Source organism: Triticum dicoccoides, chromosome 1A (genome assembly GCF_002162155.2).
Source record: "Triticum dicoccoides isolate Atlit2015 ecotype Zavitan chromosome 1A, WEW_v2.0, whole genome shotgun sequence".
Classification (NCBI taxonomy): Eukaryota; Viridiplantae; Streptophyta; class Magnoliopsida; order Poales; family Poaceae; genus Triticum; species Triticum dicoccoides.
This window is the reverse complement of record NC_041380.1, coordinates 468,930,199-469,002,287: the sequence shown is the minus strand read 5'-3', so window position 1 is coordinate 469,002,287 and position 72,089 is coordinate 468,930,199.

The following is a 72,089-nucleotide window of genomic DNA, read 5'->3' as shown; positions in this document are numbered from 1 at the left end:
AAAGGTACACTACAGCTATCTCCGAAAGTGTCTGTTGGGTTGGCACGAATCGAGACTGGGATTTGTCACTCCGTGTAACGGAGAGGTATCTCTGGGCCCACTCGGTAGGACATCATCATAATGTGCACAATGTGATCAAGGAGTTGATCACAGGTTGATGTGTTACGGAACGAGTAAAGAGACTTGCCGGTAACGAGATTGAACAAGGTATCAGGATACCGACGGTCGAATCTCGGGCAAGTATCGTACCGATAGACAAAGGGAATTGTATACGGGATTGATTGCATCCTTGACACCGTGGTTCATCCAATGAGATCATCGTGGAACATGTGGGAGCCAACATGGGTATCCAGATCCAGCTGTTGGTTATTGGCCGGAGAGTTATCTCGGCCATGTCTGCATGACTCCCAAACCCGTAGGGTCTACACACTTAAGGTTCGATGACGCTAGGGTTATACAGAATAGATATACGTGGTTACCGAATGTTGTTCGGAGTCCCGGATGAGATCCCAGACGCCACGAGGAGTTCCGGAATGGTTCGGAGGTAAAGATTTATATATGGGAAGTCCTGTTTTGGTCGCCGAAAAAGTTTCGGGTTTATCGGTAATGTACCGGGACCACCGGGAGGGTCCCGGTGGTCCACCAAGTGGGGCCACCAGCCCCGGAGGGCTGCATGGGCCCAGTGTGGGAGGGGACCAGCCCCTGGTGGGCTGGTGTGCCCCCCCCCCCACCAAGGCCCAAGGCGCAAGGGAGAGTGGAAGGGGGCAAACCCTAGGCTCAGATGGGCCTAAGGCCCACCTAGTGGTGCGCGCCCCTCTCTCCCCCCTTGGCCGCCCCCCCTAGATGGGATCTAGGCTGGCCGCCACCCCTAGGGGTGGAAACCTAGGTGGGGGCGCAGCCCCTCCCCTCCCCCTTTATATACTTGAGGTTTTGGGCTGCCATAGACACGATTCAATCTCCTTCTTGGCGCGGCCCTACCCCTCTCCCTCCTCGTCTCTTGCGGTGCTTGGCGAAGCCCTGCTGAAGTACCACGCTCCTCCACCACCACCACGCCGTCGTGATGCTGCTGGATGGAGTCTTCCCCAACCTCTCCTTCTCCCCTTGCTGGATCAAGGCATAGGAGACGTCACCGGGCTTCCGCGTAGCGATCTACAAGGGTATGTAGATGCACTCTCCTTCCCCTCGTTGCTAGTTTCTCCATAGATAGATCTTGGTGACACATAGGAAAATTTTGAATTTATGCTACGTTCCCCAACAGTGGCATCATGAGCTAGGTTTATGCGTAGTTTCTATGCACGAGTAGAACACAAAGTAGTTGTGGGCGTTGATTTTGTTCAATATGCTTACCGTTACTAGTCCAATCTTGATTCGGCGGCATTGTGGGATGAAGCGTCCCGGACCAACCTTACACGTACGCTTACGTGAGACCGGTTCCACCGACTGACATGCACTAGTTGCATAAGGTGGCTGGCGGGTGTCTATCTCTCCCATTTTAGTCGGATCGGATTCGATGAAAAGGGTCCTTATGAAGGGTAAATAGCAATTGTCATATCACGTTGTGGTTTTTGCGTAGGTAAGAAACGTTCTTGTTAGAAACCCATAGCAGACACGTAAAACATGCAAACAACAATTAGAGGACGTCTAACTTGTTTTTGCAGGGTATGCTATGTGATGTGATATGGCCAAGAAGAATGTGATGAATGATATGTGATGTATGAGATTGATCATGTTCTTGTAATAGGAATCACAACTTGCATGTCGATGAGTATGACAACCGGCAGGAGCCATAGGAGTTGTCTTTATTTATTGTATGACCTGCGTGTCATTGAACAACGCCATGTAATTACTTTACTTTATTGCTAACCGGTAGCCATAGTAGTAGAAGTAATAAGTTGGCGAGACAACTTCATGGAGACACGATGATGGAGATCATGATGATGGAGATCATGGTGTCATGCCGGTGACGATGATGATCATGGAGCCCCGAAGATGGAGATCAAAAGGAGCAAAATGACATTGGCCATATCATGTCATTTTTTGATTGCATGTGATGTTTATCATGTTTAAAAATCTTATTTGCTTAGAATGACGGTAGCTTAAATAAGATGATCCCTCACTAAAATTTCAAGAGAAGTGTTCTCCCTAACTGTGCATCGTTGCGAAAGTTCGTCGTTTCGAAGCACCACGTGATGATCGGGTGTGATAGATTCTTACGTTCAAATACAACGGGTGTTGACGAGCCTAGCATGTACAGACATGGCCTCGGAACACATGCGAAACACTTAGGTTAACTTGACGAGCCTAGCATGTACAGACATGGCCTCGGAACACGGAGGACCGAAAGGTCGAACATCAGTCGTATAGAAGATGCGATCAACATGAGATGTTCACCGATGATGACTAGTCCGTCTCACGTGATGTTCGGATCATGTATCACTTAGATGACTAGAGGGATGTCTATCTGAGTGGGAGTTCATAAGATGAACTTAATTATCCTGAACATAGTCAAAAGGTCTTCGCAAATTATGTCGTAGCTCGCGCTTCAGTTCTACTGTTTAGATATGTTCCTAGAGAAAAAATAGTTGAAAGTTGATAGTAGCATTTATGCAGACAGTAGAAGGCTTATGTCCTTAATGCACCACTTAGTATGCTGAACCTCGAACGTCGTCTGTGGATGTTGCGAACATCTGACATACACGTTTTGATGACTACATGATAGTTCAGTGTGTAATGCTAAATGGTTTAGAATTGAGGCACCAAAGACGTTTTTGAAACATCGCAGAACATATGAGATGTTCCAAGGACTGAAATTGGGATTTCAGGCTCGTGCCCACGTCAAGAGGTATAAGACCTCCGACAATTTTCTTAGCCTGCATAATAAGGGAGAAAAGCTCAATCTTGAGCTTGTGCTCAGATTGTCTGAGTACAACAATCGCTTGAATCGAGTGGGAGTTGATCTTCCAGATGAAATAGTGATGGTTCTCCAAAGTCACTGCCACCAAGCTACTAGAGCTTCGTGATGAACTATAACATATCAGGGATAGATATGATCCTTGAGCTATTCGCGACACCGCGAAAGTAGAAATCAAAAGGGAGCATCAATCTTTGATGGTTAGTAAAACCACTAGTTTCAAGAAGGGCAAGGGCAAGAAAGGGATACTTCATGGAACAACAAATCAGTTGATGTTCTAGTGAAGAAACCCAAAGTTGAACCCAAGCCCGAGACTAAGTGCTTCTGTAATAAGGGGAACAGTCACTGAAGCAGAACCACCCTAGATACTTGGTAGATGAGAAGGCTGGCAAGGTCGACAGAAGTATATTGGATATGCATTATAATGTGTACTTTACTAGTACTCCTAGTAGCACCAGGGTATTAGATACCGGTTCGGTTGCTAAGTGTTAGTAACTCGAAACAAAACGCTATGGAATAAACGAACACTAGCTAAAAGGTGAGATGATGATATGTGTTGGAAGTATTTCCAAGGTTGATCAAATATCGTATGCTCCCTCTACCATCGAGATTGGTACTCAAACCTAAATAATTGTTATTTGGTGTTTGCGTTGAGCATAGACATGATTGGATTATGTCTATCGTGATACGGTTATTCATTTAAGGAGAATAATGGTTACTCTGTTTATTTGAATAATACCATCCCGATCGTAGTAATACACATTTTCATGCCAAAGGTATAAGATAGTAATGATAGTACCACACAAATGTGGCACTGCAATTTGAGTCATATTGGTATAAAACGCATGAAGAAGCTCCATGTTGATGGATCTTTGGACTCACTCATTTTTGAAAGGATTGAGACATGTGAACCATGTTTATTGGTAGATATGCATGAAGAAACTCTATATAGATGGATCATTTGGACTCACTTGATTTTGAATCACTTGAGACATGCAAATCATACCACATGGGCAAGATGACTAAAAGCCTCGTTTTCAGTAAAATGGAACAAGAAAGCAACTTGTTGGAAGTAATACATCTTGATGTGTGCAGTCCAATGAGTGCTGAGGCATGTAGTGGATATCATTATGTTCTTACTTCACAGATGATTTGAGTAGATGTTGAGTATATTTACATGATGAATCACGAGTCTGAATTATTGAAAGGTTCAAGTAATTTCAGGGTGAAGGTGAGAGATCGTTGTGACAAGAGGATAAAATGTCTATGATATGATCGTAGAGATGAATATCTGAATTACGAGTTTGGCACAGAATTAAGACATTGTGGAAATTGTTTCACAACCGATACAGCCTGGAACACCATAGTGTGATGGTGTGTCCGAACATCATAACTGCACCCTATTGGATATGATGCATACCATGATGTCTCTTATCGAATTACCATGATAGTTTATGTGTTAGGCATTAGAGACAACCACATTCACTTTAAATAGGGCACCACGTAATTCCGATGAGATGACACTGTATGAACTATGGTTTAGAGAAACCTAAGCTGTCATTTCTTAAAAGTTTGGGGCTGCAACGCTTATGTGAAAAAGTTTCAGGCTGATAAGCTAGAACCCAAAGCAGATAAATGCATCTTCATAGGACACCCAAAACAGTTGGGTATACCTCCTGTCTCCGATCCGAAAGCAATAAGGGATTGTTTCTAGAATAGGGTCCTTTCTCGAGGAAAAGTTTCTCTCGAAAGAATTGAGTGGGAGGATGGTGGAGACTAGATGAGGTTATTGAACCGTCTCTTCAACTAGTGTGTGGCAGGGCACAGGGAGTTGTTCCTATGGCACCTACACCAATTGAAGTGGAAGCTTATGATAGTGATCATGAAACTTCAGATCAAGTCACTACCAAACCTCGTGGGATGACAAGGATGCGTACTAATTCAGAGTGGTACGTAATCCTGTCTTGGAAGTCATGTTGCTAGACAACAATGAACCTACGAGCTATGGAGAAGCGATGGTGGGCCTGGATTCCAAAATGGCTCGAGGCCATATAATCTGAGAGAGGATCCATATATGAAAACAAAGTGTAGACTTTGGAAGAACTACTTGATGGTCGTAAGGCTGTTAGGTACATATGGATTTTAAAAGGAAGACGGACAATGATGGTAAGTATCACCATTAAGAAAGCTCGACTTGTCGTTAAGATGTTTTCTGACAAGTTCAAGGAGTTGACTACGATGAGACTTTCTCACTCGTAGCGATGCTAAGAGTCTATTGGAATTATATTAGCGATTACTGCATTCTTGCAGACAGGATGCCAAAACATTGTTTCCTCGACGATTTTCTTGAGGAAAGGTTGTACGTGATACAACCGGAAGGTTTTGTCAATCCTGAAAGATGCTAACAAGTATGCAAAGCTCCGGCAATCCTTCTAAGGACTGGAGTAAGCATCTCGGAGTTGGAATGTATGCTTTGATGAGATGATCAAAGTTTTTGGGTGTATACAAAGTTTATGAGAAACTTGTATTTTCAAAGAAGTGAGTGGGAGCACTATAGAATTTCTGATGAGTATATGTTGTTGACATATTGTTGATCAGAAATGACGTAGAATTTCTAGAAAGCATATAGGGTTATTTGGAAAGTGTTTTTCAATGGAAAGCCTGGATTAAGCTACTTGAACATTGAGCATCAAGATCTATATGGATAGATCAAAACGCTTAATGGTACTTTCAAATGAGCACATACCTTGACATGATCTTGAAGGTGTTCAAGATGGATCAGTCAAAGAAGGAGTTCTTGCCTGAGTTGTAAGGTATGAAGTTAAGACTTAAAGCTCGACCACGACAGAAGAAAGAGGAAGGACGAAGGTCGTCCCCTATGCTTTTGTCATAGGCTCCATACGGTATGCCATGCTGAGTACCACGCCTGATGTGTGCCTTGCCACATATTTGGCAAGAGGGTACAAAGGTGATCTAGGAGTAGATCACCAGATAGCGGTCTAAATTATCCTTAGAGGAATAAGGATATGTTTCTCGGTTATGGAGGTGATAAAGAGTTCGACGTAAAGAGTTACGTCGATGCAAGCTTAACACCTATACGGATAGCTCTGAGTAGAGATACCGGATACATATAATGGAGCAACAATTTAGAAAAGCTCCAAGTAGAACAGTTATTTGAAATGGCTCCAAATGTAGCATTTACAAGATGACATAGAAATTTGCGAAGTACATACGGATCTGAATGCTGCAGACCCGTTGACTGAAACCTCTCTCACAAGCATAACATGATCAAACCCAGAACTCTTGGGTGTTAGTCACATGGGGATGTGACCTTGAGTGTTAATCACATATCGATGCGAACTGGATTATTGACTCTAGTGCAAGTGGGAGACTGTTGGAAATATGCCCTAGAGGCAATAATAAATTGGTTATTATTATATTTCCTTGTTCATGATAATCATTTATTATCCATGCTAGAATTGTATTGATAGGAAACTCAGATACATGTGTGGATACATAGACAACACCATGTCCCTAGTAAGCCTCTAGTTGACTAGCTCGTTGATCAATAGATGGTTACGGTTTCCTGACCATGGGCATTGGATGTCGTTGATAACGGGATCACATCATTAGGAGAATGATGTGATGGACAAGACCCAATCCTAAGCCTAGCACAAAGATCGTGTAGTTCGTATGCTAAAGCTTTTCTAATGTCAAGTATCATTTCCTTAGACCATGAGATTGTGCAACTCCCGGATACCGTAGGAGTGCTTTGGGTGTGCCAAACGTCACAACGTAACTGGGTGGCTATAAAGGTACACTACAGGTATCTCTGAAAGTGTCTGTTGGGTTGGCACGAATTGAGACTGGGATTTGTCACTCCTTGTAACGGAGAGGTATCTCTGGGCCCACTCGGTAGGATATCATCATAATGTGCACAATGTGATCAAGGAGTTGATCATGGGATGATGTGTTACGGAACGAGTAAAGAGACTTGCCGGTAACGAGATCGAACAAGGTATCGGGATACCGACAATCGAATCTCGGGCAAGTATCGTATCGATAGACAAAGGGAATTGTTTACGGGATTGATTGAATCCTAGACATCGTGGTTCATCCGATGAGATCATCGTGGAACATGTGGGAGCCAACATGGGTATCCAGATCCGGCTGTTGGTTATTGGCCGGAGAGTTATCTCGGCCATGTCTGCATGACTCCCGAACCCGTAGGGTCTACACACTTATGGTTCGATGACGCTAGGGTTATAGGGAATAGATATACGTGGTTACCGAATGTTGTTCGGAGTCCCGGATGAGATCCTGGACGTCATGAGGAGTTCCGGAATGGTCCGGAGGTATAGATTTATATATGGGAAGTCCTGTTTTGGTCGCTTTTGGGTTTATCGGTAATGTACCGGGACCACCGGGAGGGTCCCGGTGGTCCACCAAGTGGGGCCACCAGCCCCGGAGGGCTGCATGGGCCAAGTGTGGGAGGGGACCAACCCCTGGTGGGCTGGTGCGCCCCCCCCCCCCACCAAGGCCCAAGGCGCAAGGGAGAGTGGAAGGGGGCAAACCCTAGGCTCAGATGGGCCTAAGGCCCACCTAGTGGTGCGCCCCCCTCTATCCCCCCTTGGCCGCCCCCCTATATGGGATCTAGGCTGGCCGCCACCCCTAGGGGTGGAAACCTAGGTGGGGGCGCAGCCCCTCCCCTCCCCCTATATATACTTGAGGTTTTGGGCTGCCATAGACATGATTCAATCTCCTTCTTGGCGCAGCCCTACCCCTCTCCCTCCTCATCTCTTGCGGTGCTTGGCGAAGCCCTGCTGAAGTACCATGCTCATCCACCACCACCACGTCGTCGTGCTGCTGCTGGATGGAGTCCTCCCCAAGCTCTCCTTCTCCCCTTGCTGGATCAAGGCGTAGGAGACGTCACCGGGCTGTACGTGTGTTGAACACGGAGGTGCCGTCCGTTCGGCACTAGGATCATCGGTGATTTGGATCACGACGAGTACGACTCCATCAACCCCGTTCTCTTGAACGCTTCCGCATAGCAATCTACAAGGGTATGTAGATGCACTCTCCTTCCCCTCGTTGCTGGTTTCTCCATAGATAGATCTTGGTGACATGTAGGAAAATTTTGAATTTCTGCTACGTTCCCCAACATGCCGAACCGCCAATCCTCCAGGAGCTAGCTGTCCGAGAGGTAGTTCACCATGTAGGCCACCTCCTCGTGAGGCATGTCCTTGGTGCACATCCGACTCGGGTCACGGTGCCCGCTCATTTGGCATATCATGTGGGGGCGACCTTGGAGCGGGAGGACTCGGCGCGCCACGAAGGCGGCTAGCAGGTCTGGACCAGTCAAGCCCTCCGACTGCGTCAGCACTCGGAGTCGCGTGACGGCGCTGGCTCCCGCAGGCGTCAGCGACTTGGCCCGGTACGACCAGTTGGGCAGTCTCCCAGTCAGCGGGCCGACTTCGAAAGCCGGCAAGTTGACCCAATCGCCCCTCGCAGAGACGCTCTTGACGGAGAAGTACGAGCGCTGCCACATCTTCACCGACTTTATCAGCTTGATGGCGGGGAAGGGGTTGTCGGCCCCCAATCTCCGGACGGCGATGAAGGCACCGCATTGAGCCGGCACTCCTGCAGCCTGGGTGCCGAGCTTGGAGAAGAAGAACTCCCCCCAGAGCTCGAGGTGGGGAGGACTCCGAGGAAGCCTTCGCACAAAGCCACGAAGGCGGACAACAGCACCACCATATTGGGCGTGAGGTGGTGCAGCTGGAGGCCATAGAACTCCAGAAAAGAGCGGAAGAAGCTGCTTGCCGGCAGCCCCAATCTGCGTAGGCAGTGCGAGTGGAAGATGACCCGCTCGCCCTCCTCTAGCGCAGGAGAAATCTCCCCCTCTGGCGCAAGACGCACCCGCACGCGATCTTCATCGGGAAGCCGACGAGTCTTGCGGAGGAACTCGATGTGGTCGTCGTGCACTTCTGAGCCGTCCCAGGTGTCGGAATGCACCGAGGGAGGCGCGGCGGCAGAAGAAGAACTCATCACGAGCTGATTGCCGCGGCGTTTCGGCAAAGCTTGGGCGCGCAGCGGAGCAAGGAAGAAGAAGAAGGAGAAGAGCAAGGAGTAGTGGGAAGGAGGGGCGTGCGTGCTTTGCCGCGCCCCCCTCCTCCCCCTACTTATAGCCTCATGGGCTGCGAAGCCGAGGGGGCGGGCGTGGGATTTACTGCACCCACAACCCCATGACCCCCACATTTCCACGACAGAGTTACTGCACGCAGTAACTTCATAAGAATCCCAACCTTCCGCACGGGCCACAGCGGATCCGCTCGAGGGCCGAGGCCAGTAGTGGCGGGCCCCTCCTATGGGCCTGTCCTGTCACGCACGTAGGCTGGCAGACTAGCCCGGCCGCGCGTTGCCACGTGACGGGCCCGGAACGGGCGGCAGCCTGGAAGCTTAGCCGCCACGCTACTTGGATCCCGCGAAGACGTTCGAAATACTGCGTGACTCAGAGTTGGGCGGGTCCGACTCCTTCTAGTCGGCCCGGCAGAAATCAAGCAAGAACCATGTGTCGAGCACCCGGAGAGAGAAACTGCTGAGGCTTCTCGACCGATCGTCTGCGGCGCCTCACCAGCTTCGGGGACTACTGTCGGGGTAATGGGCCACGGGTAGGCTAACCCGAGCCCCAGAACCTTTCAAGACATCGGGGCAGGCTGCGCCCCTCAAGACCCCGAGACGAAGAGCCGCCTTCTGAGAAGTCGGCGGCAAGACAGCCGACTGCCCACTCGCGGCCGAGTCCCGTTGACGACTTCAGCATAAGCCGACTCCTGACTGGCGAATTCCAGGGAAGCCGGCTTTGGGGAGTCGGCCTGCGACTCCAACAAACCCCATGCCCTCATCAAGAGGGACGGGGCGAGGAGTGGCTACAATCAAGCCCACTCCCACCCCTTACCAGGGGCAGGCATGGCTACAGCATGCCGTACCCGGGAAGATCTCCGTGCGGCGTGGCATTGTTGCCGTGCCGGCCCTTACATCAGCACCAAAGGACCGAATCCTTGGCCCATGACGGCTTGTCTGTACGACCCTGCGGCGGCGGGTCCCACCAACTAGTGGGACCCCAGGGGACGGCAAGTGCACCCCCAGTCGGACCCGTTGGGAGTCGGCCCCTGAGAGTCGGCCAGATCCTCCCCCAGGGCCGACGCGCCATTAATCAGATGTGACGGAGAGCGGCAATAGTGATCGCCCGTCAGGCGGCGGGGCTGTTGCCACGACTCCATGACCAAGCCCGCATCATCAGAAGCACGACTATAGTAATCAGCAGCCGGCAAGACCCGCCCGCGGCGGACGCGGCCTGTCGGCTCCGTACCTAGCCAGTCGGCAGGGCCCACCAGTCGGCGGAGAAGACGGAGGCCGGAGATGCTGACAGTTGGGCCCGCGTCCAGCCAGATTACCATTGTACCCCTGGGGGGTAGGCCTATATAAACCCCCAGGGCACCCATGCAAGGGGTTGGAATCTATTAGCTCTTGACTAGATCACATAGAAGGGAGAGAGCTAGCCTTGCCCTCTCCTACCTCTAGGAAAACAGCTCTAGGAGCAATCGTGTAACACTTTGCCATAGTGATCATGCAGAGACCCCGCAGAGCAGCAGTAGGGGTGTTATCTCCCCGGAGAGCCCTGAAGCTGGGTAAGATTCGCCGGCGTGCATGTCTACGCCTCATCCCGTTTCCAGGCACCGGCGATGTTCTACTCGCCCCCACCATGATAAGCCATCCTTTGGCATATGTCGCAACCAACCCCTGACACATATGCTCGCTAATTTATATGTAAATAGTATGGTAATATATGTGTCACATACACTACTGCAGGAGACTGCTAACGCGACACTACGATTAGAGACCCTTTGCCGAAAGTGTGCGATGCAATAATCGCAAATGGTGGTGTAAAAACCCGTTAAAAAGGTGCAAAAACGTTTGCGATGATGTATGCATCAAACACGGTTTAGGTTTAAGTTGCGTGTGCGATGAAGGACATATGGTTAATCCATTCAAAATGTCTGCGATGAGGCAGAACAACATAAACGAGCAGCCATAACAATGTGTGTGTGATGTAGGACACATGGTTAATCCATTCGAACTATTTGCGATGAGGTAGAACAACAGAAACGGGCAGCCATATCAATGTGTGTGAGATATACGACATATGGTTAACTCAGACGAACTGTTTTCAATTAGGGAACACAACAGAAACAGTTCAACTTAACAAGATGTGTGTGATATGCAGCATACAGTTCACATGGATGAACTGTTTGCGATGAGCCAAAACAACACAAATGAGTCGTGTAAACAAGATGTGTGTGATATGTGGCAAATAGACGACTCGGATGAACTATTTGCGATGAGAAATTACAACACAGACAGTCAATACAGTTACTTCGTGTGTGATTCTGTGTGTACAAAAAACTTTGAAAAATGCAAACTAGTTGCTTGCGGTGGCTAGGAGTATCGCACACAATGCGTCTGCGAGTACTCGTGTGCGATGATTAGTATGTTACACATATGTTTCCTTATGTGAACATGTGTGTCAATTTGCAATATGGACAATTAATATGCAAATGCCTTCTGGACATCGGGCACATGCTTAAACTCAATGAACTGTGTACGATACTAATACTTTCCATGAAAATTTATGAACTTGGGTAACAACATTTGAGTAACATATATAGAGTGGTTACACTATTCGACAAAAGGAGGATCTCCATAACATGGTTCTGACAACCATATGGTCCATGTCAACATACTTAACATAGTAACAACTATCACATTTTAAGAGGCTAAGGGCCAACAACCATATGGTCCATATCTACATACTTAACATATATAGTAACAGCTAGCACATTTTAAGAGGCTGAGGGCCAACAACCACAACTATCCACTGGAAGCAGCTTGATCACGGCGATTCGACATCTCGTCAATGAAAAGGAAGAGCCCTCCTGTGCCTTGGTAGAGCAGGAGTAGAACAGTGTCTCCAATTTTCCACTATGGATGCATTGCCATGAGAAGCGAGAACTTGTTAATTTGAATTGTTCCATTTTTGCGGGAAATGCAGTACCTTGCAATCACTTTGGCATTATTAGCAGGCACAAGTGTAATTCGACCATGCCGGGAAATCGATCCAGGAACAGCTACATGGGGCAATTTTTGTTGACATGTATAATAAAAAACAATTGTAACATATCATTGAAGATACATATAGTTTATGAGCATCAACATTAAAATAAGACTTTTTACCAGCGCTTTGTGCACACAATTGGTCTTGTTCAGTGTGTGCACCATAGGTCTAATTAATCCCATCCAAAATCCAGCATTCATACGATGTGCTATCTCTGTCATATTATCAACAAAGTTTATGACATGCTTCAAGTCCTTCTAGTGAAATTTGGTACGCTTAGTAACATACAGATCGTTCACTATGCATCCAACATATCCTGCTTAAAAGGTGGAAAGGTATTATTTATTTAGAACATGGTAGAAGAATATGTAGTGCACATAAATTGGTAAACAGAATTTGTTACTGCCTAGGAACAGAGTCATAATATGATATCACAATTGGTTGCTTAAATGGTGATCAATTGGTTGCTTAAATAGTAATATGACAACATGGAGAAAGTTGAAAGGACACTAACCTCGATCAGACTTTGATCGGCTGATGACATTGGGGAAGTAAACATCCATATTAATTAGACCAGGCTATGGTGCGCGCACTAGAATTTTATTGCCAGCTTTCAGTTCATAACACTTAGACATTTTTCTCCAAAGGTCTGCATTAAAATAGGAGTGACCATATTTATCGAGTTTTACGCTAACTATCATTGTAAACCCATGTTGCATTGTCAATATGACATCCAGGGAGTCATCAGTAAAGTAAAGCCTAAGATTTCCTTCTACTCCCGTTCTTGCAAAGCAAGGGATGTACTGCTTGAAATGAAAATTAAGATCGTAAATTAGATATATTGAAATAACGAGCAAGATGCAAATATGGGAGTAACTGATAGAACATATACATATATAGATGCAAGCAAAGTACAAAAATATAGAATTAAAAATAGATAATGTAACAATGATTTGATGCAAATATATAGATAATGTAGCACCAGACGGTATATATTCACAAATTTAGGCCATGCCGATCATGGTAGGTTGAGATTGAACATAACGAGCGCTCCCTGAAGTCATCTGGAATGGTGAGATAGAACTTCGTTTCCGACTGGCCACGACCACAGCTGCCCGATTTGTGCTCGCAGTGTGCACACATGAATGAACACCCACAAATCCGCTAGAACAAAAATGATTCCACGACGATTTTCGCCGGTTGATTAACAGCGACGGACGGACTGCGATAAGAGATGAGTGAATATTTTGCTAATTAAGTTGATTACCTTCTCCACGAGAAAAATCCACGGCCCAATCCTGCAGAAAACCACAGTCGACCAGAGTCTAGAATGTCGGTGCAGATAGGCGGCAGAAAGCGGTGGAGGCGATCCGGTGCCGTTTGGAGCGCGACCTACGGCCGCCGCCCCATCGAGCTTAGGGTGCAGAGTTGCCGAGGAGTCCGCGGTGAGTGAGTGGGGATGAAGTGGACGAGGCTTTTCTTTTCCTTTTGCATGTGTGAGTGAACACACATGGTTCGCAGAGGCGACGGAGATGAACCGTGTGTGATAGTAAATCACCAAGATTGAACGGGAATCCAAATTTCCTTTGTCTTTCATCCATGAGTTTTTTTCTACGATGAACATAAACCTTGCTAATCACCGTCTTCAAATTTAACACTTTTCCGGGTTCATTTACAATATTTAAGGGATTATGTGCATTTTGTAGGCATTAATGCACGTAATTCAAATTCAAACAATTGGTGCATGAAAGGGTGCACAAGAACGGTCTAGAAAAACTATACTCATGGTATTTAGTAATTTCTCAAGCCTTTTACAAGGAATGGGTAGAGATTTCAATGGAGTCAACCACAAACGCGTCATTTACTAGGTTATCAACTATAGAACAATGAAATATGTGCTTGAAAAACATGACGGCTGGCATGGTGCCATGGTATGGCCTCAGCGTGCCCTGGTTAAAAGCTGAGAAGGTTTGATTTATGTCGTCATGCACGCCCTTCACAAATCGAACCATCACCGAGAAAGTTCAATGCTTTCGAGAGGGAAATCACCAAGATTGAAGGGGAATCCAAATTTTCGTCCTAGTTTGTCTTTCAGTTTTTTCCAACGATCAACATACCGCCTCAAATGAAACGTGTTCAAATTTGACACTTTTCTGAACTCATTTAGAATATTTAGGGGATTTTGTGCATTTTCTAGGCATTAATTATGCACATAATTCAAATTCGAACAATTGGTGCATGAAAAGGTGCACAAGAACGGTCTGGAAAACCATGCTCGTGCTATACAAAAAAAATGAAACACATGGTTGGAAAACATAGTGCCTGGTGTGGTGCCATGGTATGGCCTCACTATGCCCCTGGTAAAAGTTGGACAATGTTTTCCTTATGTCGTGATGCGCGCCTTTCATAAAATGAACCATCATCCGAGGAAGTTTCATGGTTTCGAGGGGGAAATCACCAAGATTGAAGGGGGGTCCAAATTTCCTTTGTCCTTTGTCCACAAGTTTTTTTCTATGATGAGCATACAACCTGAAAATCACCGTGTTCAAATTTGGCCCTTTTACAGGTTCATTTACCATATTTAGGGGATTATGTGCATTTCCTAGGCATTAATGCACATAATACAAGTTCAAACAATTGATGCATGAAAGGGTCCACAAGAACGGCCTAGAAAACCATGCTCGTGCCATTTAGTAAATTCTCATGCCTTTTACAAGGAATGGACAGATATTTCGATGAAATATGTGGCAATAGTCAACCACAAATGTTTGTTTGTTGGGTTTTCAACTATAGAAAAAATGAAATAAATGCTTAAAAAACATGACGCCTGGCATGGTGCCATGGTATGACCTCACCATGCCCTGGTAAAAATTTGAGAAGGTTTGGCTTATGTCGTCATGCACGCCCTTCATAAATCGAACCATCACCGAGGAAGTTCCATGCTTTCAAGAGGGAAAATCCCCAAGATTGAAGGGGAATCCTAATTTCTGTCCTAGTTTGTCATTCAGTTTTTTTCCAATGGTTAACGTACCGCCTCAAATGCAACGTGTTCAAATTTCACATTTTCCCGGGCTCATTTACAATATTTAGGGGATTATGTGCATTTTCTAGGCATTAATGGACATAATTCAAATTCGAACAATCGGTGCATGAAAAGGTGCACAAGAATGGTCTGGAAAACCATGCTCGTGTTATATAGCACATTCTCATGCCTTTTACAAGGAATGGGCAGATATTTCAAGGAAATGTGTGGCAATAGTCAACCATAAACACGCCATTTACTCGGTTAACAACTATACAAAAAATGAAACACATGGTTGGAAAACATGACGCCTGGCTTGGTGCCATGGTATGGCCTCACCATACCCTGGTAAAAATTGGAGAATGTTTTCCTTATGTCGTGATGCGCGCCTTTCATAAATCGAACCATCACCGAGGAAGTTTCATGGCTTCAAGGGGAAAATCACCAAGGTTGAAGGGGGGTCCAAATTTCCTTTGTCCTTTGTCCACGAGTTTTTTCTACGATGAACATACAACCTGCAAATCACCGTGTTCAAATTTGGCACTTTTCTGAGTTCATTTGTCAGATTTAGGGGATTATGTGCATTTCCTAGCCATTAATGTGCATAATTCAAGTTCAAAAAATCAATGCATGGAAGGGTCCACAAGAACGGCCTAGAAAACCATGCTCGTGCCATTTAGTAAATTCTCATGCCTTTAACAAGGAATGGACAGATATTTCGATGAAATGTGTGGCAATAGTCAACCACAAATGTCTGTTTGTTGGGTTTTCAACTATAAAAAATGAAATAAATGCTTAAAAAACATGACGCCTGGCATGGTGCCATGGTATGACCTCACCATGCCTTGGTAAAAATTTGAGAAGGTTTGGCTTATGTTGTCATGCACGCCCTTCATAAATCGAACCATCACCGAGAAAGTTACGTGCTTTCGAAAGGGAAATCCTCAAGATTGAAGAGGAATCCAAATTTTCTTCATTCTTTGCCCTGTAGTTTTTTTCTACGACGAACATACACCCTGCAAATCATCATGTTCAAATTTGGCATTTTTCCGAGCTCATTTACCATATTTAGGGGATTATGTGCATTTTCTAGGCATTTAGCGCATATAAATCCAATCCGGCTACAGGTGCACGGGTGTGATGTGAGGGACGTGGATTGCCGTTCGATCGTGGCACATCCAACGGTGCACACGCGCGATCCCCGTGGCTGGGGTTCCGGCCAATCATAACGCAACACACAATAGGCTCAGCGCACACTGTTTCCGGAAGCGACAGAGATGAACCGTGTGTGATAATGAACGAGCAAAATTGTAAGGGAAGCCAAATTTCTGGTGTCATTTGTGGTTGAGCTCTTGAATACCACCGCACTGTATGGTTGCCCGGCTCCTCCACCCAGAGCTCTCTCCAGGCGTCGTCCATGGCACCGCGGCGCATAGTAACTCATAAGGAAGCGATGGCATCCCGCCGTGTCGTGTTCCTCGCTGCCCGCGACCGCGCACATGGTAAGGAAGCAATGGCATATCACCACGCCGAGTTCATCACTGTTGGCAGCCAGACAGTTAAATGCGCGGACTTTGAGGCTGCCATAGCCGAATGGGTGGTGCATCTAGAGGCGGCCAAAGCCGCAGAGAAGGAGCGGAAAATGCAGAAAGTAGTCAAGAAAAGAGAGTCCCGCCGCCGCACGAAAAAAGAGGCCGCACGCCGTGGTGAGGAGAGCTTGGCAGAGACCGAAACATGGTGGGCTGCTGCCTACAAGGCCGGGAAGGAGAACGCCGGCGTCTGGCCAGCATGCCCTGATGGCAGCATGTGAGAAGTAGTTTAACTTTATAGTATTAGAGCAAATTATCAGTAGTAGTTTAAGTTTGTAGTATTAACGTACAATGTCGGTAAGAGCATCCTTTGAGGGCTTTGACCTTTGATTAGCATGTGTGCACGTGTGCGTTTTTTTGCGTTAATCATTAGAACATCACAAAATACACGGTTTCTATGCCGTACCCGGCTGCGTTATTTGTGTTAATGACCCATAAGTCGGTTACCTGTGCGATATTTCCTAATAAACCAGGCATACCATTGACCTAAAAAATCAAGTACATGTGTACATTTCTTTGGAGACGGGATCTGCAAACTTTCTTTTTTCTTGCACACGAGTATTTTACGCGCTTCGTCTGTGTTGTGTGTTTCCCCCGCCCAAGTTTCAAATTTCGCACCGAAATTTTTATTAGGCGCGTGATTTCAGAATTTATTCCTCCAGCCACATCTCCTTCCCCTCAGTATCCCCCTCCCTCGTGCCTCCCCTACCGGCATCTCAAACCGCCGCCGCCGCAACCACAGCTTCAACCACATCTACATTCTGCTCAGATCCAGTCATGTAACCCACCGATCTCTATCACGTCCCCGACCTGATTGCTTAAATGGCGCCTGTGAAACATACTCATGCCTCTAAATCCCCCCGCCAGGAGCTGATGGCGGTCCATGGCACGATGGCTGCTGTGCGTGTTGCCCGGAGGAACACCTTGCCTCCGCCGCCGCCAACATGGTGCAGGCTATGGCCCAGATGAAGTCCCCCAGCGACTACCCCCCAGGACTTAACAGGTAAGATCTGACCAGCTAAATCTTACCAATACCACTTGCAACGGCTATGATTTGTACGATTGATGTATTAAGCATGTTCGTGCCTTGTTTATTTCAGTACTACACACTATGTGATGTTCAAATATTGCCGTGTCCAGCTCAATTTCACCAATACCAGCAACAAACTTACAATACATGACTCAGGATATCACTAGAGTTCTTTCCCCTTTGCTATTTTTAGTGGATGCTAACCATGTTGCACTTAACATGCCTGTCCATGTACTTACTAGGGTCATAATGGCCGATGATTTTGCTTGCCATCGAGGTGAGCTGCATCCCATGTCTTACAGTATTTCACATAATTTGTGCAATTGCAGTTTAACTTCTACCCATTTACTGGTTGCCTGTAGGTACACATGTCAGTGGCACTGATCCACGGTTCGACCCGGAGGAACAGCTCGCCTCTGTCGTCGCTGACTTTGGGCGAGCTCTGGCCAAGATGAAGTGCCACAGCAACTACCTCTCAGGACTTACCAAGTATGTACTCACCGGTTCAATCTTACCAATACCAGTTGCAATTAATGGATATGTTCTGTACGGTCGATGTATTAAGCATGTTCTAGTAAACATGCCTAACACGTTTTTGCTACTATCCCTACCTTTTTATAGACATCTGGGCCATTCTCTGCTTTGGCAGCACCTGCCTTGTGATGTTTAACTATGACAATTGCATTTTTATCAGTAACGGTTTCAGTGTCTATTTAAGCCTGTTGCAATTAACAGTTGAATCCATTTTTAAACAGTTGCATTTCAATGGCTACAAACTTACAAAACATGACTTAGGATGTTGTTAAGCCTATTGCAATTAACAGTTGTATCCATTTTTTAATCTGTCCATTTGCTACCATGCTACTCTCCACAATGAAGATATACTAGAGATGCTGCCCCATTTGCTATTTTTGGTGGATGCTAACCCTGTTGTACTTAACACGCTTGTCCATGTACTTACGCAGGGTCATAACGGTCGATGCTTTTGTTTACCGTCAAGGTTAGCTGCATCCCATGTCTTACAGTATTTCACATCATTTGTGCAATTGTAGTTTAACTTCTACCATTTACTGGTTGCCTGTAGGTACACAAGTCAGTGGCACTGATCCATGCTTCGACCCGGCGGAACAACTTGCATCCACCGCCGCTGACTTTGGGCGGGCTCTGGCCAAGATAAAGTGCCCCAGCAACTACCTCTCAGGACTTACCAAGTATGTACCCACTAGTTCAATCTTACCAATACCAGTTGCAATTAATAGCTATGTTTTGTAATGTCAATGTATTAAGCATGTTGTAGTAAACATGCCTAACACGTTTGAGCTATTTTCACTACCTTTTTATAGACAACTGGGCCATTATCTGCTCTGGCAGCACCTGCCCTGTGATATTTAACTCTGCCAATTGCATTTTTATCAGTACCGGTTTCAATGGACATTAAGCCTATTGCAATTAACAGTTGTATCCATTTTTAAGGAGTTGTATTTCACTGGCTACAAACTTACAAAACATGAATTAGGATGTTGTTAAGCATGTTGCAATTAACAGTTGTATCCATTTTTAATCCGTCCCTTTGCTACCATGCTACTCTTTCGAAATGAAGATATCACTACAGATGCTGCCGTTTTATTACCATTTGCTATTGTTGGTGGATGTTAACACTGTTGTAGTTAACATTGGCTTTCCATGTACTTACACATGGCTACAATGGGCGATGCTGTTGTTTGCCGTCGAGGTTAGCTGCATCCCATGTCTTATACATCATCTATTCCTAAATATAAGTATTTTTAGATATTCCAATATAGACTACATAAGGAGCAAAATGAGTGAATCTAGATTCTAATCTAAATATATCTATAATTCTATATACATCCGTATGTAGTTCATATTGAAATCTCAAAAAAAAATACTTGTACTTAGGAACATAGGTAGTTGTATTTTACATCATTTGTGCAATCTCAGTTTAGCTTCCAACATCTACTGGTTGCTTGTAGGTACATATATGAGGGGTACTGATCCACGCTTCAATCCCTTTTGCATATGGAGCAATGAGATATTCATGAACAAGCGTCAAGTGAGGAAACTAAGAAAGATTGTTAGGCGAAAGAAACAGGTGATTGGAATTAAGCTCTTTATTTACACTTTGTCGAAGACAATAGTGAACTTTAGGATGGTAAGTAATGTGTTGCCTTTCCCCCCTGCCCACAACAAGTTACTCTATTAGACCTCAGTATCTGATATTTTTCTCTTTTCAGTGGTTTCTGAAGCTATTTACTGATGATTACCTTGCAAACTACATGACCGGAGTTGAGGCAACTAAGGTTAAAGTATATAGTTCATGCTACCATGATAATGCTCTAGAAGTCTTCCTGAAGGTGGTGAAGGATGGGCGGGCGATCGTCACAAGGGGTTGGACAAAAGTGGTTCGTGCCTATGGCATGCAGGAAGGCACATTATGGGCATTCCGTTTCTTCAACACCATCGGCAGTCAAAATGATTTACACTTGTCTCTTCACCTTTACCGCCTTTAAATACCGCGGTTCATCATAGTTAATTGCTGCCTAATCCTGTAATTACTAAACATATTGTACTGGCAATTTTATTTATGGATTCGTTGTTGAACCATTGTGCTGAGAATTTGAATTGCATGTTTCGTATTTCAAAATTTCCTATTAGAATAATAAATTACAGGCAAAAATAAAAATAGAACAGACGGTCATGGACCTTTGCAAACGGTTCTAGCAGTAAAAGTGCTTGCGATGGATAGCCCAATGCCACACAGTTTTCTACATCAAATCGTGTGTGATGTAGTTAATGAAAGAAAACAGTTAACCAAGGCAGAGCGTGTGTGATAGTTACACCTTTCACACATGAGCGTATACATAAAAGTGTGTAGGATGTACATCCTAACGAAAACATTGTCCCTGGACTGTCTGTGTGGGTTGTACATAAGAACGAAAATGTATTCCTTGGATTGACTGTGTGTGATATACATAAGAATGGAAATGATTTTCTGGGATTCACCGTGTGGGATGTACATACCTACGGAAATGATTTCTGGGATTTACCATGTGGGATGTACATACCTACGGAAATGATTTCTGGGATTCACTGTGTGGGATGTACATACCTACGGAAATGATTGGGTTTTGATGCCTCGCCCAATCGCACACGGCCCCAGCCTGGGTCCCAGGAGGGCCTATGCCTGACGATTTCTGGATCGTGTGGCAAGGACACCCTATCGCACACACTCACTTGGCGACGGTTCCAAATGTCGTTGCGGAAAGGGGTAAAAAACCGTTTGTTTAGGACCGATGCGCACCAGTGATACCCGATAATTTACGTACAGAACACCGCAGTTCCATTGACCAAACAGGAAAAAGTTGTTTAAAAAGACACCCTTGGTAACTTATGTGAAAATAGCATGGTAATATACGAATAAGCACCACGGTAACATTTTTTACGAAGGGCAAAAGTTGTTGAAAAACATACTGTGGGAGTCCTGGATTAGGGGGTCTCCGGACAGCCGGACTATATCCTTTGGCCGGACTGTTGGACTATGAAGATGCAAGATTGAAGGCTTCGTCTCGTGTTCGGATGGGACTCTACTTGGCATGGAAGGCAAGCTAGGCAATACGGATATGTATATCTCCTCCTTTGTAATCGACCTTGTGTAACCCTTTTTTTGACAATTTAAAACAGCAGGAGAGGCTCCTACTGTTGCTTTATTATAAAGGAGGATATTTACACTTTACATTTTGTACATAGCCAAAGGGCTAAACAATCAAATAAATCTACATTTTACACAGATGGGTTTTGGTGAAGAGCCAAACCCTGAATCAAGGTATGGATAAAAATGTTACTATCCCCCTTTGTCCTAAAAGTTAGAATCTCAAGATCCTTCTTAAACATTCTGAGCCAGTCCAAGTGTGAGGCTACCTCACCATCAAATAAAACTTTATTTCTCTGCTTCCAGATGTTCCAAGATGCAAGAATGGTGATTTCCTTGAATGCAGGGTTGTGCCAATAGTTGTGAGCTGTATTGAACATTATTTGGATATCCCTTTCAGTCCCCCATTGGATTCGTACTGTATCCCAGCATCTGATAGCAAATGGACATTCATAAAAAAGGTGTATGTTTGTTTCCAGCACATCAAGGTTGCACATGAGGTAGGAATGATCTTCTCCAATATTGAAGTGCCTCTGAAGGAGCATATCCCTTGTGTTCACCCTATCCATTAACATGAGCCATGCAAATACTTTGTGCCTCATGATGCATTTAGATTTCCATATTGAAGTTATATGGGTTGGGGCTGTTCTATTTCTGAAGAGGAATTTATAGAATTTTCTTGGTTTGAATTGCTCATCTCCCCAGCAAAGAATCCATTCATCAACATCCATTTGTTGTAGGGTCATATTGTTTATTACGGGCATGATGTCATCCAGCTCTGATCTTGCTTCAACAGACAGAGGTAAATGGAATCGCGCTGCAGGATCAGGATTGGAGTGGAACTGAGCCAAAGAAATGTCTTCATCTTGTGCATAAGAGAAAAGATGATTATGAGAATTCGAAAGGACCGTATCCCCCTGCCACAAGTCTTTCCAAAAAAGAACCGTGTCACCAGCTCTAGGAATGCAAATAGTGATGCCTCTGAATATATCCATTAAGGAGAAGACATCCTTCCACCAGAACGACCTACAAGCTGCATGTGCGTGAGGCACACCCTGATCATAATATGCATTCCAAACTAGCATGACCCAAGGAACATCAACTTTGTGAATGAACTTGTGTAGGTATTTGATCAGTAATGCTTTGTTTTATACTTTAAGATCTATAACCCCTAAGCCACCTTTCTTCTTTGGGCGGCAGACTAAATCCCACGCTGCCAAGGAATGAGTTTTAGCATCTCGATCTGCAACTTTTCTCCACAGACAGTGCCGCCTTGCCCGATCAAATATATCAATCAACTTCAAAGGAAGCTTGAGGAGACACATGGCAAATGACAGTAAGGATGAAAGTGTAGAATTAATAAGTTGCACTCTCTCTCCATAAGATAGCCAAATGGTCGTACCAGTTAATATTCTTTCAAGTCTGTCTACCAGTGGCATAAGTTCTCTAACTGTTGGTCGTGTGGTACCCACCGGGAGACCTAGATATGTGAAATGTATGGTTCCAACTTGGTAGCCAATTTCCATAGCTAGCTGACGAGCTTTCTCATCATCAATATTAATGGGCATCAATTGTGATTTTCCATAGTTTATTTTAAGTCCAGTTGCTCTAGCATAGGAATCAAGAATAGCTTTAATGGTATGCAATTGGTCAACATCAGCCGGCAGCACAATGATTGTGTCGTCTGCGTATTGAATAACAGGGTATTGTTCTGATGCAGGCTGTTCAATGGGTAGCTGAATATGCCCTTCTTCCCAAGCTTTGTTGATAAGAGATTGTAGTAGGTCAGCCGCAATAACAAACAATAAGGGAGATACCGGGTCTCCTTGACGCACTCCTCTTTTGCATTTGAATTCTTTACCAGGCACTCCTTTTAAGAGAATTGAAGATGTTCCAGATTCCAGGAGCATTTTTATCCACATGCACCAGTGCTCGTCAAAACCTTTGCACTTGAGAATGTTGAGGATGAAGTCATGTTCCATTGTATCGAAAGCTTTTTCAAAGTCGAGTTTTAGAATAACAATTTCCTTCCTGGATTGTTTGCATTGATGTATATATTTGAATGCCCATCCCAAGCAGTCTTGAATTGTGCGTGATTTGATGAACCCATACTGGTTACGATGAACAATTTTTAAAATCCATTTTTGCAATCTTTCTGCTAGAATTTTCGTTAGGACTTTGAGCACACAATTCAGGAGGGATATCGGTCGGTAGTCATTAACAGTTTCTGGTGTACCTTTCTTAGGAATAAGTGTTATGAATGAGGTATTAAGGCAGTCAAGGCATATCTTTCCATCCCAGAAATCTTGACAAAGAGCATAAAAATCCTCCTTAATAATTTCCCAGCATACTTTCAGAAATTGTCCATTAAACCTGTCCGGTCCTGGAGCCCTGTCAGCAGGTATTAGTTTAATAACCCTGTCAATTTCCTCATTGGTAAAAGGCTGAGATAATTCCGAAAGTCCAGGGTATTCTTGTATTAATTTAGACATTTCAAAATCATAGGTTGTGGTGTTGGATACACCCATTCTCTTCTTGAAGCACTCAAAAAAGGCCGCAGCTTTGTCATCGTGACTTTCAATGGAGTTACCATCTTCCATAATAATTGAAGTGATTGAGTTTCTTCTGAATCTTTCTATTCCACGAGCCTGAAAATATTTCGTATTCTCCTCACCTTGCACTGCCCATCGAAGAGTACATCTCCTTTTCCATTAATCACTCTGGTATTTTAAAAGACGAAGGAGATGCTTCTTTAGAATTTTTCTAAAAAATTTCTCAAGTACAGAAAGTTGTCATAGCTCTTCTAGACTGTCGACTTGTGCAAGGATTATGTTACAGTTATCAATAAGCATACGAAGTTTCGGGATTTTCTTGCTCCACCTTTTCAGTGCATATCGCAATCTCTTTAGCTTTGTAGAGCTCTTTGTTGCGCTAGAGCTAGCTTTGATGGGGGCCGACCAAGAGTTTTTCACTACTTCCATGAAACCAGGGTGAGATGGCCAGAAACTTTCAAACTGGAAAATTTTGCTCTTTGGAATAATTGTATCTACTGAAAGCACACATGGAATATGGTCTGAAATTGGTCGGGAAAGGGGTTTTACCACTATATTAGGGAAGACTGAAATCCATTCGGGTGATGAGAAAAACTAGTCCAACTGCTCCAACAAAGGTGACTGTTGCATATTACTCCACATGTACTTGCGTCCCTTTATAGGCAATTCCAAAAGTGCAAGAGAACTGATAATTTCATTGAATTTAATGATATCCTCAATGTTACCACCTTCCTGATTTTTGTTTTCTAATGACCTCATAAAATTAAAATCACCCATGAAAAGCCATAATTCCTCATCTTGTATTTCAATATCTTCAAACCATTGCGTGAATTCAATCCTCTCAGGGCCCTCACATGGCCCATACACATTAGTTAGGTTCGAAGTTTGATTAGATATCAGTGAGGTCAATTTAATTGTTAGTGCATACTTGTAGCTATGCAATACTTGCCCAGTGAATTGGCTACTGCACCAAATAATTACAAGTCCTCCAGATGCCCCAGATGAAGGTACATATTCAAATTTATCAAATCTTCTAGGACAACATTTTCTCAGAAAAGAATGATCAAAATGCTCTTTCTTTGTTTCTTGTAAACACACAATGGAGCAGTTTGATTCATCAATTTTATTACGTAGAGCTAAGCATTTCGGTTCCGAATTAAAGCCACGGATGTTCCAACATAAGATGTTCCAAAGTACTGATGACATAATCTTAAAAGGAAATAAACAAGCTAACAAAATAAGCCAGCACAAACCAACCACAGCAAGAAAATGTAAATAAAAGTCGTGATTTAAACTTGTCCAAGGTTCTGTTCATCCTCCCCCTGCATAAGCTTGTCATCAGAGATTTCTTCAGGAGGTACTCCACACACGTTGATTCCAAGATGTTGTAATGTCTTAATAGGGGTTGGTGGTGGTGCAGATTGAGAAGTTTGCACCTCCATCTCGTGTTCCACATTATTAACATAAATCTCAGGAATTTGCCTTGGCTTGACATGAGACTCTTTCCTTTTGCTGTAAGACATAGAGGGAGCTTTGAAACCTTTGTATCTAGTCACTCTGACACTACGGCGTACCTGAGTGACATCTAGAGGGACAGAAGGGCGGCGTCTCTTGCCAGTAGCAGCAGTATCTAGAGACATGTCCTCACCTGCAATCACTACCTCCATGCTGTCCTGAGATAAACTAGTGTCCACAGAAACCTCCCGTTGCACTGAAAGCATGTTTCCATTCACATCATAGTCGAAGTTGTTGCAAGCAGACCAAACTTCTTTGTTGCAGTAGATGATCATGTTGTTTGCAGCCAAAGGAGAGAAGGGAAATCTAGTGTTGCGGGCCATATGGACCAACTCCTTAAGAATAACTTGTAAACCATCAGCAAAACAAAACCAATTCGCTTGCATCTCCTCCTCATTAGACTTCCACTGGATTCTGGGATTATAAACAGTTGAATAGAAGTGAAACAAGAACTCCAACAGATTTATTTCACTAGGAACCACGATCTCAACAGTGTGATCATTGATCTGATTGAAGTTTAGTTCACTGCCTTGTCTCCCCTGTATGAAATCTTCAGCAGCCTGTTCCACCATATGAACATGTTCGTTCCATGAACAGATTCTGTCGTGGGTTTGTCACGGCAGATGTCCTAGAGAAAGGACTTAGTCGTGGAGCCATCGCTACGGGTTAGCTTGAAGGGGTTAAAGCGGACACAAGGACGCAAGAGAGTTCATACTAGTTCGGCCCCTTCAATGAAGGTAAAAGCCTACGTCTAGTTGTGATGGAATTGATGGGTGTTTCGATGACTAGGGAGCAAATAAGCTTCGCCTATGTCTCGAGTTGTTGTCTCCTTTCAACCGCCGCCGGGTCATCCCCTTATATACATGGGTGACGCCCGTCGGTTTACAGAGTCCCAACACCGGCTCATAGATGTGTCTGGTTTGGTCTCTACCTATTCCTTACTTACAATACAAGTTACATATTGACGCCGGTTTACGGTTACAGGCTCTCAGCCGATTATGGGTCTTGAGCCCTCATCTATCTTCATGGGCTTTAACATGCTTAACTACTGATGAAGTTAATCCGGCCCAGATAGGCCGGTTTACGCCCAGTAGTAATATCCCCAACATTAGGCCCCAGATTGATTTGAACAGGTTCATGTCAATCCTTAGCAAAACTTCATCTTCAACGTCTTCTTGTAGTTTGGTGAACCGCCGTGATGTCATCTTCTCTGATTGCTGTAAATCGGCGTGATGTCATCTATCATAAAGAAACTATTCGTGATACCTTCTTGTTTAATAGATCTGCGATAATCGAGGCGACAGCTCTGTTTCCAAACTTGCAGCTCCTTGATTTTCGCGCCTGACCTATGTCCCTTGCTTTATAAATAGGACCGAAGGGTCATTTCTTTTTCCCCTGCTTGCCCTTCTGCTTCTTCTTCCTCGCGTCGCCCAGTCTTCGGAGCTCCGCCGCCGTCATCGACCTCTGCACCAACTGTGGCCGCTGCATCACCCTGAGCGTACCAGAGCACCGCGGCGACCTTCCGCTTCTTCCTCAGCTCCGGTAAGTCTTCTATCCCTTTCATTATAGATCTGTTCTAGGGTTTCCATGTTCTTGGTTGTTCATGGCTTGCTTCTTGTTCATATGATAGATCCTTAAACGAGTCTGTGAATCTTCGCTCTGTGTAGCAGTAGTTTTCATCCTCCATTTTCACTTTCGCATATTAAGACCATAGATCTTATCCGTACCTTCGCTTTACTGATTCGGCACTGCTCCTTTAGGGCCTTGAATATTTATCTCCTTTATAAACATGTTCCAGATCCAAAGCTGTAGTATAATCTTGTGAAATCTGTTTTTGTGTACTTACTCATCTGCAGTCTTGATTGTTCAATGCTTAGATCAGGCGGTTTAACTTTGTAGAAAAATTTTACGAACCGGTATATACCATTAGTCCCCTTGTTGAACCGCCAGATGTTGGTTGCTTCATGAAACTCCGGTTCAGATAGTTTTGTCTCTTGTTTGACAGTGTCCATACCAACGTATCTTGATCAAATGCATTTTTGAACTGGGATCTTCTACCTTGTAGATTCCATCATGGCCAAGCAAGTGTATGAGTGCAATTGGGTCCCTTCTCGCGTCACAGAGGATCAACTGGATGATTTAGTCCTGATTGGCGCCTTGGGCAGCAAAGATACCATCCATTGGAGGGCTCCTGGCAAAGAATGCCCCCCCACACCTCGAGAAGGAGAGGTTGTTGTTTTCATAGATCACCTAGCCCGGGGCTTTAAACCGCCCGGTTCTAAATTTTACCGGGATGTTTTAGCTGATTTTCAACTCCATCCGCAAGACACTGGCCCCAACTCTGTTAGTAATATGTGCCACTTCCAAGTACTCTATGAGGTGTTCTTTCAAGAGGAGCCCACAGTGGAATTATTCAGAGATCTTTTCCATCTAAACCGTCGTACCGAGTTTACTGATGGCTCTAATACGGAGTTGGGCGGCATGGAAATTCAGAAAAGGAAAGAGGTCACATACCCTCACGCCAAGCTGCACAGTCACCCCAAGGAGTGGAATCAGACATGGTTCTACTGCAAAGAAACCTCCCCTGCTGGTGAGAATCCCTTGCTTGGCTTTCGTCCGGAGCGGCTCAGCAATACACACCCTTTTCCTCAGAGATTGACTGCCCAGGAGAGAAGCAAATATGCTCCCCAGCTGTCAAAGCTCAGAGCCTTTATGGCCAACGGTTTAACCGGTGTTGATCTCGCTCGCTATTGGATATCATGGAGCATATTGCCCCTTAGTCAGCGCTCTGGTTTGATGTGCGAGTATACTGATAATGTTGATGACCCACTGCGACATTCAAAACTCCAACTCTCTGGTGAAGAAATCACAGAGGCTGTGCACAAGATACTGAATGAACCGGAACATGTCTGCGCTAGAACCGGCCTGCTTCCCTTCTGTGCCACCAACAAACCGCCAGCTGTAAGACTTTTATTTTTCTCTTTGCTAAATCTGTTATTGACATGTCTGGTCATTGTTTGTAATATCAGTGTCTGTATAATCAGGGCGACGATCCGTTTTGGAGCAAAAAACTGCCGCAGGAAAAATCAGAGTAGGAAGACAAACCGGAAAGAGCAATCCGGCAAAAAACTAAAGATGTGAAGAAGACTGCCCACAGGAAAAGAACCACTGCATCTTCTAATCCGGCCCCTAATGATGAGTTGGATAATCCGGACTTTGAGGTAGAGCTTGACTCACTTGGTTTATTTTTCATGTGTCTTATTGATGATGATATTTCTCAGGATGATGCCGAAGCCAGCCATGCGGATGTTGCAGAGGTAATTATTCTCTCTTCGGATTCAGAAACTTTGCCTTCACAAAAAATCCGTCAGGCAAACCGGAAAGTTAAATTTTCTCATCCTCTTGCTTATTTGGATCCTAAACTTCTTATGAAGACTCAACAACACGAGGCTCGCCGCACCACCCGGCACAGCGGCCAGGTAGTTACCTCCGCCGGTTTACCGAACAGTCCGGTTCAGAAATGTCATTCCGAGGTCTCTAACTCGCCTATCAGTGCTTGTCCTAAAGCGGGCTGCTTTCGTCAACCTCTTAATCCGTCTGACTCCGATTACCAGGTTATTTCCCACTCATCTTCTGGCGAGTCATCGGCCACTCAGCTCCCACCGCTCAAAACGGTGCTTGGGTAAGCTATATTTATTGTGATGTTTGCAGTATATTGCCTTAGAACATATGCTGTATTTAATTTTGTTATTCTTCTCAGGGCCAAACCTAGGCCGAGCAAAAAGGCCCGCCTGGATAAAGCGGCCGAAGAAGATGTCATTCTTGAACCAGGCACCACACCCAATCTTGAAGCGGCTATTCCTGAGGATATTCCCAATGATCCACCGCAGCCAGATGATGATCTTACTGCTGAGGAAAGACCTACTGATACCTCAGGTCCTATCCATCAGCCCACAGGTTCCCTCCGGGTTGAAAGCTCCACCGGTCCCACAAAACCTACTGACAAGCCAACAGCTCCAGTGCAAACAAGCGGTACCAATGATGATGAAGTTGTCATTATTGGCACTGGCCATACTGAGCCAAGCAATCCTGTCGCTTTATCCAAACATTCTGCCAAAGAAGAATTAGCTGCTTTTGGCAAAGGCAAGTGGAATGCTGATCTGACGGCTTACGCTGCTCTGAACGCCCAAGATATCCATTCCGGCTATCTGAACCGGCTGTATACCAGCCGTGACTATGAAGCCGGTCTGGTTAACATGATGAAGGATAAATATGAGGTAGCTTCCATATGCTCCTTCATGCTTGTATGCTTTCATTCTTGCTGACTCTCCTAGCCCCTAAGGGCCGATTTGAAATATCCTTTCAAACCGGGACTTAATAATATGAATCTTGATGCTTTGAAATTTGCTGATGTAGTCCCCAAGGGCCGGTTCAACTTAGCGTAGTTAAACCGGTACTTTAAGTAATTGAAACTGCCGCATCAGAATACATATGATCAAATAGCCATTAGCCCCCAAGTGCCAAGTTGAATACTTGTATTGAGCTTGGGACTTTGTAAACAATTGAAAGATGAAGATCGAATATGCATTAGCCCCCAAGTGCTAAGCGCATAACTTGTTATGTGGTTGGTACTTGAATCCTTCTACCGATTTGTTGAAACATATATCTGTATGCCTGCAGGCGGAGCTGAAGGCGAAGGAAAGCCAAGTCACCGATCTGCGAGAAAACCTGAAAACCCAACAGGCTGAAACCTCCAAGGCAAAAGAGGAATTGGCCAGTGCCTTAAGCGCCATGGAACAACTTAAAGAGAACTTCAAGAAGAAACGGGCGGATTGGGCCACTGAAAAGTCCGCTTTGATCAAATGAGCAGAGGATGCCGAGGCTGCACTGAAACTAGTGACGGATGAACTGACCAGCATAAAGAGGCACGTTCATGCCATGACTACTGCTATCTTTGGTAAGCCAGCTTGCCTTCTAATTTGGTTCTGCCTTCTTACAGAGTCGCCGGCTTATTAACCTTTTATGGTATTTCAGGGACACGCATTGGTCACTTGGGTTCAGATGTGCGGAAGAAATTGAAAGCCGCCTATACCTTGGTTGAACAATTGTATACTGGTGCCCAGCGGATCATCTGTACCGCGTCTCATAAGAAACCGGCGCCCACTTTGATTCAAGATACTTTGATTAAACTGTCAGTGCTTCCTGCCCGGGTTGAAGAGCTGAAGAAATCTGCTGCTTGAACTGGTGCAATCAATGCTTTAATCCGAGCAAAAGCCTCGGTGCCGGATTTTGATCCTATTGAAGTGGCTCAAGGTTATCCCAGTTTGAAGGAAGACAGGTCAGAATTTGGTGAAGCGGATCTGCGAGCCATAAACCGGGAGGTACGTCCGTTAGCTTGTCAACTGGGTGAGGAAGCAAATTTGTCTCATTATCAAGCCCAATATGACAGCTAGAACAAGTGAATAGCTGCACCAATCCATGAATCGGAAAACCTGATCCCTCCAATCCGTAAGCATACTTACGCTCCCGATATTGACCCATCTTCGCTAATCCATGACGAAGCTGTTTTCAAGCATTGATGGGAATCGACTGGACAACTGTGGATTTTCAGCCACTGGGTAGAGAAACGGAAGCTGAAGCGGCGCAGGATGACCCACAACCATCAGGCCAGGCTGGTGGCCAAGCTTAAACCGGAAGACGGTTTTAAAACTGTGTCTCCTTTGTGCAAAACAATTATGCTATTATGGGCACCATGTTGCCTTGTAATAGGCTAGCTGATACCTTTGATGTTGATATGCCTTCGCGCATAACTTGTTCTTCCTGTGGAAATGAACTTTCCAAAATACTTTCTGCCACCATTGAGTGTGAAGTTGGCTTGGCCAACCTTGAAGCAGAGCTTTTGCAAACCCACACTGTTGGAGGAAATAACAACTCCTGTATATGTATATGACACTGGTTACCATGTAAACCGTGCCGGGTTATAATGAACACCGTGTTACTCCATAAGAGGATGTTAACAACAAGGATCAAACCGGACAAATAGTCTCTGGATTGACGTGAACTGTGTTCCGTCAATTGATTGGCTAAAAAACTTTGTCGGTTTTAAAGAACACAATAAAAAGCAAAAAAAAACCTTCAAAGAAAAGTATGAAACAAAAACAACGACAAAAACGTTTGCCAAAAAAGATTTACTTAAGCTGATCAAATGGCGTAACCATCGCCAAACACGACCAAGCTCCCGTTAGGTGTAACTATGGTTCTAGTTAGCCAGGTCCCCAAGTGATTCTTGTGGCATTTATGCCGACCAAATGGCGTGGTCATGGTTCGGGTTCGACCAAGCCCCCAAGTGATTCTGTGGCCTTAGGACGATCAAGAGGCATGACTGGTTTAGACATGACCAAGTTCCAAGGTGATCTGGTGGCTTTCGCCTATCAAGAGGCATGGTATTGGTTCGGACACAACCAATCCTCCAAGTGATATAACACGATGCTTTTAGCAAAGCGAACTCAAGGGGTAAACCGGAGGCCGCTTTAGAGCAACTCCGTGTAACCTCACATGATGTAAAAGAACAGATACCCCGCTTTAGCTGAGGTTCCAGTTTATTATACTTAATCATAATATATACATTGTATGTACATAAGTATAGCCAATGGCTCAGGTATAGTAAGGCCGAAGATGAGCTATATTCCACGGCCTGTTAGTATCTTCCTCTGATGTACGTGAGTCCTTATGCTCTTGAATATCGATCAGATAGTACGACCCGTTGTGCAGATTCTTGCTGACCATGAAAGGCCCCTCCCAAGGTGGGGATAGCTTATGCATATCAGTCTGATCTTGGATGAGGCGAAGCACCAAATCTCCTTCCTGGAAGGCTCTGGTTCTGACTCGGCGACTGTGATAACGACGAAGATCCTGCTGGTAAATCGCCGATCAGGCGGCTGCGATGTCACGCTCTTCATCCAACCGGTCCAAAGCATCTTGCCGTGTTGTCTCGTTGTCCGCTTCAATATAAGCCGTGACACAAGGTGAATCATGACGGATATCACTGGGGAGAACCGCTTCCGCTCCATAAACCATGAAGAAAGGTGTGTATCCTGTTGATTTGTTGGGTGTTGTATTGATGCTCCATAACACAGATGGTAATTCTTCTACCCAACAACCCGGTGTTCTCTGTAAAGGAACCATGAGCCGGGGCTCGATGCCTCTCAAGATCTCTTGATTAGCTCTTTCTGCTTGACCATTGGACTGTGGATGTGCCACTGATGAAACGTCGAGCCGGATGTGCTCCCGTTTGCAGAACTCCTTCATAGCACCTTTGGATAAATTGGTACCATTATCTGTGATAATACTATGCGGAAAGCCAAACCGGAAAATCACCTTTTTGATGAACTGAACCGCCGTGGCCGCATCACATTTGCTAACAGGTTCTGCCTCCACCCACTTTGTAAACTTGTCCACTGCCACCAGGAGGTGGGTCTTCTTATCTTTGGACCTTTTGAAGGGCCCAACCATATCCAGCCCCCAAGTCGCAAACGGCCAAGTAATTGGAATCATCCTCAATTCTTGAGCCGGTACATGAGCACGTCTTGAAAACCTTTGGCAACCATCACATCGTCTGACCAGATCCTTCGCATCAGCATGAGCAGTTAACCAATAGAAACCATGGCGAAACGCTTTAGCCACCAGAGACTTTGAACCAGCGTGGTGACCACAATCTCCTTTGTGGATCTCCCACAAAATTTCACGGCCTTCTTCAGGAGACACGCAACGTTGAAAAGCTCCTGATACACTGCAATGATGCAACTCACCGTTGATGACAGCCATGGACTTGGATCGCCAGATTATCTATCGGGCCAGAATCTCATCTTCTGGCAACTCGCCCCGGTTCTTGTACGCCAGATAAGGAAGCGTCCAATCCGGAATAACATGAAGAACTGCCACCAATTGAGCCTCCGGATCAGGAATGGCCAAATCCTCTTCACCAGGGATCTTCACCGACGGGTTGTGCAGCACATCCAGAAAAACATTGGGTGGGACCGGTTTGCGCTGAGAGCCCAGCCGGCTTAAAGCGTTCGCCGCTTCATTTTTCCGCCGGTCCACGTGGTCCACCTGATAGCCTCTGAAATAACTTGCAACAATATCCACCTCATGACGATATGCTACCATGAGTGGGTCCTTGGAGTCCCAAGTGCCAGACACTTGCTGAGCCACAAGGTCCGAATCACCGAAGCACTTAACTCGACTTCGATTCATCTCCTTAGCCATCCGAAGACCATGGAGCAAGGCTTCATACTCAGCTGCGTTGTCAGTACAAGGGAACATTAAACGGAGAACATAACAAAACTTATCACCTCGTGGGGAAGTTAATACGACTCCAGCCCCCGAGCCTTCCAACTGCCTGGATCCGTCAAAATGGATGGTCCAATACGTATTATCCAGTTTTTCTTCAGGTGCATGCATTTTCGTCCAATCATTGATGAAATCAACAAGTGCTTGAGACTTAATCACTGTCCGAGGCACATATTTCAAACCGTACGGCCCCAGCTCTATAGCCCACTTTGCAATCCGGCCAGTTGCTTCCCGGTTCTGGATGATATCTCCCAAAGGAGCAGAACTGACCACCGTAATTGGGTGCCCTTGGAAGTACTGCTTAAGCTTCCGGCTTGCCATAAAAACTCCATACACCAGCTTCTGCCAAGGCGGATACCTTTGCTTGGACTCAATGAGTACCTCGCTGATATAATAGACCGGACGTTGAACCTGATGCTCCTTACCTTCCTCCTTTCGTTCCACCACAATAGCCACGCTAACCGCACGAGCATTAACAGCAACATATAGCAGTAACGGCTCCTTGTCAATGGGAGCGGCGAGCACAGGCGGATTGGCCAATTGCCGCTTTAAGTCCTCAAATGCTTCATCAGCAGCAGAACTCCAGACGAACTGATCTGTCTTCTTCAACATCTGATACAAAGGGATCGCCTTCTCACCAAGGCGGCTGATAAACTGGCTTAATGCGGCAATCCGACCTGCCAGGCGTTGTTCATCATTGATACACTTCGGTTTAGCCAGGGAGGTGATGGCTGTGATCTTCTCCGGATTAGCCTCAGTTCCCCTGTTGGACACCAGAAAACCCAATAACTTGCCCGCCGGTACACCAAAGACACACTTGTCCGGATTAAGCATCATCTTGTACGTCCTTAGGTTATCAAAGGTTTCCTTCAAATCATCAACTAGAGTCTCTTTCTCCCTGGATTTAACCACGATATCATCCACGTAAGCATGTACATTATGGCCAATCTGCTTGTGAAGACAATTTTGTACACACCGTTGATAAGTTGCCTGGGCACTTTTGAGCCCAAAGGGCATAGACACATAGCAGAATGCTCCAAAGGGAGTTATGAATGGCGCCTTCTCCTGGTCCTTAACTGCCATTTTTATCTGATGATAGCCAGAATATGCATCCAAAAAACTTAAACGCTCACAACCCGCCGTAGCATCAATGATTTGATCAATACGGGGGAGGGCAAAAGGATCTGCTGGACAAGCTTTATTAAGATCTGTGTAATCCACACACATACACCAGGTGCCGTTTTTCTTAAGGACTAGCACCGGATTGGCAAGCCACTCAGGGTGAAAAACTTCAACAATAAAACCAGCTGCTAAGAGCCTGGCTACCTCTTCTCCAATCGCCTTGTGTCTTTCTTCGTTAAACCAGCGGAGGAACTGTTTCACCGGTTTGTATTTAGGATCCACATTAAGTGTGTGCTCAGTGAGTTGCCTCGGTACACCTGGCATGTCAAAGGGCTTCCATGCAAAAATGTCCCGATTCTCACGGATGAACTCGATGAGCGCGCTTTCCTATTTCGGATCCAAGTTGGTACTAATGCTAAACTGCTTGGACGAATCGCCAGGTACGAAGTCAACAAGCTTAGTTTCTGCTGCCGATTTGAACTTCAGGGCCGGATCATGCTCCGTAGTTGGCTTCTTCAAAGAAGTCATGTCCGCCGGATCAACATTGTCTTTATAGTACTTCAACTCCTCGGTGGCACAAACCGACTCTGCATAAGCTGCATCTCCTTCCTCGCATTCCAAAGCGATTTTGCAGCTTCCGTGAACCGTTATTGTCCCCTTGTGACCCGGCATCTTGACCTGCAAATACACATAACAGGGCCGAGCCATAAACTTGGCATATGCTAGACGACCAAACAGGGCATGATATGGACTTTGGATTTTCACCACTTCAAACGTTAATGTCTCTGACCTAGAATCATGATCATCCCCAAAGGCCACTTCAAGAGCTATCTTACCAACGGGATATGCTGATCTGCCAGGCACTACACCGTGGAATACTGTATTGGATGGTTTGAGATTCTTATCTGTTAGTCCCATACGATGGAAGGTCACATAGTATATGATGTTAATGCTGCTCCCTCCATCCATGAGCACCTTGGTGAACTTATAACCTCCCACCTGAGGCACCACCACCAGAGCCAACTGACCCGGATTGTCGACCTGGAGTGGGTGATCCTCTCTGCTCCATATGATTGGCTGTTCAGACCAACGTAGATAACGGGGTGTGGCCGGTTCAACAGAGTTGACTGCCCGCCTCTGAACCTTCCGGTCTCGCTTGTCCAAGCTAGTCGTAAAGACATGGTACTGCCTCAACTGCTTTGGGTTGCTTTGGTAACCTGACTGTTACTGCTGTTGGTTGTAACCACCCTAGTTGTTCTGACTATTTTGACCATTATGTCCACCCGGATTGCCATTAAATCCTGAACCGGAACTTCCTCCGCCATAACCCGGCCCGGACCCTGAGCCACCGCCAGGTCCGTGATCATACCGGAAATTATTAGAATTATTGAACTCCTGCATAATAAAGCAATCCTTCCAAAGGTGGTTTGCTGGCTCCTCCTTCGTCCCATGTCTTGGACAGGGCTGGCTTAGCAGATAGTTCAGGCGGTTTGGGTTGGGGTTGGGCGTTCCACTACGATTTTTCGGCCTACCCTTGCGCCTTTGTCCATTGTCCTGTACGTTGGTATTAGCCACAAAATCCATGTTGCCATCCGTTTTACGCTTGCCTCCTCCTCCATTGCCTACCCAGTGATGCTGCTGACCTTTGGAGCTGTTGTTCTTCTTCCCCTTCCCTGTCTTGTCATCATCAGATTCGGGATCCTTGGTACTATCAGAATCAGCATATTTTACCAAAGTGGCCATGAGGGTCCCCATGTCGGTGCAATGACGCTTCATCCGTCCCAATTTCAACTTCAGGGGCCCAAACCGGTAGTTGCCTTCTAGGGTTAATACTGCGGTGTTAGTGTTGATGCGGTCTGAGGAGTGCAACACTTGTGAAACCCGGCGCACCCAATGAGTCGTTGACTCTCCTTCCTCCTGGACGCATGCAGCTAAGTCCACTATCGACATAGGCTGTTTACAGGTATCCTTGAAATTGTTGATAAACCAGACTCGTAACTGGGCCCATGAACTGATAGAATTAGCAGGCAAGCTTTTTAACCAAGTATGGGCCGTTCCTTCAAGCATCATGGTGAAGTATTTCACACACGCCATGTCATCCACATCAAGCATCTCCATGGCCATCTCATAGCTCTCTACCCATGTCTCTGGTGGTTGATCCGCCGTATAATTTGGTACCTTGCGTGGGCCTTTGAAATCCTTGGGCAAGCGCACGTTGCGTAAAGCGGGGACGAGGCAAGGCACCCCCAATGAACTAGAAGTAACACCAGGTTCGATCGAAATGGTTGGACGAACCGGCGTGAGCTGCCGAGCCTGATGCTGTGCGGCTAACTCGGCCTCCCTACGTGCTCGGGCCCGGTTCACCACTTCCTGAGCGTCATCAGCACCACCCGTCGGGTTGTTACCATGGGGTGCTCCATGTCGTTCATTACTCGACACTTCTGGTTCATCCATATGTCTGCTATAGCTCCGGCTTGGATGGGGGGTCGAGTGGATTCGGTTGCTGCTGTATGAGTATGCCTCTTGTTGGGCCAAAGCTGTCCTCAGAAGTTCCTTGACCCGTCGCGTCTCTACTGCTTGCGGCGAGTCACCTTCAACTGGAATGGCCTCCAGTCGTGCAGCAGTGGCAACAAGATTGTCCATTGGGTTGGAGTAGTGACCCGGAGGTGTTAAAGAATCCCGAGGTATAACGGTGTTTTGACGAGGCGGGTCCATCTGACGGGGCTGAACCGGTGCAGCGGTCCCAGGGGCTTCTGCCCGGTTCCCCTCTAGCGGATTACTGGCTCTTGGTCTTGGAGTGTTGAAAAGGTCTCTAGCCTCGAAAACCGGAGGTAAGCGGGACCGGTGCTTCCTCCTCATGACTTCATGCGACGCGCTTTGATCCAACATAAGCCTGTAGGCCTGTGCATCTAAAGTGGCCCGCTCTGTGGCCATCCTAGTGTCCTCAGCCGCCAGATCCGTTTTGGCCTGGGTGATTTGTTCCTTTACCTTTGCAATCTCTGTGTTGTGAGCGTCCTGATCTGGCGGATTAACTTCTGCCATAAGCACAACCAACGCATCAAATAGTTCTGATAGAACCTGAGCCGGGGGGCGCACAGGGCCTCCCACCCCGGCAACCGTTGCCGCTGCTGAACCAGAGATTGTTGCCGCAGCTGTCGAAGAGTGAAGCGCTGCTTGTGTTCCGGTCATGAATATTCCAACCCGGTTAAGCAGATCAGAGGGGTCCGAAATACTGTCGCCATCGGAACAGCTCTCAATCTGGCCATCTTGTAGCTGATAAAGAGATTCGGTTTCTCCGGCCGAAGATTCGTCACCGGAACAAACGGCAGCCGCCCCACGAAGCTCCGATCCGTCCTCATAACTCCCTCCATGGATCATTCCCATGAAGGCACGCTTCATGGCCGGTTTAACCTGGGCGGATCGCGCACGCTGAGCCGTCTCGACGAGGTCGGTGCAGATGTCCGGCTCAGGGCCCAGTTCACCGATCTTGCCAATGAAAACGTGAATGCTACCAAAGGGGACCCGGTACCCGTACTCAATTGAGTCGGCCTCGGGGCCCCATCCTGCATCGTCGATGTAGATTTTGCCGCGATGACTCTTAGTCATCCGGCCTACAGCGTAGCCCTCGAGTCCTTCAAAGCGGCCCTCCAAGAACCGGAAACCATCATGCGATAGCCCCACGGTGGGCGCCAACTGTCGTGGGTTTGTCACGGCAGATGTCCTAGAGAAAGGACTTAGTCGTGGAGCCATCGCTACGGGTTAGCTTGAAGGGGTTAAAGCGGACACAAGGACGCAAGAGAGTTTATACTAGTTCGGCCCCTTCAATGAAGGTAAAAGCCTACGTCTAGTTGTGATGGAATTGATGGGTGTTTCGATGACTAGGGAGCAAATAAGCTTCGCCTATGTCTCGAGTTGTTGTCTCCTTTGAACCACCGCCGGGTCATCCCCTTATATACATGGGTGACGCCCGTCGGTTTACAGAGTCCCAACACCGGCTCATAGATGTGTCCGGTTTGGTCTCTACCTATTCCTTACTTACAATACAAGTTACATATTGACGCCGGTTTACGGTTACAGGCTCTCAGCCGATTATGGGTCTTGAGCCCTCATCTATCTTCATGGGCTTTAACATGCTTAACTACTGACGAAGTTAATCCGGCCCAGATAGGCCACTTTACGCCCAGTAGTAATATCCCCAACAGATTCCATCATCAAAACCAGAGTCCTCGGTCTGAATACCATCCATCATCAAGGGTCCATCGTATCCAGTGTACTGTCTGTAGTTGAATCCTTGGTACTGTTGTGGAATTGGAGGCAAAACGGGCCATTCGCCCCAACCTTGCTGTGGGGGCTGCAGCGTAGGAGCTGCCTCCCAAGCATTTGCAGCGTTTTCCATTTGCCAAACCTGAGCATTGTGCTGAGCCTGTTGCATTGCATTCAGAAACGGTAACTGAGTAGGGTGCGGAGATGCCCCCAACGGAGGAAGATCATCCTCATTTCCTTCAAGACCCGGGCTTGGATTTTGACCATTGAGCACATAAACTGGCACAGTCTAGGATTTACCTAGGCCACTGATATCCGTGAACCTTTTGATGACTAAGCTGAATGGCACAGACTTGAGCTCATTAATAAAAACTCTGACCAACACTCTAGCTTTTTTGTGACCAGGACGGTGCCAAAACATGCATCTACCAAAGCAAGAAACCGCCTTCATGATGTAGTGCTCAGTTTGATAATCCGGCGGGAATCCTAGTAACATTACCCATGCATCTCTCTCAATGATAGGACGCCTCATGTTCGGTCCATCATCATGATGCAACAAATAAAAATTAGAATGCTCATCCAAGGCTTGTTCCCCCAAATCTACCATAGCATCTCTGATGATTCTATCCTCAAAACAAACCAACCCGACACAGAAAGTTTAAATCTCACCCTCAGTGGTGTTAGCATCGTGATCATCTCTCAAAACCCACCTAACCTCAGCAAGAACAGCTTCCCTTTGTAGATCTGGAGGAGGAGGAACAACAAAAACCAGAGCAAATTGTATGGTCAAGAGGCGGATCATCCACCACCATCATGTTCCTCTGCAACCGTCCTTCCGGCCCCTGCTGGATGTTCATGACGCCAGGGACGAACTGGTAGGGCATCACTGGTAGATTCTCCATGGTGCGCGAAGCAGAGAGAGCAGAGGAGAGAGATGGGATGTTGCAGGGTGGCGGAGCAGACGAAAGCGGGGGGTGGTTTTGGGGACCTGGAGGCGTTATGATACTCTGAGTAGAATGTGTATCGTCCGGGGTATTTCGGTCAAGTGAAGGATAGGCATGTGGTTCTCTCTCCAATTGTTTAGGAACCCAAATTTGTTTATAGCGCTTATCTCGTACCTTCAGTTTCCCCGATTTTGTACGCCAGACTTTTTGTTGACCCAATATTTACGGTAGTAGTTTGCGAGCTGGAACTCGATCATCAATCCTTTTTATTTTTTTCCAGACCGCACGCGTCTGATCCTTCCACTTAGACATACATTGCCATCTTCTATGGCCCACCTGCATGCAGATACGATAACGAAACCCAATTGTACAGGCAGAACTGTCATGCAAATGACAAAAAACATTTGTAGCACTGAGAAGATGACTTCACACTAATATTGTGGCTACTGCAAATGTATCCCAAGTTCAACAAGAATCACACAATTTATTAGGGCAATCGGAACCAGGGTGACTCATTCTGAAGCATAATTCACATCTGTTTAGAGCTTGGAAAATAAATTGCTTATCTGGAACATCCTTAAGAGCAAGAGCTTTCATGATATGAATATTAGAATACCCAGCCTGCCAAAGATCCAAGATTTCCTCCATGGTTGTGCAATGAATAGACTTCCAGTACTTGTGTTTGAAATCCATACCTAGGAATGTGGATTTATCAACCAGATCATGTATTGAGGACAGCTTGCAATTGATAACACCAAAAGAGAGAAATGAATCAGAATCATTCTGGGCCACCGCACTGTCCATATGATACTCCTCAAAATCAAGAATACGCGGGGCCAAAGAATTATTGTGAATGCCAAACTTTGCCAACTCTCTAGCACTAGAATGATCCTTTTGAGAACTTTCATGAAGGAAATCCAGAGTCGATTTTGATAGCCACTGGTTTACAAGCCATGATTTCTGGGACTTCACTATCGAGATGCCAAGAACCCGAATCATAAGAATAATCCACATACTCCTTATATAAACTGAAATGACATATGAAATCAGGCCAGATGCGATCCTTAAGAGAGTATATGAAATGCCCAACTTTATTTGAAGCCACCGAGAAATGGAAGTTGTGAGGCCCCAATTGAATCACGTTAAACCCTAAGGCCCGACCACCAATGCAACATTGTAACACCAAACCCACGGATTCCACTGAAAGAGGGAAAGAAGTAGAGGAAAAAGATACCACCAAGAAAAACTCCTTGGTTTTCGGATCATGATTGAAATGAACCGAAGATCCAAACCTGTGTCTGATCTGATCCTCCACTTTGAGACCAGGGGCAAAATCCCAAAGGAGGATGTTGGCCATGACGTGGAGTAATTAGAGGAGTCCAAGGAGTGGTTGATCAGCGGTGAAGGATCCGTGGAGGTGGGAGTCTCCATGGGAGGGTGGGAGGTGGGAGTCGCCATTGTCAATCAATTTCCCCTAGCCCCCTCCGGTGTCTATATAAACCGGAGGGTTTTACTCCGTAGGGCAACATACAATCATACCATAGGCTAGCTTCTAGGGTTTAGCCTCTCCGATCTCGTGGTAGATCAACTCTTGTAATAATCATATCATCAAGAATAAATCAAGCAGGACGTAGGGTTTTACCTCCATCAAGAGGGCCCGAACCTGGGTAAAACATCGTGTTCCCTGCCTCCTGTTACCATTCGACTTAGACGCACAGTTCGGGACCCCCTACCCAAGATCCACCGGTTTTGACACCGAGATTGGTGCTTTCATTGAGAGTTCGTCTATGTCATCGCTGTTAGTCTTGATGGCTCCTACTATCATCGAAGCGATGCAGTCCAGGGTGAGACTTTTCTCCCCGGACAGATCTTTGTGTTCGGCGGCTTCGCACTACGGGCCAACTCGCTTGGCCATCTGGAGCAGATCAAAAGTTATGCCCCTGGACACCAGGTCAGGTTTGGAAGGTTAAACTACACGCCCAATATCCATGGAGACTTGATCTTCGACGGATTCGAGCCCCTGCCTTGTGCCCCACGTGGTCACAATGAGTACGATTTAGCTCTACCATCGGACCGTGTTCAGGAGATCGCACCGGCAGCCGCTCTGAGCCTCAACTCGGAGCCAGTTGCACCATCCATGGATGGGTGGATAGACCCCGTCACGGAGGCCGTATCCTCAGCGGCGATCGAGCCGAATATCGACCTTACCCTTCACGAGAACCGTGTTGCCAAACTGTCGGATCCTTCTCCGGCCATGGCCTCTGAACTGCCTACGCTCGTTCCTATCGAATCCGATTGGGTGCCGATCATGGAGTTTACCTCCGCGGATATTTTTCAGCACTCGCCCTTCGGCGACATACTGAACTCATTAAGGTCTCTCTCCTTGTCAGGAGGATCCTGGCCGAACTATGTCCGGCAGGATTGGGATGCGGATGATGAAGAAATTCGCCGCCCACCCACCACCCACTTAGTAGCCACTGTCAATGACTTAACCGACATGCTCGACTTCGACTCCGAAGACATTGATGGTATGGACGACGATGCGGGATTCAAAGAGGAACCACTGCCCACAGGGCATTAGATAGCCACCTCATCATACGATATATACATGGTGGACACACCCAAAGAAGGCAATGGCGACGAGACAAGGAGGATGACCCCTCCAAGAAGCAACCCAAGCGCCGACGTCAGCGGCGCTGCTCTAAATCCCGCCAAGGCAAAAGTGGTGATACCGGCATCTTGAGCTGCAAATACACATAACAGGGCCGAGCCATAAACTTGGCGTATGCTGGACGCCCAAACAGGGCATGATATGGACTTTGGATTTTCACCACTTCAAACGTTAATGTCTCCGACCTAGAATCATGATCATCCCCAAAGGCCACTTCAAGAGCTATCTTACCAACGGGATATGCTGATCTGCCAGGCACTACACCGTGGAATACTGTATTGGACGGTTTGAGATTCTTATCTGTTAGTCCCATACGACGGAAGGTCTCATAGTATAGGATGTTAATGCTGCTCCCTCCATCCATGAGCACCTTAGTGAACTTATAACCTCCCACCTGAGGCGCCACCACCAGAGCCAACTGACCCGGATTATCGACCTGGAGTGGGTGATCCTCTCTGCTCCATATGATTGGCTGTTCAGACCAACGTAGATAACGGGGTGTGGCCGGTTCAATAGAGTTGACTGCCCACCTCTGAACCTTCCGGTCTCGCTTGTCCAAGCTAGTGGTAAAGACATGGTACTGCCCATTACTCAACTGCTTTGGGTTGCTTTGGTAACCTGACTGTTGCTGTTGTTGGTTGTAACCACCCTGGTTGTTCTGACTATTTTGACCATTATGTCCGCCCGGATTACCATTAAATCCTGAACCGGAACTTCCTCCGCCGTAACCCGGCCCGGACCCTGAGCCACCGCCAGGTCCGTGATCATACCGGAAATTATTAGAATTCTTGAACTCCTGCATAATAAAGCAATCCTACCAAAGGTGGTTTGCTGGCTCCTCCTTCGTCCCATGTCTTGGACAGGGCTGGCTTAGCAGATAGTTCAGGCGGTTTGGGTTGGGGTTGGGCGCTCCACTACAATTTTTCGGCCTACCCTTGTGCCGTTGTCCATTGTCCTGTACGTTGGTATTAGCCACAAAATCCATGTTGCCATCCGCTTTACGCTTGCCTCCTCCGCCATTGCCTAAACAGTGATGATGCTGACCTTTGGAGCTGTTGTTCTTCTTTCCCTTCCCTGTCTTGTCATCATCAGATTCGGGATCCTTGGTACTATCAGAATCAGCATATTTTACCAAAGCGGCCATGAGGGTCCCCATGTTGGTGCAATGACGCTTCATCCGTCCCAATTTCAACTTCAGGGGCCCAAACCGGCAGTTGCCTTCTAGGGTTAATACTGTGGTGTCAGCGTTGATGCGGTCTGAGGAGTGCAACACTTGTGAAACCCGGCGCACCCAATGAGTCGTTGACTCTCCTTCCTCCTGGACACATGCAGCTAAGTCCACTATCGACATAGGCTGTTTATAGGTATCCTTGAAATTGTTGATAAACCGGGCTCGTAATTGGGCCCATGAACTGATAGAATTAGCGGGCAAGCTTTTTAACCAAGTACGGGCCGTTCCTTCAAGCATCATGGTGAAGTATTTCGCACACGCCGTGTCATCCACATCAAGCATCTCCATGGCCATCTCATAGCTCTCTACCCATGTCTCTGGTGGTTGATCCGCCGTATAATTTGGTACCTTGCGTGGGCCTTTGAAATCCTTGGGCAAGCGCACGTTGCGTAAAGCGGGGACGAGGCAAGGCACCCCCAAAGAACTAGAAGTAACACCAGGTTCGATCGAAATGGTTGGACGAACCGGCGTGAGATGCCGAGCCTGATGCTGTGCGGCTAACTCGGCCTCCCTACGCGCTCGGGCCCGGTTCACCACTTCCTGAGCGTCATCAGCACCACCCGTCGGGTTGTTACCATGGGGTGCTCCATGTCGTTCATTACTCGACACTGCTGGTTCATCCATATGTCTGCTATAGCTCCGGCTTCGACGGGGGGTCGAGTGGATTCGGTCGCCACTGTACGAGTACGCCTCTTGTTGGGTCAAAGCTGTCCTTAGAAGTTCCTTGACCCGTCGCGTCTCTACTGCTTGCGGTGAGTCACCTTCAACTGGAATGGCCTCCAGTCGTGCAGCAATGGCAACAAGATTGTCCATTGGGTTGGAGTAGTGACCCGGAGGTGTTAAAGCATCCTGAGGTATAACAGTGTTTTGACGAGGCGGGTCCATCTGACGGGGCTGAACCGGTGCATCGGTCCCAGGGGCTTCTGCCTGGTTCCCCTCCAGCAGATTACTGGCTCTTGGTCCTGGAGTGTTGAAAAGGTCTCTGGCCTCGAAAACCGGAGGTAAGCGGGACCGGTGCTTCCTCCTCATGACTTCATGTGACGCGCTCTGATCCAACATAAGCCTGTAGGCCTATGCGTCTAAAGCGGCCCGCTCTGCGGCCATCCTAGTGTCCTCAGCTGCCAAATCCGTTTTGGCCTGGGTGATTTGTTCCTTTACCTTTGCAATCTCTGTGTTGTGAGCGTCCTGATCTGGCGGATTAACTTCTGCCATAAGCACAGCCAACGCATCAAATAGTTCTGATAGAACCTGAGCCGGCGGGCGCACAGGGCCTCCCGCCCCGGCAACCGTTGCCGCTGCTGAACCGGAGATTGTTGCCGCAGTTGTCGAAGAGTGAAGCGTTGCTTGTGTTCCGGTCATGAATATTCCAACCCGGTTAAGCAGATCAGAGGGGTCCGGAATACTGTCGCCATCAGAACAGCTCTCAATCTGGCCATCTTGTAGCTGATAAAGAGATTCGGTTTCTCCGGCCGAAGATTCGTCACCGGAACGAACTGCAGCCGCCCCGCGAAGCTCCGATCCGTCCTCATAACTCCCTCCATGGATCATTCCCACAAAGGCACGCTTCATGGCCGGTTTAACCCGGGCGGATCGCGCACGCTGAGCCGTCTCAACAAGGTCGGTACAGATGTCCGGCTCAGGGCCCGGTTCACCGATCTTGCCAATGAAAACGTGAATGCTACCAAAGGGGACCCGGTACCTGTACTCAATTGAGCCGGCCTCGGGGCCCCAGCCTGCATCATCGATCTAGAGTTTGCCGCGATGACTCTTAGTCATCCGGCCTACAGCGTAGCCCTCGAGACCTTCAAAGCGGCCCTCCAAGAACCGGAAACCATCGTGCGATAGCCCCACGGTGGGCGCCAACTGTCGTGGGTTTGTCACGGCAGATGTCCTAGAGAAAGGACTTAGTCGTGGAGTCATCGCTACGGGTTAGCTTGAAGGGGTTAAAGCGGACACAAGGACGCAAGAGAGTTTATACTAGTTCGGCCCCTTCAATGAAGGTAAAAGCCTACGTCTAGTTGTGATGGAATTGATGGGTGTTTCGATGACTAGGGAGCAAATAAGCTTCGCCTATGTCTCGAGTTGTTGTCTCCTTTGAACCGCCACCGGGTCATCCCCTTATATACATGGGTGACGCCCGTCGGTCTACAGAGTCCCAACACCGGCTCATAGATGTGTCCGGTTTGGTCTCTACCTATTCCTTACTTACAATACAAGTTACATATTGACGCCGATTTACGGTTACAGGCTCTCAGCCGATTATGGGTCTTGAGCCCTCATCTATCTTCATGGGCTTTAACATGCTTAACTACTGATGAAGTTAATCCGGCCCAGATAGGCCGGTTTATGCCCAGTAGTAATATCCCCAACAGATTCTATCATCAAAACCAGAGTCCTCGGTCGAAATACCATCCATCATCAAGGGTCCATCGTATCCAGTGTACTGTCTGTAGCTGAATCCTTGGTACTGTTGTGGAACTGGAGGCAAAACGGGCCATTCGCCCCAACCTTGCTGTGGGGGCTGCGGCGCAGGAGCTGCCTCCCAAGCATTTGCAGCGTTTTCCATTTGCCAAACCTGAGCATTGTGCTGAGCCTGTTGCATTGCATTCAGAAACGGTAACTGAGTAGGGTGCGGAGATGCCCCCAACGGAGGAAGATCATCCTCATTTCCTTCAAGACCCGGGCTTGGATTTCGACCATTGAGCACATAAACTGGCACATTCTAGGATTTACCTAGGCCACTGATATCCGTGAACCTTTTGATGACTAAGCTAAATGGCACAGACGCTCATTAATAAAAACTCTGACCAACACTCTAGCTTTTTTGTGACCAGGACGGTGCCAAAACATGCATCTACCAAAGCAAGAAACCGCCTTCATGATGTAGTGCTCAGTTTGATAATCCGGCGGGAATCCTAGTAACATTACCCATGCATCTCTCTCAACGATAGGACGCCTCATGTTCGGTCCATCATCATGATGCAACAAATAAAAATTAGAATGCTCATCCAAGGCTTGTTCCCCCAAATCTACCATAGCATCTCTAATGATTCTATCCTCAAAACAAACCAACCCGACACAGAAAGGATAAATCTCACCCTCAGTGGTGTTAGCATCGTGATCATCTCTCAAAACCCACCTAACCTCAGCAAGAACAGCTTCCCTTTGTAGATCTGGAGGAGGAGGAACAATAAAAACATGAGCAAATTGCATGGTCAAGAGGCGGATCATCCACCACCATCATGTTCCTCTGCAACCGTCCTTCGGGCCCCTGCTGGATGTTCATGACGCCAGGGACGAACTGGTAGGGCATCACTGGTAGATTCTCCATGGTGCACGAAGCAGAGAGAGCAGAGGAGAGAGATGGGATGTTGCAGGGTGGCGGAGCAGACGAAAGCGGGGGGTGGTTTTGGGGACCTGGAGGAGTTATGATACTCTGAGTAGAATGTGTATCGTCCGGGGTATTTCGGTCAAGTGAAGGATAGGCATGTGGTTCTCTCTCCAACTGTTTAGGAACCCAAATTTGTTTATAGCACTTATCTTGTACCTTCAGTTTCCCCGATTTTCTACGCCAGACTTTTTGTTGACCCAATATTTGCGGCAGTAGTTTGCGAGCTGGAACTCGATCATCAATCCTTTTTAATTTTTTTCAGACCGCACGCGTCCGATCCTTCCACTTAGACATACATTGCCATCTTCTATGGCCCACCTGCATGCAGATACGACAACGAAACCCAATTGTACAGGCAGAACTGTCATGCAAATGAGAAAAACATTTGTAGCACTGAGAAGATGACTTCACACTAATATTGTGGCTACTGCAAATGTATCCCAAGTTCAACAAGAATCACACAATTTATTAGGGCAATCAGAACCAGGGTGACTCGTTCTGAAGCATAATTCACATCTGTTTAGAGCTTGGAAAATAAATTGCTTATCTGGAACATCCTTAAGAGCAAGAGCTTTCATGATATGAATATTAGAATACCCAGCCTGCCAAAGATCCAAGATTTCCTCCATGGTTGTGCAATGAATAGACTTCCAATACTTGTGTTTGAAATCCATACCTAGGAATGTGGATTTATCAACCAGATCATGTATTGAGGACAGCTTGCAATTGATAACACCAAAAGAGAGAAATGAATCGGAATCATTCTGGGCCACCGCACTGTCCATATGATACTCCTCAAAATCAAGAATACGCGGGGCCAAAGAATTATTGTGAATGCCAAACTTTGCCAACTCTCTAGCACTAGAATGATCCTTTTGAGAACTTTCATGAAGGAAATCCAGAGTCGATTTGATAGCCACTGGTTTACAAGCCATGATTTCTGGGACTTCACTATCGAGATGCCAAGAACCCGAATCATAAGAATAATCCACATACTCCTTATATAAACTGAAATGACATATGAAATCAGGCCAGATGCGATCCTTAAGAGAGTATATGAAATGCCCAACTTTATTTGAAGCCACCGAGAAATGGAAGTTGTGAGGCCCCAATTGAATCACGTTAAACCCTAAGGCCCGACCACCAATGCAACATTGTAACACCAAACCCACAGATTCCACTGAAAGAGGGAAAGAAGTAGAGGAAAAAGATACCACCAAGAAAAACTCCTTGGTTTTCGGATCATGATTGAAATGAACCGAAGATCCAAACCTGTGTCTGATCTGATCCTCCACTTTGAGACCAGGGGCAAAATCCCAAAGGAGGATGTTGGCCATGACGTGGAGTAATTAGAGGAGTCCAAGGAGTGGTTGATCAGCGGCGAAGGATCCGTGGAGGTGGGAGTCGCCATGGGAGGGTGGGAGGTGGGAGGTGGGAGTCGCCATTGTCAATCAATTTCCCCTAGCCCCCTCCGGTGTCTATATAAACTGGAGGGTTTTAGTCCGTAGGGCAACATACAATCATACCATAGGCTAGCTTCTAGGGTTTAGCCTCTCCGATCTCGTGGTAGAACAACTCTTGTAATAATCATATCATCAAGAATAAATCAAGCAGGACGTAGGGTTTTACCTCCATCAAGAGGGCCCGAACCTGGGTAAAACATCGTGTTCCCTGCCTCCTATTACCATCCGACTTAGACGCACAGTTCGGGACCCCCTACCCAAGATCCACCGGTTTTGACACCGACATTGGTGCTTTCATTGAGAGTCCGTCTATGTCGTCGCTGTTAGTCTTGATGGCTCCTACTATCATCGATAGCGATGTAGTCCAGGGTGAGACTTTTCTCCCCGGACAGATCTTTGTGTTCGGCGGCTTCGCACTACGGGCCAACTCGCTTGGCCATCTGGAGTAGATCGAAAGTTACGCCCCTGGCCACCAGGTCAGGTTTGGAAGCTTAAACTACATGGCCGATATCCACGAAGACATGATCTTCGACGGATTCTAGCCCCTGCCTTGTGCCCCACGTGGTCACGATGAGTACGATTTAGCTCTACCATCAGACCTGTTCAGGAGATCGCACCGGCAGCCGCTCTGAGCCTCAATTCGGAGCCAGTTGCACCATCCATGGACGGGTGGATAGACCCCATCACGGAGGCCGTATCCTCAGCGGCGATCGAGCCGAATATCAACCTTACCCTTCACGAGAACCGTGTTGCCAAACTGTCGGATCCTTCTCCGGCGACGGACTCTGAACCGCCTGCGCTCGTTCCTATCGAATCCGATTGGGCGCCGATCATGGAGTTTACCTCCGCGGATATTTTTCAGCACTCGCCCTTCGGTGACATACTGAACTCATTAAGGTCTCTCTCCTTGTCAGGAGGATCCTGGCCGAACTACGTCCGGCAGGATTGGGATGCGGATGACGAAGAAATTCGCCGCCCACCCACCACCCACTTAGTAGCCACTATCGATGACTTAACCGACATGCTCGACTTCGACTCCAAAGACATCGATGGTATGGTCGACGATGCGGGATTCAAAGAGGAACCACTGCCCACAGGGCACTGGATAGCCACCTCATCATACGATATATACATGGTGGACACACCCAAAGAAGGCAATGGTGACGAGACAACGGAGGATGACCCCTCCAAGAAGCAACCCAAGCGCCAACGTCAGCGGCGCCACTCTAAGTCCCGCCAAGGCAAAAGTGGTGTTACCGGCATCGGAGATAATAGCACTCCGGACAGTGCCGAAGACAACAACAATCCCCTCCAGCAAGATTTAGAGCAAGAGGATGGAGGAGCCAGCCCTCCTGAGAGAGCGGCAGATGGAGAGGCGGAGGATGATAATTACATGCCTCCCTCCGAAGACGAGGCAAGCCTCAACGATGACAAATTCGTCGTGCCAGAGGATCCCGTCGAACAAGAGCGCTTCAAGCGTCGGCTTATAGCCACGGCAAATAGCCTTATGAAAAAGCAGCAGTAGCTTGAAGATGGACCGAAGTCCTGGCGGCTGAGGAATATAAACTCGAAGGCCCCTCCAAGAGTTACTCAAAGTGTAGGTTGCTACCCCGACTGGAGGAGGAAGCACCGAAACCTACATCTCCGGCGTATGACGTGGCTGATCGGCCACCTCTTGGCCACGACAGAGAGACATTCCAGCGAAAATCTCAGCCCACACCCCGACGCCATTCAAATAAGAAGGCATGGGGAAATACGCCAGACCTACGAGACGTATTGGAGGACAAAGCAAAACATGCAAGATCGATCTACGGATCATGAGGGCGCGCCACTATGCGAGACGATAATCATCGCGCTGGATACAGTAAAAGTAAGTCCGGCCAGGCCGAACACAGCGGGCAAGACTCATTCGAGTTGCGTCGTGACATAGCCTGGTACAGAGGCGCCGCACACCCCCTATGCTTCACAGACGAAGTAATGGATCATCAAATCCCAGAGGGTTTCAAACCCGTGAATATTGAATCATACGACGGCACAATAGATCATGCGGTATGGATCGAGGATTTCCTCCTGCACATCCACATGGCCCGCGGTGATGACCTACACGCCATCAAATACCTCCCACTAAAACCCAAAGGACCAGCGCGGCATTGGCTCAACAGCTTGCCAGCAGAGTCCATTGACTGTTGGGAAGATCTGGAAGCCGCATTCCTTGACAACTTTCAGGGAACTTATGTGCGACCACCAGTTGTCGATGACTTGAGCCACATAATTCAGCAGCCAGAGGAATCGGCCAGGCAATTCTGGACACGAGTCCTAACAAAGAAAAATCAAATCGTCGACTGTCCGGATGCAGAGGCCCTAGCAGCTTTCAAGCACAACATCCGCGACGAGTGGCTAGCCCGGCACCTTGGTCGGGAAATGCCGAAATCTATGGCAGCCCTCACGACACTCATGACCCGCTTTTGTGCGGGAGAAGACAGCTGGCTGGCTCGCAGCAATAACATATCAAAGAACCACGGTACTTCGGATACCAAGGACGGCAATGGCAGGTCACGTCGCAACAAGCATAAGCGCCGCATTAATAGTGACAATACCGAGGATACGGCAGTCAATGCCGGATTCAAAGGCTCTAAACCCGGTCAGCACAAAAAGGCATTCAAAAGAAGCACACCGGGCCTGTCCAGTTTGGACCGTATACTCGATCGCTCGTGCCAAATACACGACACCCCCGACAAGCCAGCCAACCACACCAACAGGGATTGTTGGGTATTCAAGCAGGCTGGCAAGATAAATGCCGAAAACAAAGATAAGGGTCACATAGCGATGACGAGGTGGAGCCCTGGCAGGCGAACACCGGACGACAGAAGAGGTTCCCCCCACAAGTGCGGACGGTGAACATAATATACGCAACCCACATCCCCAGGAGGGAGCGAAAGCATGCGCTCAGGGTCGTATATGCGTTGGAGCCAGTCGCCCCAAAGTTCAACCCATGGTCTTCCTGCCCGATCACCTTCGACCGCGGGGACCACCCGACTAGTATCCGTCATGGCGGATTCGCCGCATTGGTCTTAGACCCAATCATTGACAGATTTCACCTCACTCGAGTCCTTATGGATGGCGGCAGCAGCCTGAACCTGCTTTATCAGGACACAGTGCGCAAAATGGGTATAGACCCCTCAAGGATCAAACCCACTAAAATGACCTTTAAAGGCGTCATACCAGGTGTAGAGGCCCATTGCACAGGCTCAGTCACACTGGAAGTGGTCTTCAGATCCCCAGATAACTTTCGAAACAAAGAGTTAATCTTCGACATAGTCCTGTTCCGCAGTGGCTACCATGCACTGCTCGGGCGAACCGCATTCGCAAGATTCAATGCAGTACCGCATTATGCATATCTCAAGCTCAAGATGCCAGGACCTCGGGGGGTCATCACAGTCAATGGAAACACAGAGCGCTCTCTCCGCATGGAGGAGCACACTGCGGCCCTCGCAGCAGAAGCACAAAGTAGCCTCTTAAGGCAATCCACTAGTTTGGCGATTAAGGACCCGGATAACTTCAAGCGCGCCCGGAGTAATCGGCAACTGGACCGCCTGGCACGTTTCGAGCTCGCAGCAATGTGGCCCCCACCCCGGTCCCAGCCAAACGGCAAGATCTGTGCCACGCATACATAATTACGCATTAAAAATACCATGGGCACAGGCGGGGAGGGGGCGCAACTACGGCACGCCCCAAGACGCGGCTTAAACTGCACTAGGGGCTTCCCGCTTTGTTATTTTTCTCTTTTCAGGACTTTAATCTTTGGAAACCCTGTCCGGCAGCATGATTGCCGAACACATGATGCAGCAACCAAGGAGGCAGAAAGCTACGTCGCACCACGGAACTCCCAGGTGGATTACGATAACGAGTGAAATATTTGCTTTAATACTATTCCTCAGCTTGCCCTTGGAAGGGACATGTCAAACAGTCCTACTTTTTGCTTATCGCACTACTTGTATCTTTCTACTTTAACGCACCTTTTTGAATAAACAATGCATAACATTAAGACTATTATTGCATTCTTCCTTTTAATATATATGTTCATTCACGACATCTAGCACCCGTACACTCTGGTACGGCCAATACGCCAGGGGCTTGAGCATACCCCATAATACGGCGTGAGAAGTCCGAACACTTTCGACAGTGTGGCACCCCAAACTTGTAGCATTATATGCATCAGCTCCGAATCATGTCTTGGGTCAATAGTTGGGTTTGCCCGGCTCCCATGTTTTGATACCTTACGTTCCGCTATATCGGCTAAGGTAGCACTGGGAGAACTACTGTGATTGTGCCCCGGTTCTGCTGGGCTAAGAACTTCAGTAGAGAAAGCTAAAACTGACTGTTATGATAAGGCGAGAGACTGGTCGCTGTTCGAGAGGTTTCAAGTCCCTAAAGACTTATGCCGCTTAGAGCGAGGATTCGGCCCTGTCCGGCTTAAGGCGTGTATCGTGCCCCGAATTCGGCCTTCCGAATACTAGGGGCTTCACCGAAATTTAAAATTATAGAATTCTATGGCTAAGTGAGAGTGATAACGCATTATAGTCCAATTGCCTTGTTCGTTGTGCTGAGCACCTCCCTCGAAGGACCCAACAATGGGAACAAGAGTGCTCAGGTTTATCCCGAACACCCCAGCACTCGTGGCGTGGGGGCAGAAGCCGACGACTAGCCATCTCTCAGATTTGATAAACATCCGAACAAAAGGTAATATTTTAAATTCAGACAAGCGTTGCATAGCGCATATGAACAAGTTTTCATAATACAGGATTACACAAGCAAGTTCATTCAAATATTACATCTTTTGCACACTCGTCCGCTACGAGACGGGCACCCTTCAGGACACCCTCATAGTACATCTCGGGGTGGAGATGCTCCTTGCCCTGCGGCGGCCCTTCCTTCACCAGCTTCATGGCGTCCATCTTGGCCCATTGCACCTTCACACGGGCAAAAGCCCGGCGTGCACCTTCGATGCAAACGGACCGCTTGATGACTTCCATCTGTGGGCAGGCATCCACAAGCCGCCTCACCAGGCCGAAGTAGCTGTTGGAAAGGGCGTTGCCAGGCCACATCCAGACTATAAAGCCCTTCATGGCCGGTTCGGCCGCCTTGTGCAGCTCGACCAGTTGCTTCAGCTGGTCGCTCAGAGGCATCAGGTGTTCATTCCCAGTATACTGAGACCAGAACAGCTTCTCTATTGAGCTTCCCTCCTCGGCCTGGTAAAAGTATGCGACATCCGACACGCTGCGGGGCTAATCTGCGAATGCTCCTAGAGAGCTCTGGATTCGGGTAAGTAATAAGTAATTTACCTTCACATGCTTGCATTGCATATAGTATGCATTACCCGCCGCTATCTTCTTCATCGCATCAATCTCCTGGAGGGCCTTTTGGGCTTCGGCCTTGGCACTCTTTGCACTCTCAAGGGCCGTGGCAAGCTCGGAATATCGCGTCCTCAAGTTAAGCTCCAACGCCTCGTGCTTCGTCACGAGAGCGTGGAGCTCTTGCTGCACCTCGCCCACCCGTGCCTCATACCTTTCCTGCTCTGTGCGCTCCTTGGCCGCTTTGTTTTCGGCCTCGGATAGCGCTTCCTTCAGGGTCTCCACCTCGGTCGTGGCCCCTGGCAAATTTACGATGATCCTGTCATTTTGCAATCACATTCTTTTTATATATATCCATAGACTAGGTACTACTTACCTTTGTTCTCCTCGAGCTGCCTCTTGGCAAGGCCGAGCTCTTTCTTGGACCCTTCGAGGTCCTGCTTCAGTGCGGTGACCTCCGCAGTCAGTGCGGCAGAGGCCAGCAGCGAAGCCTGCATATGCATATAGACATACTTATATTAGACTCCTGCAATATTGTTTGATCCTCTATTCGGCTTTTCTTTGTGAACACCGAACAGAGCATCAGGGGCTACTATTTATGCGGTAATATTTTTCCTATATTTCAAATACTTACCTCAAAGCCTGTTAGAAGGCTGGCACAGGCTTCAGTCAGCCCGCTCTTGGCGGACTGAACCTTCTAGATCACCGCACTCATAATAGTGCGGTGCTCTTCGTCGATGGAAGCGCTGCGAAGCGCTCCCGGCAGACTATCCGGTGCCTCTGGATGGACAAAGGTCACTGGCACAGGCGTCTTGCCGCTTTTGGAAGGAGGCCACCTGCCTGAGTCCGGAACCACTGGAGGTTCCTGTGCGGTGTTCGGCTGAGGGCCGAACTCGGAGCCCTCGGGAGCCTTGCTCCCTCTGCTCCCGGAATCCGAAAGGTCGCCTTGAGGCGCCTCCAGGACTGTCTCCCCTCGACCCGGTGCCTATTGAGACAATACCTCGGCGTTGTCCATAGGGCAAGGGGAGGTGGCGGTCGGAAGTGGATCGCTATCCATATCCCACGAGCCCAGGGAGCCGTGCGATGAAGATACGTCGATATGGGCTCGTGGCGGTCTGCATAATCAGAATTCGGTGTTAGGAGAAGCAGTGCGACAAAGGTATGCTATGAGTTACTCTGGCATCCGAATACTTACGACTTCGCCAGGGGCTTGGCCCTGAGCAGCCACTTTTCTTCGCCTTCAGCGGCGGTGGTGGAGTAGTTCGGAAGGAGAGTCCTTTCCTTCTTGGACCCTTCGGGCCCCCCGGTTGGGGCGGCCTTCCTTTTCTTGTCTCCCCCGACTGGAGGAGGAGCATCTTCATCTTCCTCCTCGTCTTCGGGGGAGGAGTGCGTCGAAGAGTTATCGGACAATGAGTCCAATAACACCTGGCGTCGGGAACTCTTTCGGGTTCCCTTGGCCTTCTTAGCCTTCTCCGGCACCTTGTAAGGAGCCGGAGTGAGCATCTCTGTCAGGAGAGCGTCCGCAGTGTCTTCAGGCATAGGGGCCGGACAGTTAATTTGCCCCGACGTCTCCGCCCAGTCCTGTCAAAGGCATGGAGCTCAGACCCCGCACATGATTAAGCTAGGGGAAATAAAATATCCTACTAGATGTATAGAACTCACCAAATGCACTAGGTGCTTCGCGCTTAGCCCGTGGTCCTCGATGAGAGAGGGAGGGACCTCGGCGCCCTTGAACAGCACCCTCCAGACGTCCTTGTGCGTCGTGTCGAAGAGCTCGCTCGGAGTCCGGTGCTGGGCCGGGTCGAATTCCCACAAGTTGAGATCCCGTTGTTGACACGGGAGGATCCGGCGGATGAGCATGACCTGGACTATGTTGACAAGCTTGAGCTTCTTTCCTGCCATATTCCGGATACATTTCTGGAGTCCGTCCAGCTCCACCGATGAACCCCAGGACATGCCCTTCTCTTTCCAGGAGGTGAGCCGCATGGGGATTCCAGATCGAAACTCGGGGGTAGCCACCCAGTTGGTGTCGCGTGGCTCGGTGATGTAGAACCACGCCGATTGCCACCCCTTTATGGTCTCCACGAAGGAGCCTTCAAGCCATATAACATTGGGCATCTTGCCCACCATGGCTCCGCCGCATTCTGCTTGTTGGCCTCCCATCACCTTCGGCTTGATATTGAAGGTCTTTAACCACAGGCCGAAGTGGGGCCGGATGCGGAGGAAAGCCTCAGACACGACGATGAATGTCGAAATGTTGAGGATGAAGTTCGGGGCCAGATCATGGAAGTCCAGCCCGTAGTAGAACATGAGACCACGGACGAATGAATGGAGGGGAAACCCCAGTCCGCAGAGGAAGTGGTGGAGGAAAACTACCCTCTCGTGAGGTTCAGGGGTAGGAATGATCTACCCCGCAGCGGGCAGCCGATGTGCGATATTCGCGGCTAAGTATCCGGCCCCGCGCAGCTTCTTGATGTGTCCCTCCGTAACGGAGGAAGCCATCCATTTGCCTCCCGCTCCGGACATGATTGGAGAAGGTTGAGAGGAAGGATGTGGGCTTGGGCGTTGGAGCTCGAGTGTGCAAGAATGGATAAGCAAGGAGGAAGAAGGCATGGGTAGAAAAAGGTTGAACCTTGTCCCTTTATAAGGGCGGCCGAAACTATGTGCCCCCACTAGCCTGGTCAAACTCGCTTATCCCCCAAGCACCGTAATCGATGGCGCGGTTGAGTTACCCACGCCCGTATTGATGAGAATCCCGTAATAAGGGGGACACGATCTCTGCTTTCACAAGATGTGTCAAGAAACTGCCTCGCGTTATGTGCGGGGCTAGTTAAAGGAAACGGTTTGAATAATCACCGGGCCATGGCATAATGTCATGTTGCCAAAACATGTCAGCAGATTAGATTTGTGGAAATATTATTCTCTCTATGGTGGTATGTGGAACTTATTTTTCAGGGTCGGACACTATCCTTGTATTCAAATTCTTCCGTGGTGTATTCGGAGGAGGAACCCGCCTTGCAATGCCGAAGACAATACTGCACGCCGGACTCATCGACATTGAAGCCTGATTCAGGGGCTACTGAGGGAGTCCTGGATTAGGGGGTCTCCGGACAGCCGGACTGTTGGACTATGAAGATACAAGATTGAAGACTTCGTCTCGTGTCCAGACGGGACTCTACTTGGCGTGGAAGGCAAGCTAGGCAATACGGATATGTATATCTCCACCTTTGTAACCGACCTTGTGTAACCCTAGCCCCCTCCAGTGTCTATATAAACCGGAGGGTTTTAGTCCGTAGGGCAACATACAATCATACCATAGGCTAGCTTCTAGGGTTTAGCCTCTCCGATCTCGTGGTAGATCAACTCTTGTAATACTCATATCATCAAGAATAAATCAAGCAGGACGTAGGGTTTTACCTCCATCAAGAGGGCCCGAACCTGGGTAAAACATCGTGTTCCCTGCCTCCTATTACCATCTCCCTTAGACGCACATTTCGGGACCCCCTACCCGAGATCCGCCGGTTTTGACACCGACACATACACTCGATAACTTGTGTGTAAGTGCCATGATAATATACGAACTGCAGATCTGAGAACTTGGGTATAAACACCACATTAACATTGACCAATAGGTGGAAAGGTGGTTGAAAAACATACCCTTGGTAAATTGTGTGCAAATAACATGTTAATACACAAACCGAAGAACTGATAACTTATGTACAAAAACCGTGGTAATTCTTTTCGGGGAAACACCGCATTAATTTTTTACCTATGAGAAAACAATTATTGGAAAATTTACCCTAGAAACTTATGTGAAAATTGCATGATAATAGACGAAGTGAAACTTGATAACTGTATAAATATCATGGTAATTTGAAACATGGGATGTAGTATGTCAAAACTTCATGTTTTTTTGTCCTCTTTTTGTATGCTATCAGGCTTCCTCTCAAAACTATAACATACACTCAAAATGCCATGGTAACTTTCATGAAGGGGAAGGGGGTTGTTCAAACATACCCCCCCCCCTCGGCGCGCACTTTAAATTTTGTGCAAAATTACGATGTTGCACATGTTAAAGTTACTGTGATTTTCACGTTGTAGTTACTAGGCTTCTCATGATATAGTTACCAGCTTTATCATGTCATTTTTTTAACCAGGGGTGTTAATGTTCTGAAGTTATCAGCATGCACATGTCATAGTTATCATGTTTCTCAGCCAAAGTTATCAAGCCTAAAATTAAGCTTTTCGTTGACATGGTAGAAAGAAGAAGGGTTCAACTTCCTTTGTTTCCATACTATGGACGGTGAGTTGGTTATTAGTCATAGTGGGCAAGCACTAGACCTGAGTTCAACTCCTCTTTCAAGCACTTTATTATTTATTTTTCTTCCTACCTAAATTAACTAGCATTTAAGCACTTTATTATTTCTTTTTCTTCCCACCTAAATGTTGGGGAACGCAGTATTTCAGAAAATTTCCTACGATCACGCAAGATCTATCTAGGAGATGCATAGCAACGAGAGGGGGAGAGTATGTCTACATACCCTCGTAGACCGGAAGCGGAAGCGTTACAAAACGCGGTTGATGTAATCGAACATCTTTGCGATCCAACCTATCAAGTACCGAATGCACGACACCTCCGCGATCTACACACATTCAGCTCGGTGACGCCCCTCGTACTCTTGATCCAGTTGAGGCCGAGGGAGAGTTTCGTCAGCACGACGGCGTGATGACGGTGACGATGAAGTTGAAGGAAATATGCCCTAGAGGCAATAATAAAGTTGTTATTTATATTTCCTTATATCATGATAAATTTTTATTATTCATGCTAGAATTGTATTAACCGGAAACTTAGTACATGTGTGAATACATAGACAAACTGAGTGTCACTAGTATGCCTCTACTTGACTAGCTTGTTAATCAAAGATGGTTAAGTTTCCTAGCCATGGACAAACAGTTGTCATTTGATTATAGGTATCACATAATTAGAGAATGATGTGATTGATTTCACCCATCCGTTAGTTTAGCACGATGATCGTTTAGTTTGTTGCTATTGCTTTCTCCATAACTTATACATGTTCCTATGACTATGAGATTATGCAACTCCCGGATACCGGAGGAACACTTAGTGTGCTATCAAACATCACAACGTAACTGGGTGACTATAAAGATGCTCTACAAGTGTCTCCGATGGTGTTTGTTGAGTTGGCATAGATCGAGATTAGGATTGGTCACTCTGTGTATCGGAGAGGTATCTTTGGGCCCTCTCGGTAATGCACATCACTATAAGCCTTGCAAGAAATGTGACTAATGAGTTAGTTACGGGATGTTGCATTACGAAACGAGTAAAGAGACTTGCCGGTAACGAGATTGAAGTAGGTATTGAGATACCGATGATCGAATCTCGGGCAAGTAACATACCGATGACAAAGGGAACAACGTATGTTGTTATGCGGTTTGACCCATAAAGATCTTCATAGAATATGTAGGAACCAACATGAGCATCTAGGTTCCGCTATTGGTTATTGACCGGAGATGAGTCTCGGTCATGTCTACATAGTTCTCGAGCTTGTAGGTTCCGCACGCTTAACGTTCGGTGACGATCGGTATTATGAATTTATGTGTTTTGATGTACTGAAGGTAGTTCGGAGTCCCTTATATGATCACATACATGACGAGGAGTCTTGAAATGGTCGAGACATAAAGATTGATATATTGGAAGGTTATATTCGGACACCGGAAGGGTTCCGAAGTGTATCGGGTATTTTTTGGAGTACCGAGAGGTTACTGGAACCCCCCGGGGAGTCTATGGGCCTTATTGGGCCCTAGTGGAGAATGAGGGAAGCAAGCAAAGTGTGGGGCGCACCCACCCCCCAAGGCCCAAACTGAATTGGTTTAGGGTTTAGGGGGCCGCCCCCCTCTTTCCTTCTCCCCTCCTCCCCTTTCCTTCTTCTCCTAGTAGGAATAGGAAAAGGGGGACCAAACCTACTTGGAGTAGGATGCTACCTCTTGAGCACTGTGTTGGTTTTCCCTTGAAGAGGAAAGGGTGGTTCAGTAAAGCAGCGTAAGTATTTCCCTCAGTTATTGAGAACCAAGGTATCAATCCAGTAGGAGACCACGCAAGAGTCACCTCGTACCTACACAAACAAATAAGAACCTCGCAACCAACGCGATAAATGGGTTGTCATTCCCTTCACGGCCACTTGCAAGAGTGAGATCTGATAGAGATGATAACAATAAGATAAATATTTTTGGTATTTTTATGATATAGATTGAAATTAAAGATTACAAAATAAAGTAGATTGGAAACTTGTATGATGGAAAATAGACGCCGGGGCCATAGGTTTCACTAGTGGCTTCTCTCAAGAGCATAAGTATTATGGTGGGTGAACAAATTACTGTCGAGAAATTGATAGAAAAGCGAATAATTATGAGAATATCTAGGCATGATCATGTATATAGGCATCACGACCGTGACAAGTAGACCGAAACGATTCTGCATCTATGTCGGGGGACTAATCCGCGAACACCTATGGGACCGGCGGACCGAGTCCCTTTCGGTTCGGCGAGGGCGGAGGTCGTGCAAAGAGCGGATCGAGGCGAAGCACACGAGAGGTTTACCCAGGTTCGGGCCGCACGGATGCGTAAAACCCTACTCCTGCTTTGTGGTTTGTATTGAGTTCTTGCTCGGGAGCGCGGAGTGCTACAGTACACACCAACAGCTAACGAGACCGAGCCTGAGTGTTCTCCCTCCCCCCCCCCCTCTACGTTGCGCACAAGCCTCCTTTTATATGCTCAAGGGGTCACCGACAGGTGGCAACGGAGACAAAGGGTAAAAATGGAAAGGTGATGCGGTAGGTACAGCTACCTGCTACAGTGTATCATACCTAACCCTGACGGCAGGGGACAAGGGCATTAAATGCCCGTCTATGTCGCCTAAGAAGTGCAAAAGGGACCGTCAGGGACGCCACCGCTCGCCACGATGGCAATCTTGTCAGCGCCGCTCGCCACTGCGCACCACTGGCTGCACAGCCTCCCGCCACGCACGCCTGGAAGGGTCCCAGAGCGACACGTTGGTGGATGAGCTGGAGCGCGGGCACAGAGTGGTGGCTTGCCGCGGCAAGCGCCTTGCCGCGGTCGTTGTCTTGTCGCATACGGGAGCTTGTCGCTCACCGGGCCTTGCCGGGACGCGTGGCGTGTCGTGGCAAGTTCCTTGAGATGCCTGGGGTGGCCTTCCCGGCAAGCTCCTCTTGCCGGGGTCTTGTCTCCTTGGCTTGGATACTTGAGATGCCTTGGTTGGCCTTCCCGGCAAGCTCCTCTTGCCGGGGTCTTGTCTCCTTGAGATGCCTTGGATACTTTGTCCTTGAATGGCTCCAAAGGAACTAAGGAGGACCTTGGCGGTCACCCGGCAAGCCTTGCCGCGGTATGCTGCGACTGCCCGTGCACAAGTTCGGGATACTAGGGTACCCCTACTCTAGTACACCGACAGGAGCCCCCGGGCCTGGGCCATACACGGTGCCGAGCGCTGTTGGGCCAGGCCCAAAACAGGGCACGGGCACGCGCGGCCTAGGTTATGCCGTATCTCTCTCCGTATCCACCGTGCCCTCCCCGAACGACATGCGTTGAATGCGGCATCGTGGGAGAGATCGTGGGTGGTTTCTTTATTCGGAAATGCGGAACGTCCGCCCCCTCCCTCTTTATAAGCAGGGGAAACAGGGGTAGTTCGCCCATTCGCCGGTTGTTGCTTCAATCTCGGAAATCTCTGCCGCTCCCTCATCTTCCCGAAGCCGAAAGAGAGCAGCGCTCCGCCCCCCATCGCCACCAGCACCACCAACGCCGTCGACCTCCTCCACCACTTCCGCCATGGCTCCAAAAGCCGACAAGGGGAAGGTTGTGAAGTCGACCGAGGTGCAGCGGCTTGCGGCGCTGCGGAAGGAGCGGGCAGTCTTCCCCCCCAAGCTCGCCGCGAGGGAGCTGAGGGAGAACTACTACCTCTTCTGGTCGACGGAGACGCGAGCGCATCCGCGCACGAAGGTACTTCCAGCCACCGCTTGGAAGACGGCTCCAAACGGATATCCTTTCTTCGCCTTGTTCTTCTACTGCGGGCTCTGCCCGCCCTTCTCTGAGTTCTTCTGTGACATTATGAACATCTACGGGTTCCACCTCCTTGATTTCACCCCCAATGCCGTTCTGACCATGGTAGTTTTTGCACATCTCTGCGAAAACTTTGTCGGAGTCCACCCCAATGTAGCCCTTTTTCGCCACTTCTTTATGCCCCGAGTAGAGAGAGGAGAGCCTTTATCCGGCGGAATTGCCTAGATCTCGAGGGCCGGCAAGAAGGACACTTATCTGGAGGGAGAGTTCCGCGGCAAGTGGGAGGAATGGAGAGCAGACTGGTGCTGGATTGACGAGGAGAACCCGCAGCCGTTTACCACCCGGCGCCAAACCCCAGTAGCACGCGGCAGCGATTGGAGTGACGTGGCCCCGGAAGACGATAGGCTAAAGATTGCCGTCACCCGGATCATACGCCTCAGGCTTGCCGGGCTCACTGTAGGCGCTATTGGCGCAGATTTTCTTCATCGCCGCATCGCCCCCTGCAGGAACGGAGGAGACCCGCCTGGGAGTTCAAGAATGCGGCGGACATTATGAGGCTGCGTCCGGGCCTCAACTTCAACTTCACTGTTTTGGAGCTTAACGCGATGCTCCAGGAGCTGTTCAAGTACGACCCTCAACATCCCGAAGCATTTAGGTTGCCGGGGGGTGTCATTCCACTTTGCAACAACTCCGCACTCGACCGCATCCATGCAATGATGCCGCTGTGCGACTCGCATGGAATTGTCCCAACTTGGCAAGAGCCTGCGGACGATGTCGTGCAGCAATTCTTCGATGGCTTGGTAGAAGTGCCGATCCGCCCCGACGAGAAGGATAGCCTTACTCGCGACACCACCGATGAGGAGATGACACGCATCGCCACTAGGCTGGAAGAGGCGGCGGCAGCCGCGGCCGCGGGCGAATTTGGATTCACCATGGAGGAGGCAGATGCAGCAGAGGCGGGAAGCCGTGCCGAGCGAGAGGAGCGCGTCGGCGAGAAAGAACTTGTCGGGCATGGCACCGGGTCGAGCGAGCCCGCCAAGGATACGAGCGGCTCGCTGGAGATCAACTCGTCTTCCACCTCATCTTCAGACAGCTCGCCACAAGCAGAGCCTCCATCTCCACCAAGAAGGCGTCTCCGCAAGGCCGGGGACGTAGCGGGGCGGCAAGCGAGTGAACAGCCGCCGCGCCGCGCGACACGCTCTACCGCGGCAAGCACTGTTGCTGCGGGAGCATCTCACGCTGCTGCGGCAACTGGAGCGGGGTCCACTCGGACCACCGCTTCTGCTCCTGCCGCTTCTCACGCCGCGGCGGTAGCCGGAGCGGGGTCGTCCCAGACCACCGCCACTGTTCCCGCCAAGCGGCCAAGGGAAACCACTCCTCCGCCTCCTCGTGCCGAACGTGAGCCGGACTTCGACTTCTCCGCGTTCAGCTCCGACAAGGAAGAAGAAGAAGAGTAAGATTCTCTTGTTGTACTTGTAGTTCTTCAATTCTTGCTGTTTGTCTTGTATCTCATTTGCTTTACTCTGAACTCGTTCCTTTTTAGGACTCTGGCCCAGAGAGCAGCAAAGAGAGCCAAGGTCCCGGTGATCGTCATCAAGGACGAACCCACTGCGACAGCAGGGGGTGCGCCCGAGACAACCTTGCCGGACCCGGCAACTTTTCTCCAGAGCAGCCCCCAGTGTAAGTATATGGTTCGCTTTCCGTTGTGAGGTGCGCATGGATACTCTGTCTTTGCTGATATCTGACTGCTGGTTTGTGTAGGAGCAGAGCAGCCCCACCAGGAGCCAAGGGAGAGTCCTCCGGCAAGGGAGAGCTTTCCGGTAAGGGAGAAGTCTTCGGCAAGGGACAGCACCAGCGGCCCCCCGACGGCGGAGACCACGACTGCAGAACCCGGTACAGGAAATCCTTTTGCTTCAAAACTTCCCCTGGATTCTTCTTCTTTTGATCTTCTTCTTGTTGAATATTTGCTTGACTCTTCTCCCTTTTCCGGCCGTCAGACCCATCCGCTGCGGAGCAGATGGAGACCGAGATTGCCGCCGACGACGCTGCTGCCACCGAGGGAGCAGCCGGTGCTGACGATCCCGCCGGCGCAAAGGCCGCCAAAGCTGCCGCCGCAGCAGCTGGCGAGGGGTCTGGCGATCATACTGACGGCCCTGAGGTCGCAGGAGCGCCAGGCGCTACGCCGACCGCCGACCCGTTCGCCGCTGCCGCAGCGCCAGGCTCCGAAGAGCCCCAGCCAGGCGTCTACTTGAAGGCCGGCGATGGCGTCTTCATCAACCTCCCCTGGGCGTCAAGCTCCAGGGCGCCGGTCGAGGGAGAGATCTTCGACGGGGAGGTGCTTGCCTCCGCTGGGCTGACGCTGGTTGACGCGCCGAGCAGCAGCAGCAATGAGCCTGAGGAGGAGCGGCTGCTGCGGAAGTTGTTGTCGCTCTACCGTGCGCGGCAAGCCAAGCTGGAATCCCGCGAGGCGCTTGTCGCGAAGGCGGGAGCAGACATCGAGAAGCGCGCGGAGGAGCTCCGGGGTCTCCACCAAGAAGCTCTCCAGTCCCTGGCGGAGGAGCGGGAGCAACTCGCCGAAGAGCAGAAGGCCTTCTTCCTTGAGAGGGCCGAAGTTGAAGAGCAACGGCGGCTTGCCGCTGAGAAGCTGTTTGCGCAGGAGGGCGAGCTGGCGCAGCGAAAGGTCAACCTTGACGCCCACGAGGAGGAGCTTGCCGCACGCGAGCAACAATTTGGTGGAGCCCTTAAGCAGGCGGAGGATGCTGCCGCAGCCGCCAAGGTCGCCAAGAAGGAGCTGGAGACGAAGGTGGCGCAGCTGGAGGCCGATCTCGCCGAGAAGGGCAAAGAGCTCAGCGCCGCCAAGGACTCCAACGCGGATCTTGAGTTGAAGCTGACTACTTTGACCAAGACGCTGGACGGTGCCAAGGTGCAGGAGGTGGCCTTGAAGGAGGAGATCAAGGCCGACAAGGCGCTGCTGGAGAGTGCTGCCGCCGCCCAAAATGCTTTTAAGGAGACTATGGAGCACTGGACGGAGAGTCTTGTGAATGTTGCCGCAGACATTGACAGGGAGCTGGCGCAGCTGGGGATGGAGGATCTCGGGTATCCCTCCGATGAGAACCTCCAACCCAGCGCCAAGCTCGTCTTGTTCTTCAAAGGCGTGGCGACGGCCCTCCAGCGACTCCGGGAGAGGATCCCAAAGCAGCTGGCCGACGAGTCGCACAAGATCTGCGCGGGAGCTCTTCAAAAAGTGTTGGTGAAGGTGGCCTTCCGCAACCCGGGCCTCAACCTCACCAACGTCCCCAAGACCCTGCCGCCGGATGCTGACCTGGAGGCGCTCAAGACCCTTGTCGCACCCATTGTGGACAAGGTGAGCGCGATCAGGAGGATTGAGGGCGATCGCGTAGACTAGGCCACCCGTTTCTTCTTTTCTTGTCGCTGTTGGTCATGTTATGAAAACAATCTGTTAGAGCCGCAACAAGCTATCTTTGTAATATAACTCTATTCCGGGTAATGATTGCAATGTTATTCCCTTTACTTGATTCCTCCCTTTGTATGTTTTTGCCCTACGCTTTTAGGGAACTTGCCGGTGCAGGCACCTTAGCCGCGAGCGCTGAGTGCGGAACGTCAGCAGCCTGCTGGCGGTGCCGTTACCGACAAGAAACCTTGTCGCAACTAGTCGCAGCTCACTTAAGTTGTTGAGCGGACTCGAAACAAAGTAAGGGCGCAACTAGCTACGAGTTGGTTCCTCCGCGCACAGGTTTTCCATACAAAGTGTGGTCGTTCAAGGGAGATAACTTAAAATTTTAAAAAATCTTATTGCTCAGACTTTGGCAACTTAGCTTTTCTGTTGTTTGCTTCCCGGTAAGGCGAAACTTTCTTGAACGACGCCTGGTCCATACCATTATCTTCTCCTTTCCCCCCCGGCAAACTTGTGGGCGAGGGAACCTTCCTTTCCTTGAGAAAAAAGAAAGAAGAGAAAATAAAGATATGGAGCCTTACGGCTCGTTATTGCTTACCGGGGAGTAGGTGCTGCACAAAGTGTCAGATCACATATGCAAAAAATAGAAAGCATGAAATTGACAAGATGTGCGGAGCACATGAGCTTTACTTATGCACGGGGTCTGCGCCCGGCTTTGTACAAAGGATTACATGCAACAGTGGCAAGACTTGTACAAAAGGTGGTTGCCGGAACAGGTTCCGGCAACCGCGCCTTACGGGTAAAACTTACGAAGATCCTCAATGTTCCAGGAGTTGCTCACCGGAATGGCATCTTCGGTCTCAAGGCGGACAGCGCCAGGCCTAGTGACTCGTTTTACCCGGTAAGGGCCTTCCCACTTTGGCGTCAACTTGTTGGAATTCTTGGCGGACTGAACACGCCGAAGAACAAGGTCGCCTTCCTCGATACTTATGGCTTTAACTTTGCGGCTATGGTAGCGGCGCAAAGCTTGCTGGTAGCGAGCAGCTCGTACAGCAGCCTGAAGACGGACTTCCTCAAGGAGCAGCGCGTCATCTTGTCGCAGCTGCTCTTGCTCAAGCTCATCATAAACGAGCACTCGAGGTGACCCGTAGACGAGTTCCGTGGGGAGAACTGCCTCTGCTCCATAGACTAGAGCGAAAGGTGTCTGGCCAGTGGCTCGATTTGGCGTCGTCCTGATCGACCAAAGAACCACCGGCAGCTCCTCGATCTAGTTTCTCCCGCACTTGTGCAGCCTGTCGAAAGTCCTGGTCTTGAGCCCACGCAGCACTTCAGCATTTGCCCTCTCCGCTTGACCATTGCTTCTCGGGTGAGCAACAGAAGCGAAGCAGACCTTGGCGCCAAGATCTTGGACGTACTGCATGAAGGTGCGGCTCGTGAATTGCGTACCGTTGTCGGTGATTATCCTGTTAGGGATCCCGAAGCGGCAAACAATCGACCTGAAGAACTTGACTGCTGACTATGCTGTCACCTTCCTCACTGGTTCCACTTCCGGCCACTTTGTGAACTTGTCGATTGCAACGTACAAGTACTCAAAGCCCCCGACAGCTCGGGGAAAGGGGCCGAGGATGTCGAGCCCCCAGACGGAAAATGGCCAGGATAAAGGGATCGTCTGGAGAGCTTGAGCTGGTTGGTGTATCTGCTTGGAATGGAACTGGCACGCTTCACACTTGGTTACTTGTGCAGTTGCATCCTGGAGGGCTGTCGGCCAAAAGAAACCTTGCCGGAATGCTTTGCCGGCAAGTGCTCTTGCGCCAATGTGGTGACCACATATGCCTCCATGTATCTCTGCCAACAGCTTTTGTCCGTCTTCCCGGTGAATACACTTCAATTTCACACTGTTGAGTCTTCTTCTGTACAGTGTCTTGTCAACAAACTGGTACATACTTGACTGCCGGGCTACTCTTTCCACTTCTTCTTGCTCTTCGGGAAGTTCTCCTGTCTGAAGGAAACGGACAATCCGCTGTGCCCATGCTGGAGCTTGTGGCTTGACAACAAGGACTAAAGGCAAATCTGCTGCTTCGGGAACATCCGCTTCTACGGCGAGAACCTGCGGCTCTGCCGGAGCTTGACGTTCCCTGGCAAGCTTGCCGGAGCAAAACTTGTCGGGAGCTTCTGCTTCAACGGAACAAGCCCTAGGGCTTGTCGGAGCAGACTGCTCCTCAGTGCTCTTAGCGTTGATCTTGGGGACTTTCTTGGCGGCGGCTTCGGGAAGCTCTGCCGGAAAATAGTCACCAGAAATCAACTTCCTCTTCTTGCTCTGTCCAGTTGATGGCGTTACAGATGGTTGAGTCAGCTTGAGCACAAAGATCCCTGGTTCCACAGGTAACTTAAGTGCGGCGCACTTTGATAGGCCATCGGCGATGGCGTTCTGAGCTCTTGGAACATGCTCCATCTGTAGGCCATCAAAGTGCTCTTCTAGCTTTCTCACTTCGTCGACGTAGGCTTCCATCAACGGACTCTGATAGCTCTTGTTCACTTGGCGGACGACAAGCTGCGAGTCACCCCTGACAATGAGCTTCTTGATCCCAAGGTCTGCCGCGATCCTGAGACCGGCAAGCAAGCCTTCATACTCTGCAGTATTGTTTGTTGCTTGCTCCTTGGGAAAGTGCATCTGGACTACGTACTCGAGGTGCTCTCCGGTGGGTGCGACAAGCAGCACGCCAGCGCCAGCGCCTTGCAGCGAAAAGGCACCATCAAAGTACATCAGCCACTCTTTGCTTGCTTCCTCGAGGGGTATGCTCGTTTCTGGAATTTCTTCATCTGGTGTTGGCGTCCATTCTGCTATGAATTCTGCCAATGCTCTGCTTTGGATAGTTGAAGTACTTTCAAACTTGAGGCCAAAGCTTGACAGTTCCAGTGCCCACTCAACAATCCTGCCTGTCGCTTCTGGATTTTGTAGTATCCTCTTCAGCGGAAAGCGAGTGACAACTGTGATCTCATATGCTTGGAAGTAATGGCGCAGCTTTCTCGAGGCCATGAGAAGGCCGAAAAGCAATGTTTGCACGCCAGAGTACCTTGACCTAGCCCCCTGTAGAAGGGAACTGACAAAGTAAACTGGGCGCTGCACCATTTTCTTTTGTATCTCCTCGCGCATCTGCGCAGATCCATCTTTGTCGGGACCAGAGCTTGCCGGGGAGGCCCCCTGCTTGTCGCTGGATGCGCCTGCCGTGGTTGCTGGCTCGTCATCTGCCTCCCTCTCTGCCACTAACGCAGCACTAACCACTTGATTGGTTGCCTCTATATACAGCAGCAACTTCTCTTGTGGCTTAGGTGTGACAAGTATTGGAGGGGAGGACAGGTATCTCTTCAAGTCTTGCAGCGCAGCCTCCGCTTCCGGAGTCCATTTCATTGGACCTGCCTTTTTCAATAATTTGAAAAACAGCAGGGCGCGCTCAGCAGACCTAGAGATAAACCTGCTGAGAGCAGCCACGCAACCGGCAAGTCTTTGTACATCCTTGATGCGCTTTGGTGCTTCAATCTGCTCAATGGCCTTGATCTTGTCGGGATTGGCTTCGATTCCCCGTTGAGACACGAAGAACCCGAGAAGCTTGCCGGAGGGGACTCCAAACACACACTTCTCGGGGTTGAGCTTGAGGCTAATCTTGCGCAGATTTGCAAAGGTCTCGTCTAAATCTTGGATCAGAGTTGCCTTGTCCTTGCTCTTGACCACTATGTCATCCATGTAGGCTTCCACATTTCTGTGTATTTGTGGCTCAAGAGCGATATGGACTACTCTTGCAAATGTTGAACCAGCATTTTTTAATCCGAAAGGCATCCGTATGAAACAGTATGTGCCACATGGAGTAATGAATGCGGTCTTCTCCTCATCCTCTTCTGCCATGAAGATCTGATGGTATCCTGAGTATGCGTCAAGAAATGAAAGCAAGTCACATCCGGCCGTGGAGTCAACAATCTGGTCAATGCGCGGCAAAGGAAATGGGTCTTTGGGACAAGCTTTGTTAACATCGGTGAAGTCGATACAAAGTCTCCATTTCCCGTTCGCCTTGCGCACGACCACAGGATTGGCCAACCACGTAGGATGGAGCACTCCTCTGACAAGGCCTGTTGCTTCCAACTTCTTGATCTCTTCTGCGATGAATTCTTGGCGCTCCACTGCTTGCTTCCTGACCTTCTGCTTGACGGGCCGCGCATGAGGACAAACGGCAAGACGGTGCTCAATTACTTTCCTGGGAACACCGGGGATGTCAGACGGTTGCCACGCAAACACGTCGACATTCGCCCGCAGGAAAGCAATGAGCGCGCTTTCCTATTTAGGGTCGAGAGTGGCACTGATGGTGAAGGTACCACCAGTGCCGTCCTCCTTGGCGGACACCTTCTTGGTCTCTGGCGGAGCTGCGATTGTCTTCTTACACTTGCCAGTGGAGCTCGATGGTGCGTCCTCGACGGCAGCGCAGCACTCCGAAGAGGTGCGCTTGCCGGAGTGGGCATCAGAACTCTTGCCGGACTTGGTCTTCTTCTTCCCCCCGGAAGCTTCAACGGCAGGTGATTTGTAATCTGCTGCGGCTGCCGCTTCCCGGTAGATCTTGTCGGCGCAGATAAGAGCATCTTTTTTGTCGCCAGGGACAGAGATGACGCTTATCGGGCCTGGCATCTTCAGCATGTTGTATGCGTAGTGAGAGGCTGCCATGAACTTGGCAAGTGCTGGACGGCCAAGTATCCCATTGTAAGGCAATGGAATATCGGCAACGTCAAAAGTGACCCTCTTAGTCCTAAAGTTCAACTTGCTGCCAAATGTTACTGGCAACGTGACCTTCCCCTTCGGCTTGCTCCTTCCCGGGTTGATTCCTTGGAATGTGCCGGTCTCTTCGAGCTCGCTGTCAGGGATCTGGAGTTTCTGGAGTACAACGGAGGAGATCAGGTTCAAGCCGGCCCCACCATCAACTAGCATCTTAGTGACCTTGAGGTTGCGGATAGTTGGTGAAACCAACATCGGCAAGCACCCGACCGCAGTTGTGCGATCAGGGTGGTCCTCAATATCAAAGATGATAGGCGTGCTGGACCATTTCATAAGCTTGCGTGACTCGACAGGTGGTTCCGCCGCATTGACTTCCCGCACCCACTGCTTGAGTTGGCGGTGCGAAGTATGCAGAGATGCACCGCCGTCAACGCACAAGACCTCTGTGGCTTTCTGGAACTCCTGCTCACTGGTCTCGAAATCATCCATGTCTTCGTCGTCGTCGTCATCTTCATCCTTGTCGCGGCCGCGGGGAGGTCTGTCTCCTTGCCGCTGCTTGGCCTTACCGCAGCGTCCTCCCCGGCCGGCGCGCTTCTTGCCAGATTCTCCAGCGCCACCTTGGGCCCTCTCCTTGTCGCGTCGCTCGTATTCAGCCTTTTGCTGCTGGACAAGTTGTTCGACCTTCTTGCAACTCTAGAGGTCATGGCCCTTGGTGCGGTGGATCTTGCAGTACTGCTTGTCGGTGTCGTCCTGCTTGTCGGCGGCCGCCACAGCCTGGCAGTTGGTGCATGCGGCAATCTCCTTGCCGGAGCTACCAACTTTGGCTTTCTTGGCGCCACCTTCGTTGCCAGACTGCTCTACGACAAGCACATCTTTGCCTTTCTTCTTCCTGTTGTTCCGCCGCCGGTTTTTCTTTGCCGGGGCAGCATCCTCGCTGTCAGATCCTCCTGCTGCTGTATTCTCTCCGGGGAGTTTCCTCCCTACCTCAGCACGTGCACACTTGTCGGCCAGGGCATACAGCTCACTGACGTCTCTGATCTTGCACATCGCCATCTCCTCCCGCATCCTGCGGTTATGCACGTTCTGATGGAACGCGCTGATGACCGCGGTAGGGTGGACATCTAGGATGTTGTGCTGTACACAGCTGAATCTCTGAATGTACTTGCGCAGGGGATCTCCTTCCTTCTGGGCGAGCAGATGAAGGTCACTCTCTTGGCCATGGGGTTTGTGGCCGCCTGTAAAGGCGCCGACAAACTGATGGCATAGGTCTGCCCAGGAGGATATGGAGTTGTCCGGCAAGTGCATGAGCCAGGACCTGACGTTGGGCTTGAGCACCAGCGGGAAGTAGTTGGCAAGGATCTTGTCGTCCCGCCCCCCGGCAGCCTGCACCGCAATGGTGTAGATGCTAAGGAACTCCGACGGATGCGACTTGCCGTCGTACTTCTCTGGTACGTCTGGCTTGAAATTCTTCGTGCTGGGCCACTGGCTTGCCGCAGCTCACGAGTAAACGCAGGGCAACCTACCGCGTACGGCAAGTCGCCTGGTTCCCCTGGCGCATGCATGTCAACAGAGGGCCCAGCGCGCTGG